The sequence below is a fragment of the Bombina bombina genome, chromosome 6 (genome assembly GCF_027579735.1).
Source record: "Bombina bombina isolate aBomBom1 chromosome 6, aBomBom1.pri, whole genome shotgun sequence".
In the NCBI taxonomy this organism is placed as follows: domain Eukaryota; kingdom Metazoa; phylum Chordata; class Amphibia; order Anura; family Bombinatoridae; genus Bombina; species Bombina bombina.
The window spans coordinates 920,667,180-920,739,268 of NC_069504.1; positions in this window are offsets into that span (position 1 = coordinate 920,667,180).

Here is a 72,089-nt window from a genome sequence, read left to right on the forward strand (position 1 = left end):
ACTCGTTGACTTTTCAACCCACTAATGTCGAGCAGTGTTTACCTCCAACATGTACCCTCACTACTCTCTAAGTCCAAAAACATGTCTACTGAATAAGAGTTTTTATTTTCAAGAGTAAAGACTGCTTGGCTGTACTAATCAAACATTAGATTACAGGCTGCATCCAAAAGTAGTATCCGTGTGTCTGCCAAATTCTAAATAGGTTTACAATAGATTTGTCTATAGATATAGGGATTCAGGGGTGTCCAAACTTTTTTGGAAGAGTGCCAGATTTCATGAAGTGAACATGTGCGAGGGCCAACCATTTTGCCTGACATTCTTTGAACCATTTTAAAATAAATGCAAATGAACTATTTTATGCAAACTGCATACTTTTACATTTTGTGACTTGGATGACAAATCTAAACAGGTGTTAAATCACTCTGCCTTTAATATAAAAAAAACAGGAAGCTGAAATATGTCAGGAACATTGTAAAGTACATTACACAAACTAATAAAGGTTGTCTGTCAACTTTTAAGTTCAGAAAATGTAAACAGGAACATAACACCAAGTATACATGTGTACATTGAATTCCTTATAAACAGCCATAGTCTCTTGGCATATCAGACAAACACAGTGATTCTGTATTTCAGTGAAAAAATATTCCATTTTCCACCTGTCCTGGAAGCGGCGTCCCTCACTGTCAACTTTTCTTTTCTTATTTATAGTTGCCATTATTAAAATGGGATACAGTCCAGTATTATATAACTATGTGTATGTAATTATAGATCTCTTATGTATGCAACCAAATATGCAACTGTGAATACTACTCTCCTCAGAGTCCCACTAATGCGGTTAAAGTACACAGGGTAGGTATGTGAATGTTCATAACGTTTCTCCCAAGAAAAAGCTGTGTATGCTGTGCCTTTTACGTTTTTACATTGGATGACATGTCATAAATTTAACTTTTTATACCTTGAAATATCTCCTTGCTTATTCCTGTGAGACTTTTTGGTGCTATTATGAAAATTGGCCAGATTCATATGCGTCCGAGATCTCGCGAGATTTGGGCTTTCCCCTTCTTCCTGTGCCGGCTGATGACGTCAAACGGGGACTCACTAAGCGGCGCTCTGGGACTTAACTGAGCGGCGGTCGGGGACTCACTGGGGGGCCGTATAATGTATATTTGTAAAATTATCTGTGGGGCCATATCAGTCCGGTACTCGTGCCGCAATTGGCCCGCGGGCCGGACTTTGGACATGCCTGGGATATAGAAATGCTCATGCAATACATAAAATAGCAATATTTTTTCTGTGAAATATATATACTGGTGAATATTCACAATTACATATATACAAACTGCAAAAAGTAACATTACTAAACTGAGCATTAAAGTATCCTAGCTACAAGCAGTTAAGCAAATGTTCTTATAGAATCTCATAACCAAAAAAGTGCATCAATTGATAGGCCAACTAACATTCCCAAGAAAATAAAGAGACATAAATGGACAAAAGAGTGATGCATTATTAATGCTCACTTCAAATTCCGTAATCAATTGTAGGACTGTCATGGGTTGAGAGCTTTGCCCCCAATGTCTCTCCAGTTGCTTCCATTTCAAGACAAAGGTCCTGGTTTCCAGAGCAAATCCAGATACTATCCCGGTTCCACCTGTGATCTGCCCCTTCTATGAAAAATCCACATCCCTGGCCCTAAAATGCTAAACAATACTCCCTGGCTTCCAGTCCTGGAAAGCCTCTGGGAAATGTTGGGAGGTATGTAATATGGAGTAAATTAAAATAACCATGTTTGTTCATGAATATTTTAAATAATTCCTCTTATTTCTGCAGCCTCCAGTAAGTCCCCACTAGTGAATAAGTTTACTTTCAGAGATATTAGCATTCAAGCATAAGCGCTAAATACCGCTCCACTTGTAATCTAGCCCTTAAAAGACCTCTAAAGAAAGTAGAATAGCATAATCAATAAATGCATAATGAAAAGACAATGCAAAAGCACTTTGTTGGAATTTCAAATGAGTAGTAGATTTATTTTCTGACAAATGTCAAAGTTAGTTACATTTTCCTTCCTAATGCATCATGTGACAGGCATCAGCCAATCCCAAAATGCATATACATATATCCTGTGAATCTGGCACTTGCTCAGTAGGAGCTGTTGCCTTAGAAATTGAGCACATAAAAAGACTGTGCACATTTATATAATGGAAAAGAATTGTAAAGTTGTTTAAAATTGTGTGTATCTGAATCATGAAATTTTAATTTTGACTTTAATGTCCCTTTAATATTTCTACTTGTAAAATTAAAGGAATATTAAATTTAAAATTCCATTCTCTGTAAAATGTTTAGTTATGCTTAATTTAACACAAAAAGAATTGCAATGTACTTTCAATTTTTTTTTTTTTTTACCTACTTTTCTTGTAATTTAATTCTGAAAATTGTTTCCACTCAGTGGAATGTTAAACCCTGTTACTACTACATACTCTACACACTACACAGTAATTGGCTGATATGAGCACATTGGAGATTTAAATTTGTCCCTAATAAGCCACAGTAAAGCAAGCAACATAAACAACACCCCAGAGGCTTTTCAAGGGGTGTGTCTCAGGTCTGGAAAACAAGGCATATTTTAATAACACAATGACAGTTTTAAATGTTTTAAAACCTGTATTTTGCATTCAAATGTTTTGTAATGCTGTGAATATTTTCTGATACATACATGAAAAATACCTTTAATATCCCTTTAAGCAAGAGTCTGGGGAAAATAGTTACTAGGAGTCACTGCCTCCATCAATACAGGCTAATGTATTGTGTCGACAAGTAATGTGTAGACAGGGAGACAAGGGTCTCCATATGTGGACATTCAAAAACAGGCTTCCTTGAACACTTTTCAAGAAATAACATTAAAGGTACAGTCTACTCCAGAATTGTTATTGTTTAAAAAGATAGATAATCCCTTCATTACTTATTCCTCAGTTTTGCATAACCAGCACAGTTATATTAATATACTTTTTACCTCTTTGATTACCTTGTATCTAACTATCTGCAGACTGCCCCCTTATTTCAGTTCTTTTGACAGACTTGCATTTAAGCCAAGCAGTGCTGACTCATACGTAACTCCACAGGCGTAAACACATGAACTAACACCCTTTATCTGTGAAAAACTGTCAAATGCATTTATATAAGAGGCGGCCTTCAAGGGCTTAGAAATTAGCATATGAGCCTACCTAGGTTTAGCTTTTAACTAAGAATAAATGTGAATTGGAAAGTTGTTTAAAATTGCATGCACTATCAGAACCATGAAAGTTTAATTTTGACTAGACTGTCCCTTTAATGTGATGTCTGTATTTCCTATCAGTCACATAATATGTAATAAGTAATAACACCCTGAGGTAATGCTTCTCTCTGTTTTTATTGACCAACTAATATTTGCATGTAGCCTCAGCATATACTGTAGCTATATTTACATGTTATATGACGGCAACATGCATCTTAACATTCATTTTTCTGTTCTTTTTTGCAGTTTTTATTTTATTCAGAAGTAATATATATTTTGACATTTATTAGGGTTCTACATATAATTACAAAACTGTCTAGAATGTTGTTTTTCTTCAAAATATGATGCATCTGTATCATTGAGGAGACCATCTGTTAGCATATGAGTAAAGTTAATAAATAATCAAAAATAGAAACTACACATTTTTAATATCACTAATTTCCTACAAGAGAAGACATAATAAAAGTTTTGCATTGCTGACCCTGGATAACAATGTGTTTAACCCACACAAATTAGTTTACAACATAAGTAATGTTCTGTCCAGGAGCTACAAGCCTTACAGCATCTAAACATTACACAGCTGGTGATTAACTCGGTCAAACAACTACCTCTTCTGCTGGCTAACAAACTAAGGGCTCGTTTCCATTGAGCCGTAATTCGGTTTGTGTGTGCTCGCAAACCGATAAATATGCTGTCGGAAGCAATTTCGTTTATCGACTGTTTCAAATGGTGCGTTATATATCTCAATATCGGCAGCCAGATATTTGCGTCCCATAGAAAGTAATAGAAGCCGTTAATCGATAAATTATACCAGGTTTCCAATGAAAGCGCAAACAGTTAATACACTGTAGGAGGCTGATGATACATTGAGAAATATTACACCCAGCTCATCTAGGTGTAAAAGAGGAAAATTGTGCTTTTTGAGACCTATTTTCTATTGAAATTATAAAACTTGCAAGTTGCAAATAATGCAAGTGTTTTAATGTAGAAATAAATTGTTCTAAGTAATATTTATTGTTGGCTCATGTATAGGAATAGTTAACGTTTTATTCTAATAGAAATATCAGTATATATTTAAATATAATAATATATGCAAGAACATATCTACAGAATTCAAACTAGACCTATGCCTTGGGCAGCAATACATATTACTTATATTTATGAAGTGGTAAATATAATTATATTAAAAAATAGTATTTGATTATTAAAAATATGGATAAGAGTATCTTTATTTTTCTTGAGAGGTGATCACAGGTAAGGAGCATGGACGTTAAACATAAATTTTATAACGCAAGGTCGGGTTACCTTAGCAACTAATTGATTTTCAAGAAATCCGACGTCAGATGGAAGCGTTAACACAACGTTAACTTACAGCTACATGAAAAGAGTGACTGCACGTAATGCGCAAAATATTTCAATGGAAACCTGGTACTAAAATGTAGCCGTAAATTACTTTTAGCTGTCGGCCACTTGGGTAGCTTACGGCTCCATTTTTAATGACTCAATGGAAGCAAGCCCTAAGTCTTGTTTGGAAACTGCAATGCTTACAGCTCCCCATTGGCACTTCACCCATGATTTTAACACAATGCATTTATTTTGTTCAAAATGCAATATTTAACAAATGTTTAGAAATTTGTTGCAAATCATTTGTTGAAAATTAATAACAAACTCCCTCCTACATCAATTAAAAAAATAACTAATGGATTAACCAACACAATTTGCTAATGCCTTTGGCTATTCTTATTTGCTTAAAACAATGCCAAAACACTCCCAGACTTAACCCCTAATGGATGAACCTCTGCTGCACTAAACCCTGATCCTTGATGCCTACCAACCCATAACCCACTGACTGTAATCCCACCTAAGCGCCAGACCACCAATGCAATGAAACCTTATAACAGCGACCTGCACATTAACCTTCTAGACCCCCACTAGACCAAATTCCCCTATAAAAGAAATAATGAGCAGTGGCATTAACAAGAAGTATTTATCAGCCAACGAGCACTAGTAGACAATGCCTATCAGCCAATATGGATTAATAGGAAGTACACAAGTGAATTAGTTTTAATGTACAATTAAAAAGCTTTCACTTCACATTTGTTTCATCATATGAATGACTGACTTTTTTAATATATGATCCATTTAAAGAGACATTAAACACTTTGGGATTGTACTATAAAATGTCTATATGTTTACATATGTGTAGTTACATTAATTTCCCTGTAATTGTCAGCTTTAGAATTTCCACAATAATTAGAAGTATAGACTTTGCAATGAAGATAAAATAAGGGATACCAATTTTTCAAAATGGTATGTCTGAGTGTTTGTTATTCTCAAGCTAATCTTTGCTTTGCATACAATATAGCATTTATTAACTGTTTAATGCACCTTTAAAAGTACTCAAAAGTCAATATTAAACTTTCATTGTTCCAGGCCTGATGATTTAAAGCTCTCCTCTCAGATGAGATTTTCTAGAAGGATCATCCAGCACTGCGAGAACCCTGATAAGGTTTTAGACAGGCAAATTTTGATATACTTCACAAAGTTGTATTCATTTCATTTTCTGCATTTCTAAAGTTCATAAAGTGGAGCCCAGGCCCCCCCCCCCCCGGCCCCCAGTCTATGTTTGCTGTATTGCTGCTGTAAAGTAACACCCTAATGAAAAATGCACATATCAAGGATCTTATAACAGAACATTTTGAAACTCACAGATTGTTTTCAAACAATTTCTTTAAAAAGCCACTGACATATTCATTTTTTATAACGTCCTCTTTTAAAGTGCCAATATGGCAACCCTACTTCTGTAGGAACAACAATACTGATTGAAGGGTAAGAAGGACCTCCTAGAGTTGTAGGCCCGGTCTTAATTGAGACCTCTGAGACCTTTGTAGAGAGCTTTAGAGTATCGGCCCTTGATGTGTTAAGTGAACTCCCAGTAGTGCATTGTTGTTCTAGACTTGACTTTAATTAATGGGTTAAATGCAAAGTTATATGCAAGTGATAGTGCTATAATAAATTATTTTTGTACTTTTATATCCCTTTAAGTACTGTTGAAAAAGTCAAGCTGATTAAAAAGTGATAACTTTATAACTCTTATTATTTTCACAAAAGAATAATTCTAACAATAAGTTTGCAGTAATATATTTCTAAAAAATTACAGTAAAAAAAAACTACAGGTATCAGCAACTATTTATGGGTGCAGACTGCAGTATTTTTTCCCCTGTAGAAACCATGGTGACAGTTTCTTTTTGATGGTGTCAGAGTTGGTGATTATTATAATTATTATCAAAAGGGTCAGTTTTATCTAGTGTGTCTTAGAAGTTTCATGCTGTGCCTGTAGAAAAACATCATTTTACAGCGCATCTTCACAGAACGTTTAATGATTTATAGCTTCTAAGATTTTCCTATGCTTGTGAACGAGGTCATTAATATCCTGTGATCATGCATTGATTTCATAGACAATGATAAATCTGACAGTGTCTTAGGACTTGCAGCTGATATGGTTGTACAATCAGTCTAGTAGAACAGCAGCCTCTGAGGGTGTGTGGTACCTATTTGCCAACAATGTTATTATAATTAATGAGTTTAGGCTACAATTACATGTGTTCTCATTTATGAGTGATTAATACAACTGAAACATGAAAGTATTTCATACCCTATGTATTAATCAGCCTTTAGTTTGGCAGAGATATGAAAATTAAAAAAGGTAGTTAAACATGTGAGTCTGTCTTCATAAATAATGTTAGTGATAAACTAATTAGCACAACATAAAAGTATTTCTAATTTAATTAAATACTATGGGGTAGATTTATCAATGTGCGGGCAGAAATGATCCACTGTAGCAGATCAAGTCCGCCCTGCATCAGAGGTAGATTACAGCAAAAGCAAGCAAAATAAAAAATAACACATATTGGGAAGTTCAAAACACAAAAGAAAGGCAGCCCGGAGCGAAGTCCTAGAAGGGTTGGGCTTTTGACCCCATGATGCTTCTAGCAAGTGGATGGGGTTTGATGTGGAGACGTGGGGGTATACGTAGGGGGTGGGGGACAGGAGGTAGGCCTCTTTGATAGAACTGAGGTTTCAAGCTGTTCCCTCCCTCCCTATACACAAGGCTTAGTCGCAGCAGTTTGGCGGGGGTGCTTGCTGGGGAGAATTAATTAGGAAAAGTGGAGTGTACCTGGATGTCAAGAGGAGGTAAAAGTTTTGTGAGGACGTGGTGGACTAACTTTGAGGAAGTGGACTCATTAGGACTAAGTTAGGCAAGCACCTCCTGGGGAGTTTGTGGGGACATTCTGTATACAGTTGTTTTTATATTTAAGGTTCAATGTTTATAAATGTTTATAATAAATGTGGAGCTGCGGCCTTTACAACCCAATTTTGGTGTCTATGTCTTTTTCTTGCTGGGTAATGCATTTAAGGGGTCAAGACACTCAAATCACAAGTGTTTTAAAAAGAAAGGGAACTCAGCTCTCTTTAAATACATAAGTAAAAAAGTTTTTTAGAAAAATATTATATCCGGCAATAAATTGATGAGCAGTTACATGGAGTAAATGCAAGTCAAATAGTAAACATAGAAATACAGTAAAAACAATCAAAGCCGCGTGGCACTAAAATGGAATAGAACATAACAGCAAATAAATAACCACTTAGACCTCATGGATATCCTATAAAGAGAGAGCTGAGATGGTGCAATACATAACTAGCATGTGTGGACACCAGTCTTTGAATGTTTTATTGAAACTACAACACCCTGGACACTAGCTACATAGTGGAACTGCATAGATCCCCATGTGATACCTGTACTGGTGTATCCCTTATAACTTTCTTCGGCGCCAGCAGCAGCCAGGGTGTTGCCGTTTCAGTGAAACATCCAGAGATTGATCAAAGACTCACCTGATAAGGAAGAAGATATTAGTAAACACCTCAATTAAGAATTATTCCATTTATAAAAGTTTTAAGGAAGAAGTTATTGGGCCTGATCAATATAATCCACTTTTATTGTTGTGCCTTTTAATGTGGTTTATTTTTTAATAAAATAGTTAAGAATTTATGCATTGAATGGGCATTAAAGTGTTTTTTTTTTTTTTTTTATGGATAGTATATAAACCTCCACTGCACTGGAAAAAAATCTACAGACAAAAGAAATATAAGATGTAATATTATCAGCAAAATTAAGCTTTGTTTAACTGTCACCGAACAGACAAGGAACATAACCCTTGAAATGCATATTGGGTATGCTTATCTCATGTCATTTGTATGACCAATTAAAGTTTGATATACAAAGAGTTCCTGCACTACTAAGCAATGTCTGTAGCATGTTGCCAGATCATTTTATGGATTTTAAAAGATGATCTACAGCCTCTCTGGTAGGGATGGGCGAATGTCTCGCAACATTCGAAAAATGAAACAAATTTTAACACATTTGTTTGTTCGAATCTAATTTCGAATGTTTACATTGCATTCTAATGTTCGGTTTTGAATTTTACAATTACATTCGAAAATATTAATTTAGAAAAATTCTAATTTATATATTTGTAATAGTATTTCTATAATGCTTTCTTTAAATGTAATATTCGAATTATGCAATATTCGAATTAAAAAAAATTAAATTTATATGTTTGTAATATTATTTCTATAATGCTTTATTTAAATGTAATATTTGAATTATGCAATATTCAATCAAAATAGAAACATTCAAATTGATATATTTGTATCTATTATGTATCAATTTACTAGATTCCCTACCACATGAACTATTGAACTTCTGACTAGTATTTGTTAAATAGAATGTTAAATTAGAAATTTTGAATGTGGACATTCAATCTAATTATAAACATTCAAATTCGAAAGTGACATTCAAAAACTGTAAATAGCATTCGATTATAGAATTTTTAAGAATATTCGTTCGTATCAACATTCGGATTTGTAATTCGAATTTCGGTAATATCATTCGTTCTAACATTCGAATTCGGAAATTTACACATTCGCCCATCCCTACTCTCTGGGTGCAGCAGAAAAAACCACACAATTTTCAAGGGTAAATATTCATACAAGGGAAATAATCACAGCTCACCGGATAATTTTTACACCATGCACTATTAAACATGTAATGAGCGTTTTAAATTGGAAATAGCATTCCTTTAATTAATTATTAGTATAATTACTATTATTGGTATCATTTTCAATTTGATTATTTTATTCAGCAAATTGCTTCCACTGAGAATTTAAATACAACATACAAAATGCTACTGGCCAAATAAAGAAAATATAGTGTATTTTTTTTTCATGCTGACAGCATTTTATGATTTAAACCTTTAAGAAATAAATTTGACATTTTATACAGGTTGCAAGGGCCAGCCCAAGTCTTTTTTCACTCACTGGGAAATTTCTTGATTTGTATTCACAGCAAAGGTTATAGCTAAAGGAACAGCTCTGCTGAATATATACCAGTATGTGTAGTATTGCCATTTATTACAACTGAGAAATCTCTTTTTGCTGCTAGGACCAGATTTTTTTTTTTTTATATAACAATAATAATAATAATAATTAAAGCTCTTGCACACTTTACTTACTTACTGACAGTAAGAATATTGCACGCAATTTAGATAAGGTTCACAAGATATTTAAAAAGCTGCAGAATGATTACCATATTTTACTGTTAAAAAATGTGTTTCATGCTAAATTATAAAAAAGAGGACAATATATATATACAGTATATATATATATATATATATATATATATATATATATATATATATATATATATATATATATATATATATATACAGTACATATACACATACTCACACACACAAATTATAAATTAGATGTAGTTAAAATTAAATAAAATATAGGTTTGGAAAATACAGTACCCTTTAAAGTGCACACAAGCTGTCCATGCAAATTAAGTTACCCAAGATGCATCTATATGCATGTACAATTATAACAGTTCCTCAGGCAACAAGAAGGAGAAGTACTCATTTTAATGTCTGTCTGAAATGCAATAATGAAAAAAATCTTTCCCTGTGAGACAGGAATAGTGTATGCTGTCAGTTCTGAAACCTCTTCTTTTTATTTCTGGGAATTTACTGTAACTAGCTGGTACTTCCATATAATTACATTTTGAATTAGTGCACCCATAGCAAAGCTATCTTACAATTTCCCTGCAAAAAAGTTCTGAAGAGTTATAAACAAGTATGTACTGTTAGGGGTTGTCAGGTGTCTGGTATTTAATTGGACAGCTGAGTATTTTGGACATTGATGGCCATATTATGAGAGACGTGTTAACAGTTACATTGCTGTTTACGCATCAGATGTAGTGCTTGTATTACAAGTTTAAAATAAACGTGATCGCTTGACTGCATTTGAATTTAATGCGAGTTGGGATAGCGGAACCTCAGAGTTCTGGTTAACTGTTTTACAAAACAACAAAGTGTTATATACATAAAAAGTGTTACAAAAAGTACATTTAAAAGCACAGTTACACTCATAATGACAATATCTACAAAAATTATTAAAAAAGAAATTGCACAAAAAAGTTATAAGGGCTCAAAGATATGAAGTCTCAGGTGCTATAAAAAAAGGCAGGCAAATGGCTTTAACATAGAGATACATACATATACACTCACCAGCCACTTTATTAAGTACACCTTGCTAGTACCGGGTTGGACCCCCTTTTGCCTTCAGAACTGCCTTAATTCTTTGTGGGATAGATTCAACAAGGTGTTGGAATCATTTCATAGACATTTTGGTCCATATTGACATGACAGCATCATGCAGATTTGTCGGCTGCACATCTCCTGTTCCACCACATCCTGAAGGTGCTCTATTGGATTGAGATCTGGTGACTGTGAAGGCCATTGAGTACAGTGAATTCATTGTCATGTTCAAGAAACCAGTTTGAGATGATTTGTGACATGGTGCATTATCCTGCTAGAAGTAACCATCAGAAGATGGGTACACTGTAGTCATAAATGGATGGACATGGTCAGCAACAATACTCAGGTAGACCATGGCATTTAAACGATGCTCAATTGGTACTAAAGGGCCCAAAGTATGCCAAGAAAATATCTTTCACACCATTACACCACCAACACCAGCCTGAACTTTTGATACAAGGCAGGATGGATCCATGTTTTGATGCTGAAATTGAGACTCATCAGACTAGGCAGCGTTTTTACAATCTTCTATTGTCCAATTTTGGTGAGCTTGTGCAAATTGTAGCCTCAGTTTCCTGTTCTTAGCTGACAGGAGTGGCACGCGGCGTGGTCTTCTTCTGCTGTAGCCCATCTGCTTCAAGGTTCGACGTGCTGTGCTTTCAGAGATGGTATTCTGCATACTCTCGGCTAGATTACGAGTTTTGCGTTATGAGGGGTGAGGTACTAACTTGCACTTTATTCTCACCGCTCACTTAACTACAGCGCTGGTATTACAGGTTTTTCTAAACCCAGTGTTAAAAGACAAGAAGTGAGCATAGAGCAAAATTGTGCTCCATACTGCACTCCAATACCAGCGCTGCTTAAGTCAGCTGTGATCTGGTTGTATGTGCTCTTGCACGATTTCCCCATAGACATCAATTGGGAGAGCCGACTGAGAAAAAGCCTAACACATGCAAAAAAGCAGCATTTAGCTCCTATGGGGGAAACAAAATTTATGTTTACACCTAACACCCTAACATGAACCCAGAGTCTAAACACCCCTAATCTTACACTAATTAACCACTAATCTGCCGCACCCAACATCGGCAACACCAACATTATACTTATTAACCCCTAATCTGCCGCTCTGGACATCGCCACCACCTACATTATACTTATGAACCCCTAATCTGCTGCCCCCAATCAGCGAATAGAATGCGAGCTAAATCCTATTGGCTGATTGCATCAGCCAATAGGATTTTTTCAACCTTAATTTCGATTGCCTGATAGAATTCTGTCAGCCAATAAGAATCTAAGGGATGCCATCTTGGATGATGTCACTTAAAGGTACCTTCATTCATCGGGTAGTCATCGTTGGAAGAGGATGCTCCGTGCCGGATGTCTTGAAGATGGACCTGCTCTGCGCTGGATGGATGAAGATAGAAGATGCCGTCTTCATTGAGGATGGATGCCGGATCTTCAAAACTGTAAATGGATCTTTAGGGGGTTAGTGTTAGGTTTTTTAAGGGTTTATTGGGTGGGTTTTATTTTTAGGTTAGGGCTTTCGGCAGCAATAGAGCTAAATGCCCTTTTAAGGCCAATGCCCATCCAAATGCCCTTTTCAGGGCAATGGGGAGCTTAGGTTTTTTTAGTTAGGGTTTTATTTGGGGGTTTGGTTGTGTGGGTGGTGGGTTTTACTGTTGGGGGGTTGTTTGTAGTTTTTTTCAGGTAAAAGAGCTGATTTCTTTGGGGCAATGCCCGCAAAAGGCCCTTTTAAGGGCTATTGGTAGTTTAGTTTAGGCTAGGGTTTTTTAATTTTGGGGGGGGGGCTTTTTTATTTTGATAGGGCTATTAGATTAGGGGTAATTAGTTTAAAGATCTTGTAATTTGTTTTTTATTTTCTGTAATTTAGTGTTTGTTTGTTTTTTAATTTAGCTAATTTTATTGAATTTAGTTAATTGTATTTAATTTAGGGAATTTATTAATTGTAGTGTAGTGTTAGGTGTTAGTGTAACTTAGGTTAGGTTTTATTTTACAGGTCAATTTGTATTTATTTTAGCTAGGTAGTTATGAAATAGTTAATAACTATTTAGTAACTATTCTACCTAGTTAAAATAAATACAAACATGCCTGTAAATTAAAAATAAACCCTAAGATAGATACAATGTAACTATTAGTTATATTGTAGTTAGCTTAGGATTTATTTTACAGGTAAGTATTTAGTTTTAAATAGGAATTATTTCGTTATTTATATTAGGTTTTATTTAGATTTATTTTAATTATATTTAAGTTAGGGGGTGTTAGGGTTAGACTTAGATTTAGGGGTTAATAAATTTAATATACTGGCGGCGACGTTGAGGGCGGCAGATTAGGGGTTAATAAATGTAGGTAGGTGGCGGCGATGTTAGGGACAGCAGATTAGGGGTTAATAATATTTAACTAATGTTTGCGAGGCAGAAGTGCGGCGGTTTAGGGGTTAATATGTTTATTCTAGTGGCGGCGATCTCGGGAGCGGCAGATTAGGGGTTAATAATTTTATTTTAGTGTTTGCGTTGCGGGAGGGCCTTGGTTTAGGGGTTAATAGGTAGTTTATGGGTGTTAGTGTACTTTTTAGCACTTTATTTATGAGTTTTATGCTACAGCTTTGTAGTGTAAAACTCATAACTACTGACTTTAAAATGCGTTACCAATCTTGACGGGATAGGGTGTACCGCTCACTTTTTGGCTTCCCAGGACAAGCTCGTAATACCGGCGCTATGGAAGTCCCATTGAATATAGACTATATGCAAATTGCGTAAGTTGATTTGCGGTAAGGTCAAAAAAGTGTGCGGTGTCCCTAAACCTGCAAGACTCGTAATACCAGCGGTAGTAAAAAAGCAGCGTTATAAGGCTTAATGCTGCTTTTTTACTCATAATGCAAGACTCGTAATCTAGCCGATTGTTTGTAACAAGTGGTTATTTGAGTTACTGTTGCCTTTCTATCATCTTGAACCAGTCTGCCCATTCTGCTCTTACCTCTGACATCAACAAGGCATTTTTATTCACACAACTGCCGCTCACGGGGAATTTTCTCTTTTTTGGACCATTCTCTATAAACCCTAGAGAAGGTTGTGCATGAAACTCCCAGAAGAACAGCAGTTTTTTATATACTTAGACCAGCCCCTCTGGCACCAACAACCATGCCACGTTCAAATTCACTTAAAGGGACAGTCTACCATAGAATTGTTATTGTTTTAAAAGATAGATAATCCCTTTATTACCCATTCCCCAGTTTTGCATAACCAACACAGTTATATTAATATACGTTTTACCTCTGTGATTACCTTGTATCTAGGAACCTTCTTCCAGCCCCTGATCACATGACTGTGACTGTTTATTATCTATTGTCTTAAATTTAGCATTGTTTTGTGCTAAATCTTAAATAACCCCCTGCGCCTGAACACAGTGTTATCTATATAGCCCACGTGTACTTTCTGTCTCTTTGTGTTGAAAAGAGATTTTAAAAGCATGTAATAAGAGGCAGCCCTCAAAGACTTAGAAATTAGCATATGAGCCTACCTATGTTTAGTTTAAACTAAGAATACCGAGAGAAAAAAGCAAATTTGATGATAAAAGTAAATTGGAAAGTTGATTAAAATTAAAAGTCCTATCTGAATAATGAAAGTTTAATTTATACTAGACTGTCCCTTTAAATCTCCTTTTTTCCCCATTCTGATGCTCAGTTTGAACTTTAGCAAGTCGTCTTCAGCAAGTCATCTTCACCACGTCTAAATGCCTAAAAGCATTGAGTTGCTGCCATGTGATCGACTGATTAGCAATTTGTGTTTCCAAGCAATTGAACAGGTATACTTAATAAAGTGGCCAGTGAGTGTACATGTGTATATATATATATATATATATATATATATATATATATATATATATAAATAAACAGCAGGCAGGCCGGCACTCAATAATTGTTATTTTGTATTGTCTGACGAAGGGGGTAACACCCCGAAACGTTACATTAAATGGTAACTTTGAAAATCCTGGCGAGTGCATCCCTTTTCTTCACTACTATATATATATATATATATATATATATATATATATATATATATATATATATATATATATATATATGTGTGTGTGTGTGTGTGTGTACTTTATTTATTTTTATGTGTATATATGTATTTACAGATATGTATGATGTATATGCACATAAAAACACATGAATACATTTGTACACACATATAGCCATATATATATATATATATATATATATATATATATATATATATATATATATATACGTGCATTGGAGCCCTTTGCAGGTCAAGTAGATGAAAACATGTTCAATCATATGTATGCAATATTCATATTTAATAACGTGTTTAACTGTGCTTGTACTATATACATACATATACATAGATATAGTTTTATATTGTATCAAAATATCATCAGATATATAGAAATATGTATTTGTGAATAAATAGAACGTATTTTGCTATGTGAAGAACATTGGAATGTGATTGGGTTTGCGTGGGAATAACTTCAAATATCATCATTCAAATATTAATTCTCATAGGCATTAATGTATGTCTATGGGAATTAATATTCAAATTTCATATTTGAATGTCAGCACTCAATAGGATTGCTACATTTAATAATCTAGCGTTTACTTTATTCTATTTAAACATTTGAATGGCACAATAAATGTAAAGGGAAACAATGAGTGATTCAGTTTTGTTTCTGACAATTCTGACACAATTTAAAAAAAAAAAAAAACCTTGTGCTTGAAGCAGTAGCACTAGTTACTTTATATATGTTTAAATTGATGTCCAGCTTGACCTCTGCTGCCTTGAAGACGTTCCATATAGAAAATAGCAAATGCCTTTTTCATTAAGAAATTCCAGAAGACCTAATTTACAAATATCAGACAAAACTATTAAAAACTGAATAATCCATAGCAGTCTGTAAGTAAATTTCGTTTTGTGTTCATAATGATGTTACACAAATAGTTACCCCTTCCTGTTGAGGCACATTGAGGATGCCAAAGAGAATTTATTGTACCAGAAATTTGGAATTAATTCTTCACTGAGCTATTCCCTAGATGGTTCAGCGTAACCATTACAAGTTTTCTAAAGATTTTCTTTTTGGTCTCTGCATAGGTCTACTATCAATGTATGTTGCTTTTATATTGCTCTCAGACATATGCAATGTGCAACACCCTCCTACTTTTTTTCCAATTCTATACTATATAGTATTTCTTTTTCTTAGCTTGATTATAGCTTATGAATTCGCACACACACATTGGGTTCCATTTAAGACCACTGCTTCTAAACCTTTACACAAACTCTTAACCCCCCAAGCTTGTCTGACCAGTTTGATTGATAGCCTCATGCAAGCAGGGGGCAGCATTCCACAAGAAGCAGTTTGTACAATAATAAATGCGGGCAATGTATTACTGCCTGCTAACTGTAACACCTGGTGGACAGGTTCAGAGATGGGCATTCATGTCCACCTGGTTTTTGATAAATTGACCCCCTTATGTGTTAAGTACCAAATGGGGAGATCCAGGCAAAGTGATGTAACAATTTCATGATGATTATCTGCTGTTTCCACAAATGTGTTGCATTATAACCAATATTTTAAAATTATAACACAAGACTAGATAACTATTGGAAGGAGTCTAGATATCTGGATACAGAGTCAAACAACGATGTGCAGTTCAGAACTAGTGGTTTGGGATGGAACCTGGGTAGTATTAGGAGGAAAAAGAGAGTATAAAAAACATAATTTATGTAAGAACTTACCCTGATAAATTCATTTCTTTTATATTGGCAAGAGTCCATGAGCTAATGACGTATGGGATATACAATCCTACCAGGAGGGGCAAAGTTTCCCAAACCTCAAAATGCCTATAAATACACCCCTCACCACACCCACAATTCAGTTTCACAAATAGCCAAGTAGTGGGGTGATAAAGAAAGGAGTAAAAAGCATCAACAAAGGAATTTGGGAATAATTGTGCTTTATACAAAAAAACAAAAAAATTATAACCACCATAAAAAAGGGGTGGGCTTCATGGACTCTTGCCAATTTAAAAGAAATGAATTTATCAGGTAAGTTTCTACATAAATTATGTTTTCTTTCATGTAATAGGCAAGAGTCCATGAGCTAGTGACATATGGGATAGCAATACCCAAGATGTGGAACTCAACGCAAGAGTCACTAGAGAGGGAGGGATAAAACAAAAACAGCCATCTTTCGTTGAAAAAAATTAATCTACAACCCAAAATAGAAGTTTATTCTCATAAATGAAAAGAAAAACTTAAAACATAAGCAGAAGAATCAAACTGAAACAGCTGCCTGAAGAACTTTTCTACCAAAAACTGCTTCCGAAGAAGCAAATACATCAAACCAGTAGAATTTAGTAAATGTATGCAAAGAAGACCAAGTTGCTGCTTTGCAAATCTGATCAACTCAAGCTTCATTATTAAAAGCCCACAAAGTGGAGACTGATCTAGTAGAATGAGCTGTAATTCTCTGAGGCGGGGCTTGACCCGACTCCAAATAAGCTTGATGAATCAAAAGCTTTAACCACAAAGCCAAAGAAACAGCAGAAGCCTTCTGACCTTTCCTAGAACCAGAAAATATAACAAATAGACTAGAAGTCTTTCTTCATAATATTTTAAAGCTCTTACCACATCCAAAGAATGTAAGGATCTCTCCAAAGAATTCTTAGGATTAGGACACAAGGAAGGGACAACAATTTCTCTATTAATGTTGTTAGAATTCACAACCTTAGGTAAGAATTTAAATGAAGTATGCAAAACCACCTTATCCTGAAAAATCAGAAAAGGAGATTCACAAGAGAGAGTGGATAATTCAGAAACTCTTCTAGCAGAAGAGATGGCCAAAAGAAACAACACTTTGTTACAGGCTCAAACGGAGGAGCCTGTAAAGCCTTCAAAACTAAATTAAGACTCCAAGGAGGAGAGATTGACTTAATGACAGGCTTGATATGAACCAAAGCCTGCACAAAACAATGAATATCAGGAAGTTTAGCAATCTTTCTGTGAAATAAAACAACAAGAGCAGAGATGTGTTCTTTCAAGGAACTTGCAGACAAACCTTTATCCAAACCATCCTGAAGAAACTGTAAAATTCTAGGAATTCTAAAAAAATCCCAGGAGAATTTATGAGAAGAACACCATGAAATGTAAGTCTTCCAAACTCGATAATAAATCTTTCTAGAAACAGATTTACGAGCCTGCAACATAGTATTAATCACTGAGTCAGGGAAACCTCTATGACTAAGCACTAAGCGTTCAATTTCCATACCTTCAAATTTAATGATTTGAGATCCTAATGGAAAAACGGACCTTGAGATAAAAGGTCTGGCCTTAATGGAAGTGGCCAAGGTTGGCAACTGGAATTCCGAACAAGATCCACATAGCAAAACCTGTGAGGCCATGCTGGAGTCACCAGCAGCACAAACGATTGCTCCATGATGATTTTGGAGATCACTCTTGGAAGAAGAACTAGAGGCGGGAAAATATAAGCAGGTTGATAACACCAAGGAAGTGTCAATGCATCCACTGCTTCCACCTGAGGATCCATGGACCTGGACAGGTACCTGGGAAGTTTTTTGTTTAGTTGAGATGCCATCAGATCTATTTCTGAAAGTCCCCACATCTGAACAATTTGAAAAAACACATCTGGGTGGAGAGACCATTCTCCCGGATGTAAAGTCTGATGACTGAGGTAATCAGCTTCCCAACTGTCTATACCTGGGATATGATCCACAGAAATTAGACAGGAGCTGGATTACGCCCAAACAAGTATCCAAGATACTTCTTTCATAGCTTGAGGACTGTGAGTCCCACCCTGATGACATATGCCACAGTTGTGATATTGTCTGTCTGAAAACAAATGAACGGTTCTCTCTTCAACAGAGGCCAGAACTGAAGAACCCTGAGAATTGCACGGAGTTCCAAAATATTGATTGGTAATCTCGCCTCTTGAGATTTCCAAACCCCTTGTGCTGTCAGAGATCCCCAAACAGCTCCCCAGCTTGGCCAAACGAAAGAGGCCCCTAAAATTATATGATGGTGATCTAACCCCCAAGTCAGAGAAAGTCGGACATTGGGATATAAGGATATTAATTGTGATATCCTTGTATAATCCCTGCACCATTGGTTCAGCATACAAAGCTGGAGAGGTCTCATATGAAAACGAGCAAAGGAGATCGCGTCCGATGCTGCAGTCATAAGACCTAAAATTTCCATGCACATAGCTACTGAAGGGAATGACTGAGACTGAAGGTTCCGACAGGCTGCAACCAATTTCAAATGTCTCTTGTCTGTTAGAGACAAAGTCATGGACACTGAATCTATCTGGAAACCGAAAAAGGTTACCTTTGTCTGAGGAATCAAAAAACTTTTTGGTAAATTGATCCTCCAACCATGTCTTTGAAGAAACAACACTAGTTGATTCATATGAGATTCTGCAGGACATAAAGACTGAGCGAGTACCAAGATATCGTCCAAATAAGGAAATACTGCAATACCCTGCTCTCTGATTATAGAGAGTAGGGCCCCTAGAACCTTTGAAAAGATTCTTGGAGCTGTCACTAGGGAAAAAGGAAGAGCAACAAATTGGTAATGCTTGTCTAGAAAAGAGAATCTCAGGAACTGATAGTGATCTGGATGAATCAGAATATGAAGATATGCATCCTGTAAGTCTATTGTGGACATATAATGACCTTGCTGAACAAAAGGCAGAATAGTCCTTATAGTTACCATTTTAAAAGTTGGTACTCTTACATATCGATTCAAAATCTTTAGATCCAAAACTGGTCTGAATGAATGTTCTTTCTTTGGGACAATGAATAGATTTGAAGAAAACCCCAGACCCTGTTCCTGAAAGGGAACTGGAATGATTACCCCTGATAACTCCAGGTCTGAAACACACTTCAGCCTTTACTGGGTTTGCTGGAATGCGTGAGAGAAAAAAATGTTCCCAGGTCTTATTCTGAATACTATTCTGTACCCCTGAGAGACAATACTCTGAATCCAATGATTTTGGACCGAATTGATCCAAACATCTTTGAAAAATTTTAATCTGCCCCATACCAGCTTAGCACCTTCATGCGGATTTGGGGGATGGTTTTGATCTCTTAAATGGCTTGGATTTATTCCAATTTGAAGAAGGCTTCCAATTGGAAGCAGATTCCTTGGGGGAAGGATTAGGTTTCTGTTCCTTATTTTGTCGAAAGGAACGAAAATGGTTAGAAGCTTTAGATTTATCCTTAGGTCTTTTATCCTGAGGCAAAAATGCTGAGAAGTGCATATCAACGTAGAAATCTTAGCACAAACTTACTTCACCACCTCCATAGGAGGCAAAGTTTGTAAAACTGAATTATGGGTGTGGTGAGGGGTGTATTTATAGGCATTTTGAGGTTTGGGAAACTTTTCCCCTCCTGGTAGGATTGTATATCCCATACGTCACTAGCTCATGGACTCTTGCCAATTACATGAAAGAAAAAGGGGAAAAGAGGGAGGTTTTGGGCACAGCGCACATTCAAATGGTATGCTAAAACGTAACTTTTCATTAATATTTGAAATAAAAAAGTGAAAAAATGAAAAGCTATTTTATGAAAATTTTAAGACACACAGGCTTGGATTTATTCCAATTTGAAGAAGGCTTCCAATTGGAAGCAGATTCCTTGGGGGAAGGATTAGGTTTCTGTTCCTTATTTTGTCGAAAGGAACGAAAATGGTTAGAAGCTTTAGATTTATCCTTAGGTCTTTTATCCTGAGGCAAAAAAAACTCCCTTCCCCCAGTGACAGTTGAAATTATTGAATCCAACTGAGAACCAAATAATTTATTACCTTGGAAAGAAAGAGATAGCAATCTGGACTTAAAAGTCATATCAGCATTCCAAGATTTCAGCCACAAAGCTCTACTAGCTAAAATAGCTAAAGACAGATTTAACAACAATTTTGAAAATATCAAAAATGGCATCACAAATGAAATTATTAGCATGTTGAATCAACTTAACAATGCTAGACAAATCATGATCCGATACTTGTAGCGCTAAAGTTTCCAACCAGAAAGTTGAAGCAGCTGCAACATCAGCCAAAGAAAGATGACCTGAATAAAAATAAGCTTTCCTTAGATAAGATTCAAGTTTCCTATCTAAAGGATCTTTAAAAGAATACTATCCAACGTAGGAATAGTAGTACGTTTAGCAAGAGTAGAGATAGCCCCATCAACTTTGGGGATCTTTTCCCAAAACTCCAATCTAACTGCTGGCAAAGGATACAATTTTTTAAACCTTAAAGAAGGAATAAAAGAAGTACCAGGCCTATTCCATTCCTTAGAAATCATATCAGAAATAGCATCAGGAACTGGAAAAACCTCTGGAACAACCACAGGAGGTTTATAAACAGAATTTAAATGTTTACTAGTTTTAATATCAAGAGGACTAGTTTCCTCCATATCTAATGTGATCAACACTTCTTTTAACAAAGAAAGAATATACTCCATTTTAAATAAATAAGAGGATTTGTCATTGTCAATATCTGAGGCAGGATCTTCTGAATCAGATAGATCCTCATTAGAGAAGGATAATTCAGTATGTTGCTGGTCATTTGAAATTTCATCAACCGCATGAGAAGTTTTAAAAGACCTTTTACGTTTATTAGAAGGCAGACAAAGCCTTCTGAATAGAATCAGAAATAAATTATTTTAAATTTACAGGTATATCTTGTGCATTAGATGTTGAGGGAACAGCAACAGGTAATGAACTACTACTTATGTATGCATTCTCTGCATATAAAAGTTTATCATGACAATTACTGCAAACCACAGCTGGAGGTATAACCTCCACAAGTTTACAACAAATGCACTTAGCTTTGGTAGAACTGTTATGAGCCCGCAGGGTTCCAACAGTGATTTCTGAGACATGATCAGATTGAGAGATCTTGCAAATGTGAGAGAAAAAAGCAACATATAAAGCAAAATTATCAATTTCCTTATATGGCAGTTTCAGGAATGGGAAAAACAAACAGCATAGCCCTCTGACATAGAAAAAAGGCAGGAGGCAAAAAAGAATGGTGTCTTAAATAATGAAAATATTTGGTGCCAAGTATGACACACAACAAACAGAAAAACAACACACTAGCGTCATAGATGACGCAACATTGTGAAAGGACCCAGTGTCAACTAAGACGCCGGAAATGACGAAATTGTGTCAACGAACGTAACTTTGCGCCAAAAAAATTCGCGTCAACAATGACGCAATAAACTTTAGCATTTTGCGCCATTGCGAGCCTAATTCTGCCCGCAAATTTGAAAATGACAGTCAATGGAAAAAAGACTATACCCCAGGTAAGAAATACATTTTCCTAAAAAAAGCATTTCCCAGATATAAAACTGTCTGCAAAAGGAAATATACTGAAACCTGAATCATGGCTAATATAAGTACAATACATATATTTAGAACTTTATATAAATACATAAAGTGCCAAACCATAGCTGAGAGTGTCTTAAGTAATGAAAACATACTTACCAGAAGACACCCATCCACATATAGCAGATAGCCAAACCAGTACTGAAACAGTTATCAGTAGAGGTAATGGAATATGAGAGTATATATCGTTGATCTTAAAAGGGAGGTAGGAGATGAATCCCTACGACCGATAACAGAGAACCTATGAAATAGATCCCTGTGAGGAAAACCATTGCATTCAATAGGTGATGCTCCCTTCACATCCCTCTGACATTCATTGTACTCTGAGAGAAAACAGGCTTCAAAATGCTGAGAAGTGCATATCAACGTAGAAATCTTAGCACAAACTTACTTCACCACCTCCATAGGAGGCAAAGTTTGTAAAACTGAATTATGGGTGTGGTGAGGGGTGTATTTATAGGCATTTTGAGGTTTGGGAAACTTTTCCCCTCCTGGTAGGATTGTATATCCCATACGTCACTAGCTCATGGACTCTTGCCAATTACATGAAAGAAAAAGGGGAAAAGAGGGAGGTTTTGGGCACAGCGCACATTCAAATGGTATGCTAAAACGTAACTTTTCATTAATATTTGAAATAAAAAAGTGAAAAAATGAAAAGCTATTTTATGAAAATTTTAAGACACACAGGCTTGGATTTATTCCAATTTGAAGAAGGCTTCCAATTGGAAGCAGATTCCTTGGGGGAAGGATTAGGTTTCTGTTCCTTATTTTGTCGAAAGGAACGAAAATGGTTAGAAGCTTTAGATTTATCCTTAGGTCTTTTATCCTGAGGCAAAAAAAACTCCCTTCCCCCAGTGACAGTTGAAATTATTGAATCCAACTGAGAACCAAATAATTTATTACCTTGGAAAGAAAGAGATAGCAATCTGGACTTAGAAGTCATATCAGCATTCCAAGATTTCAGCCACAAAGCTCTTCTAGCTAAAATAGCTAAAGACATAGATTTAACATCAATTTTGAAAATATCAAAAATGGCATTACAAATGAAATTATTAGCATGTTGAATCAACTTAACAATGCTAGACAAATCATGATCCGATACTTGTAGCGCTAAAGTTTCCAACCAGAAAGTTGAAGCAGCTGCAACATCAGCCAAAGAAAGATGACCTGAATAAAAATAAGCTTTCCTTAGATAAGATTCAAGTTTCCTATCTAAAGGATCTTTAAAAGAATACTATCCTCCGTAGGAATAGTAGTACGTTTAGCAAGAGTAGAGATAGCCCCATCAACTTTGGGGATCTTTTCCCAAAACTCCAATCTAACTGCTGGCAAAGGATACAATTTTTTAAACCTTAAAGAAGGAATAAAAGAAGTACCAGGCCTATTCCATTCCTTAGAAATCATATCAGAAATAGCATCAGGAACTGGAAAAACCTCTGGAACAACCACAGGAGGTTTATAAACAGAATTTAAATGTTTACTAGTTTTAATATCAAGAGGACTAGTTTCCTCCATATCTAATGTGATCAACACTTCTTTTAACAAAGAAAGAATATACTCCATTTTAAATAAATAAGAGGATTTGTCAGTGTCAATATCTGAGGCAGGATCTTCTGAATCAGATAGATCCTCATTAGAGAAGGATAATTCAGTATGTTGCTGGTCATTTGAAATTTCATCAACCTTATGAGAAGTTTTAAAAGACCTTTTACGTTTATTAGAAGGCAGACAAAGCCTTCTGAATAGAATCAGAAATAAATTATTTTAAATTTACAGGTATATCTTGTGCATTAGATGTTGAGGGAACAGCAACAGGTAATGAACTACTACTTATGTATGCATTCTCTGCATATAAAAGTTTATCATGACAATTACTGCAAACCACAGCTGGAGGTATAACCTCCACAAGACATATCAACGTAGAAATCTTAGCTCAAACTTACTTCACCACCTCCATAGGAGGCAAAGTTTGTAAAACTGAATTGTGGGTGTGGTGAGGGGTGTATTTATAGGCATTTTGAGGTTTGGGAAACTTTTCCCCTCCTGGTAGGATTGTATATCCCATACGTCACTAGCTCATGGACTCTTGCCAATTACATGAAAGAAAAAGGGGAAAAGAGGGAGGTTTTGGGCACAGCGCACATTCAAATGATATGCTAAAACGTAACTTTTCATTAATATTTGAAATAAAAAAGTGAAAAAATGAAAAGCTATTTTATGAAAATTTTAAGACACACAGGCTGCCCCAAAAAAACTCCTTATAATGCCTCAAAAAAGAACTATAACCACTAGTAAAAGGAAAATATGTGTGAACCTGCCCCACAAGGGCTCCATAGCAGCTTATACTGATTTGTACATGGAGCCGGGATCCTCTGTGTTAAAAAAGTGGCAAAAAAATAAAAGGAAAAAGTATAAAACAATGAAATCAGAAGATAACGCATTTCAGCCCATATACAGGCCTTATCAAATCTTCCCCTATTGTTCCAAATACTGTTTGGGGGAGAGTGCATCAGGAAAAAGTCTGGTACAATGTCATAGTAGCAGTATTTTGTTTACAAACTGCACACATAGATAAATAGTGCCAGCTTCACACTTCTAAAGAAATCTTAGAATTAGGAGGAACGTTGGATATCTCTATGCAAAGTTTGGTCATTTTGGGACAAATTAAAGTAAGTAGGGACTTCAAGACAAAGCCCCATAGCTGAAATGATCTCACAAATCGTGGGGCAAATGCAATCACTGGTTTAGACTTAGGAACCGATGATGTAAAGTTCTCCATTATGGATACATTATCTAAGTCTCGTCATTACAGTGAGGTACCTCAAAGAATTGTAGAAAGATACATTTTAGTTTGAGAGCTGACTATCTAGCTATGCAGGGTTCTGGTGTGGAGACACACACATTGCGATGCTCAAAAAAAGCCACTAAAGGTTTTGTGTGATTTCTCTCCATGCTGATGAGTTTGTGATCATCAAGCCCCCTAGGCTTGAGCTTAGTTGGACTATGTATAATACTCACCTGAGCATCATGTTCTAAGATAGTCACATACTGTATATATGGGATTTTAATTGGTTTTAGCATTGCACTTTGTATGTACACACAAATACGATTAAAGTATAGCAAAATTAATTTATTAAAATATTTTTATGTACTTGTATTGTACAAACATGAGAAAAGCATTTATTTCAGCATCTTAATGCATACTCTACATAATAATGGTTAAAGTTCTGCTGCTAATGATCATACTTTGATGAAAACATCAACATAAAATGTATATTGGTTCAATTATGGATAAACTACTATTTAGTGTTTTTTTAACTATTATAAACCAAATTTTCATCTCTGGTCTCCTAGGTACAGTTGTAGCTTCCCTTTTTTTCTGCTCACAGAAATATGTTCTTATGGAAAAGTTTGCACCCCATATGCATAATTAAGCCATTTCCACATGCATAAGTCTAAAAAGAAACTATAAATACACAGGTGCAACAGTAAGCTATTTTTAGTGAACATCCATTTTTGCGGAAAATCATATTTTAAACAGGATGGTTAAATGAACAGATGTGTCATGTTTCCAACTGCACAGGACCCCACAAGATTAGAAATCCCTAGGTAGTTGCTACATTTTCCAAATGTTTAATCTTACTCTGAATACACTATACACATGAATTTTCTTTTTACAGTAAAGTATTTAATATAGAGTAACAACTATAAACGTCCATGTTTATTAACAAAATTACGCACAGCATGAAATCCAGTAAATTGTTTCTAGTGTTTAGGTGTTTTATGGAAATTAAGTATGCATTGTCCATAAGAGTACTTGTAAATAAAATGTTATTTTTTATGGATTTACTTGAGCTATATTTTGAAAGGTTTGTAATATTATGTTTTTCATTTAATTTTGTTTAGATATGGCATTTAATTAACCCACTGTTATCTCATATGTTTATGTACAATATTATACATTGTCATCTGCTGTAAAAGTAATCATATGCTTAGAAGAATGTGTCAAAATTATTTCATTTAATTATACTAAACAAATATGTTTTAATTGTTGATATGCTCATATTTTTACAAAAACTCAATAGCTCAAAACATTTTTTATAAGGAAAATCTTCTTACATTTTAAAGGTAGCTAGTTCAATTAAAACTGTATGACATTTTTGTATATTATTCTTACTAATACTTTCTGTCAAATTAAAAACCAAAATAAAAAAATAATCATTTTAATTTACCATTAGTGATTTTCATGGAATATGTAGTTTAATATTTGTCACTAGTGTCTGATTAAAAAGTACATATTTTCTCTAGATAGGAAATATGTTTAAGTGGACTATAATAATTCGAATAAATAATTATTCATTCTTAAAAACGTATTAAAGTTACTTAAGTATGGAAATCTAAAGAATTTTATTATTCTCAGTAAGACTGAAAAAATTGTGCATTATAGGTATCAAGAATACTAATATTATTTCATTATGTTCATATTTATAAATCCATCTAAAACTAATTGCTATGTAATTGTATTGATTATTAATATGACATTTATTAATGTACTCTCTATCTACTATTGAAGGGAAAATGAATAATATTTTTATATTTAAGTATTCTACACCTATGATGTATAAAAGAAAATGTCAATGTTGTTCATTTTTCATATTGTACATACATTTACTATTGTACTAATAATTACTTTCTGATTTATTATATGAGAAGTGGTCAATGAGAACGTGGCTTCGATTTATCAAAGGTCTTGCAGACCTGATCCGCCAGTGCGGATCAGGTCCGTAAGACCTCGCTAAATGCGGAGAGCAATATGCTCTCCCCATTTAACATTGCACAAGCAGCTCACAAGAGCTGCTGGTGCAACGCCGCCCCCTGCTGCCAATCGACCATCAGCAGGGAGCTGTCAATCAACCCGATCGTACTCGATCGAGTTGATTTCCGGTGATTCCTGTCCGCCAGCTCAGAGCAGGCGGACAGGGTTATGGAGCAGCGGTCTTTAGACCGCTGCATCATAACTTGTGTTTCTGGCGAGTCTGAAGACTCGCCAGAAACACGGCCCTTTAAGCTCCGTATGGAGCTTGATAAATATGGGCCCATGTGCGATTTTAGCAGCTATTAAATAAAATGTTCAACGTAATTCAAGAAGGAGGTATAACGTGCTACAGGGACAGTAAAATGCACATGGAAAGGCTGTATTTATATTTTATTTATTTATTTGCCTGAAAAATGTAAGTAAACTATATTTATTTTTACAAAATACATGTTTCTGTATAACTGGTTAAAAAAAATTAAGAAAAAAAATACTTTTGTGTCTCTTTAAGATTCATTATTTTGTAAGTCTCAATGGAAACTCTAGAACAAGTTTATAAAAGAAAGTGGACCAGATTGCAAGGGTCATGATATTTGTTTCGCTCTTGTGCTAACTGCACTCAAAGTAAAAATGATCATGGCCGCTTTAGCCCACCTATTATAAGTTGAAAGTAAAAAGTTAGCACACAAGCAAAAGACTTAACTTCAGGGGGCCCATTTATCAAAGGGCTTGCGGACCTGATCCGACACTGTGGATCAGGTCCGCAAGACCTCGCTAAATGTGGAGAGCAATACGCTCTCCGCATTTAACATTGCACCAGCAGCTCACAAGAGCTGCTGGTGCAACGCCGCCCCCTGCTGACTCGCGGCCAATCGGCCGCCAGCAGGGAGCTGTCAATCAACCCGATCGTATTCGATCGGGTTGATTTCCGGCGATTCCTGTCCGCCTGCTCAGAGCAGGCGGACAGGGTTATGAAGCAGCGGTCTTTAGACCGCTGCTTCATAAGTTGTGTTTCTGGCGAGTCTGAAGACTCGCCAGAACACGGCCCTTCAAGCTCCGTACGGAGCTTGATAAATGGGCCTGCAGGACTTAGGATACCACGACCACACTAACTTCTTTTCCCCCTAGACTACTATGGAGTGTATTAAAAAAAACAAAAAACAGTTATCACTTGCTCACTAACTTCACACGGCACTAGACCCCCTGCACTAAAGCCAAGGGTGCATTTATTTAAAAACGTGAAGTATTTATATTCAAAACACATTAAAACACATAAAAAATAAATAGCAATTATATTGAATGCTTAAAGGTATTTGACAGGGAAGGGCTCATAAGTATGTATATACATATATGTGTATTTATGTGTTTATAAGTTTATATATGTATGAATGTGTGCACATCCATATTTACACAAATAAACACATGTATACACACATATATATATATATATATATATATATATATATATATATATATATACATACAAACAGTTGTAATCAACATTATTCAACCCCCATTGCAAATCAGGTTTATTGTGAAAATGTACAGACTTTCAGCTGTTTGCAATGAACAACCCAAACAAAAGCAATTGAAATAGCTCAACACAAAAAATGCTGCAAGTGGTTTCCCCAAATTTAACTGAAAATTCAACTTGTAATGAATTCTGCAGTCTCAAAATGATTCAACCCCTTCATGGCAAGCATCTTTTCTAATAAGTAGAGCACCCTTTTTCTGTTATAACCTGCTGCAAATGAGATGCATAGCCAGACACTATCTTCTGGCAGCGTTCCTGAGGAATCTTAGCCCATTCTGCATGAGCTATGGCCTCCAATTCAGTCATTTTCTTGGGTTTGTGTGCTGCAACCACCTTCTTCAAATTCCACCAGAGTCTTTCTATGGAGTTTAAGTGAGGTGACTGTGATGACCTCTGTAGAATCTTCAAGGGCTTCTTCTTAGACCAAGCCTTGGTGTAATTTGAGGTATGCTTGGGATCATTGTCCTGTTGGAAGGTCCAATGACACTCAAGCTTCCTCTTCCTCACAGATACCTTAAATTTTTCTCCTAGGATTTCATGATACTTTAATTAATCTATCTTGCCTTCCACATGCTGCAGGTTTCCAGTGCCAGAGGATGCAAAGCAGCCCCAGAGCATCATTGAGCCACAACCATGCTTAACTGTAGGCAGAGCGTTCTTTTTAGAGTATGCTTCATTCTACTTCCTCCAGACATACATCCATCGGTCCAAAAAGTTCCAGTTTTGTTTCATCGCTCCACAGAACAGAATCTCAAAACTTCTGTGGCTTATTTATATGATTTTGAGCATATTGGAGCCAACTTTTCTTGTGCCATTTGGGTTAGCAGTGGTGTACGTCTTGGAGTTTTGGCATGGAAACCTTCTCCATCTGGTACGCACCTTACTGTGCAAATTGAAACTTCAGTGCCTGTTGCTACCATGTCTTGCTGGAGATCTTTTGCAGTACCTTGAGGGTTTTTCTCCACCTGCCTTTTGAGAAATCTAGTTGCAGCCGTTGATAGCTTCCTTGTTCTGCCCTGTCCAGGTAGTGTAACCATTATCCCTTTAACTTTGAACTTGCGAACTATGCTTCCAACTGTGTCTCTAGGAACATTCAATACCTTTGCTATCTTTTTGTATCCTGTTCCTTGTTGTGAAGGGTGATGATCTCTTCTCTTATCTTTTTTGGGCCATTCTTTTGACTAAGCCATATTTCTAACATGCAGTTAAACATGTCACTCAACAAACCTTTAGCCAGTTCAGGTATTTCATATGTTCTAGCTCAAGCAACACCTGTTTTGCATATTTGTGCTGTTGTGAGGGATTCTATTGAGGGGGTTGAATAATTTTGAGACTGCAGAATTCATAAAAATCTGCATTTTCAGTTGAATTTGGGGAAATCAGTTGAAGCATTCATTATTTTGGACAAACAGTTGAAAGTCTTTAGATTTTACACAATAAACCCGATTTGCAATGGGGGTTGAATAATTTTGGTTACAACTGTAAATATATATATATATATATATATATATATATATATATATATATATATATATATATATATATAGTTGGCTGTTCTTAACCTTTGGGGGTAAATGCGTTTTAACCAATGACTTGTAATGCCAAGTTGCGAGCAAATGTTAGCACGGTCCAGTGATATCGCGTATTGCATCCAATGCTATTGTTAGGGCGTCACTTGTAATCTGGCCCATAAATGGTAAAAAATATTTAACTTCTCAAGCAGAACACATTTTAAAATAATGTTTTGTAACCATTAAAGGTTGGACAAAACAAATTAGCACAGCTTCAAGCTGTTCTCAAATCTATATAAAAACATATTTTGCATTTATTTTTGCATGGTTTTTCCAGTTTTCAATATCAGCTTTGACCACTTTCACCCCATTCTAATTCTAACTAGTCACCTAAATATCTTCAGTACCAAAATTCTGTCCAAGCGATTCAGTTATATTGTCTCTACAAATGAAAAGTCTTTCTTAAACCATGAATAAGCAAAGAAAAAATACTTTACACTATTGTAGTGCAATTACTTTAAATTCGTAAAATTATCAAATTTTTTAGAGAATATAATTTTAGCACTCCCAACTCTGCAAATCTGTGTTTAACCCCAACAAATAGCTAAAACACATAATTAAAGTACCACCTTGGTGCCTTAGAGAACTAATGGTCTCCAGCATGACTGGCAATGTCATGCAACTGCCACTAATGATTGTCTTACCAGCCAAATCTGCTCAGGACAAACGTTCTGTGCTGTACCCAAGAGGTAGTTCAACTACGTGTTTAATCCTTTTGTGGGGTTAAACACAGAGACTTGTATGGTCAGTGTTTTTTTAAATACTTGCTTATATATATAATTTCAACCAAGCATTATTAATACAATCCAAAGTTTCAAAATATGAAAAATACAATTTAAATTAAGTCTGTTTATAAACTGTTCTGTTTTATAACTTTTTGAAGTGTTTGTTTGACTTATTTTCCCCTTTTTTTACCCCCCACCTTTTGAAATAGATAAACAAAAGAGTCAGTATAGAGAACACGAGATACAACATTTCAAGTGCAAAATTAACTGATAAAAAGTGACAACTAATTGTGCTTTTCTAGTCTTATCAATAAAATGACTTTCAAATACATTTTTCAATTCTTTATTTTTAACATTTATCAGCTTTTGTATTATTATTTTTTTTGTTAATCACACACGGCTAGATTTAGAGTTCTGCGGCCAAAGGGGTGCGTTAGCTACGCGTGCTTTTTTTCTCCCGCACCTTTTAAATACCGCTGGTATTTAGAGTTCACAGAAGGGCTGCGTTAGGCTCCAAAAAGGGAGCGTATAGCATATTTACCGCCACTGCAACTCTAAATTCCAGCGGTGCTTACGGACGCGGCCAGCTTCAAAAACGTGCTCGTGCACGATTCCCCCATAGGAAACAGTGGGGCTGTTTGAGCTGAAAAAAACAAAAAAGCAGCGTTCAGCTCCTAACGCAGCTACATTGTTTCCTATGGGGAACACTTCCTATGTCTGCACCTAACACCCTAACATGAACCCCGAGTCTAAACACCCCTAACCTTACACTTATTAACCCCTAATCTGCTGCCCCCGCTATCGCTGACCCCTGCATATTATTATTAACCCCTAATCTGCCGCTCCGTACACCGCCGCAACCTATATTACATTATCCCTATGTACCCCTAATCTGCTGCCCCTAACACCGCCGACCCCTATATTATATTTATTAACCCCTAATCTGCCGCCCCCAATGTCGCCTCCACCTACCTACACTTATTAACCCCTAATCTGCCGACCGGATCTCACCGCTACTATAATAAATGTATTAACCCCTAATCCGCCTCACTCCCGCCTCAATAACCCTATAATAAATAGTATTAACCCCTAATCTGCCCTCCCTAACATCGCCGACACCTAACTTCAAGTATTAACCCCTAATCTGCCAACCGAAGCTCACCGCTACTCTAATAAATTGTTTAACCCCTAAAGCTAATTCTAACCCTAACCCTAACACCCCCCTAAGTTAAATATAATTTTATTCTAACAAAATAAATTAACTCTTATTAAATAAATTATTACTATTTAAATCTAAATACTTACCTGTAAAATAAACCCTAATATAGCTACAATATAAATTATAATTATATTGTAGCTATTTTAGGATTAATATTTATTTTACAGGCAACTTTGTATTTATTTTAACCAGGTACAATAGCTATTAAATAGTTAATAACTATTTAATAGCTACCTAGTTAAAATAATTACAAATTACCTGTAAAATAAATCCTAACCTAAGTTACAATTAAACCTAACACTACACTATCAATAAATTAATTAAATAAAATGCCTACAATTATCTACAATTAAACCTAACACTACACTATCAATAAATAAATTAAATACAATACCTACAAATAAATACATTTAAATAAACTAACTAAAGTACAAAAAATAAAAAAGAACTAAGTTACAAAAAATAAAAAAAATATTTACAAACATTAGAAAAATATTACAACAATTTTAAACTAATTACACCTACTCTAAGCCCCCTAATAAAATAACAAAGCCCTCCAAAATAAAAAAATGCCCTACCCTATTCTAAATTAAAAAAGTTCAAAGCTCTTTTACCTTACCAGCCCTGAAAAGGGCCATTTGCGGGGCATGCCCCAAATAATTCAGCTCTTTTGCCTGTAAAAAAAAACATACAATACCCCCCCCAACATTACAACCCACCACCCACATACCCCTAATCTAACCCAAACCCCCCTTAAATAAACCTAACACTAAGCCCCTGAAGATCTTCCTACCTTATCTTCACCATGCCAGGTTCACCGATCCGTCCACCGAAGTCTTGATCCAAGCCTCCGAAATCTTGATCCAAGCCCAAGCGGGGGCTGAAGAGTGACGTCCATCCTCCGGCTGAAGTCTTGATCCAAGCGGGCAGAAGAGGACATCCGGACCGGCAAATATCTTCATCCAAGCCGCATCTTCTATGTTCTTCAATCAATGACGACCGGCTGATCTTCAAGACCTCCAGCGCGGATCCATCCATCTTCACCAACGACTTCCCGATGAATGACGGTTCCTTTAAGGGACGTCATCCAAGATGGCGTCCCTCGAATTTCCGATTGGCTGATAGGATTATATCAGCCAATCGGAATTAAGGTAGGAAAATTCTTATTGGCTGATGGAATCAGCCAATCAGATTCAAGTTCAATCTGATTGGCTGATCCGATCAGCCAATCAGATAGAGCTCGCATTCTATTGGCTGTTCGACGGACGCCATCTTGGATGACATCATTTAAAGGAACCGTCATTCGGCGAGTAGGCGTAGGTAGAAGAGGATGGATCCGCGTTGGCTGGAAGATGATGGCTCCGGAAGAAAGAAGATTGAAGATGCCGCTTCATAGAAGACGTTATCCCGATGATGGACTTCTTCAACGCCCGCTTGGATCAAGACTTCAGCCCGATGATGGATTTCTTCAGCCGCCGCTTGGATCCAGACTTCAGGCGGAGGATGGACGTCACTCTTCAGCCCCCCCTTGCGCTTGGATGAAGATTTCGGAGGGTCTTCTGGACAGATCGGGACCCGGTGTGGTGAAGACAAGGTAGGGAGATCTTCAGGGGCTTAGTGTTAGGTTTATTTAAGGGGGGTTTGGGTTAGATTAGGGGTATGTGGGTGGTGGGTTGTAATGTTGGGGGGGTATTGTATTTTTTTTTTTTACAGGCAAAAGAGCTGAATTCTTTGGGGCATGCCCCGCAAAGGGCCCTTTTCAGGGCTGGTAAGGTAAAAGAGCTTTTCTATTTTAATTTTAGAATAGGGTAGGGCATTTTTTTTATTTTGGGGGTCTTTGTTATTTTATTAGGGGGCTTAGAGTAGGTGTAATTAGTTTAAAATTGTTGTAATATTTTTCTAATGTTTGTAAATATTTTTTTATTTTTTTTAACTTAGTTCTTTTTTATTTTTTGTACTTTAGTTTATTTAAATGTATTTATTTGTAGGTATTGTATTTAATTAATTTATTGATAGTGTAGTGTTAGGTTTAATTGTAGATAATTGTAGGTAGTTTATTTAATTTATTTATTGATAGTGTAGTGTTAGGTTTAATTGTAACTTAGGTTAGGATTTATTTTACAGGTAATTTGTAATTATTTTAACTAGGTAACTATTAAATAGTTATTAACTATTTAATAGCTATTGTACCTGGTTAAAATAAATACAAAGTTGCCTGTAAAATAAATATTAATCCTAAAATAGCTACAATATAATTATTATTTATATTGTAGCTATATTAGGGTTTATTTTACAGGTAAGTATTTAGCTTTAAATAGGAATAATTTATTTAATAAGAGTTAATTTATTTTGTTAGAATAAAATTATATTTAACTTAGAGGGGTGTTAGGGTTAGGGTTAGAATTAGCTTTAGGGGTTAAAAAATGTATTATAGTAGCGGTGAGCTCCGGTCGGCAGATTAGGGGTTAATACTTGAAGTTAGGTGTCAGCGATGTTAGGATCTGCGGTATGGAAAAGTCGCGGCTGCAAAGTGAGCGTTAGACCCTTTCCTGACTGACTTCAAATACCAGCGGGCGGTAAAAACCAGCGTTAGGAGTCTCTAACGCTGGTTTTGACGGCTACCGCCCAACTCTAAATCTAGCCGACTATAGGTTTCTGACATTTTCTCTTTAGGATAATATGGTTTTGTCATTTTCCGATTGATTTTTTAATCTTTTTTGGAACTCAGCAAAAAGAACAGCATGGTTTAACCATCTAACAAAGCTTTAGAACCTACATTAATATTATGTTCCTCAAAGACATCTAAGAAAAAATCTATATTTTGCTGATGTTGGATAATATAACATAGAGGATCGTTGTATTTTAAATCCCAATAGGAGAACTGTTAACACTGTGTGCAAGGGAAATGTAAGGATAATTTAAAACTTCAAGTTACATTGAAAAGACTATTTATTGTTACTAGTGAACTAAATATGTCTGCAATTGTATCTGATGTTTTATAGATAGATAGATAGATAGATAGATAGATAGATAGATAGATAGATAGATAGATAGATGATAGATAGATAGAAGATAGATAGGTGGACTGTAGAAATTGGCTTGAGATGTTAAAATATTAAAATATGAATGCAACTCACATTACATTATCCTAAATAGAATTATAGAATTCATATCACAACATGAATGGATTGTGTTAGAAGAAAAGTTATTAATAAACATGTCATCTTAGTGAATATATATATATATATATATATATATATATATATATATATATATATATATATATATATATATATATATATATATTAATAACTGAGTCTTTGAAGAAATATGATATAAGTGTGGTTTACATTATTTTTAGCTTTACATAGGATATATGTGGATCGGTCTTTGTGTCCAGTGGAGTCCAATGGAGTCATCAGACTACAGATTTTACTTGCTGGAAGGTGGGCATCAATTTTAACATACCTTTTATCAATGAACTTGGTCATCCTAAGACTTGTTTATTAAGATCTCTAAAAACTCTTACTGCTACACGATAGATTACTTTAGAAACAATGACTATATTGCCTGCAGTTTGTCTCCATGATTTAAATTGTTGGAGTAGATTCTTGAAAGCTTACCAGCTTGGAGTGAAATCATTTTACAGACTTCAGGCAAGATATCTGTATTTTCTGTAAGAAAATAGTTGGCCCTGAGAAGTCACTGCAAAGTATGTCTGTATTTTCCAATAAAGCCCTGTGAAAAAGCAGCACCGTGTAAAGTTGAATGGGAGTACCCATTCAATTATTTAAATAACACATACAATTGAAATTGCAATGTTTTAATAGAAATTCAAATTGCATTTGCTTCTTTTTTTCATTTGCAGCTTAAAAACAGAACGAAAAACTGTAATTTATAATAGATAAAGAAAATGATACAAAGTGTGTATAAATTTATTTTATACAAATTAAAATCATGTACAAGTTAAAAAAAAACATAGTCTGAGTTTCAGTTGGTAGTGTTCATCTTCTCTGACTGGCCAATAGCTGTTAAAATGGCTGCCAAAAAAGGTATTATCTTGTGGCTCTTCACAAAGATGTCCAATTTTCATTTTGTTCTCTTTCTATAGATTTCAATTAGTCATCAAACGTTAATTATTGAAGCTACTAACAGTTTTTACCTAAGCGAATTCTGATTTAAGTTTTCAAAAATGTATGTCTACCTCTAATAGGTGTAAAGGGAAAACAATCTTAAACACTTTTAAAACATGTAAAACACATATAAATTAAAAATATATGAATATATAAGAATGATGTTGACCCTAATACTTTATATACAAAAGGTACTTACAAAAATGTATCTAAAATATAAATAACTTCTATATATAACATGATATATATATATATATAGAATCCAAACAGAATGCACTCCTGAAGTACCAGTGTTAATGCCCTGTGTGCTGCTCATACATTCATATATCGCCAAACAGAAAAGCACTCCAAGGGACTTGTAAAGACAGTCACTTTTTAATATGAACATTTTCGGATCGATGCGATCTGTCCTCAAACATACAAAGAACCATTCTTTGTATGTTTGGGGACGGATCGCATCGATCCGAAAACATGGAGCAGGTGAAGTATAACTTTTTACACAGAACTTACTCTGCTAAGCTGAGGAGATTGTGAGGTAAAATATCTTCCTTTTTTACATAGAGATGCTCAGGTGATATTTTCCTGTCAGCTTTTTACAGTTATACTGCATTAGTTTCAAGTGTTTTAGCATATGAGTATTATGTCCCTTTAAATATTTTTACATGGTTAGTGCACCTGAGATGATCAAATATGAAGGTAACAGACGCTAACCAAGTGATTTATTTCTTTGGGTTAGAGTTGCTAAGCATGCTCTGGGACTACTTTTCTTATAAAAACAACCAAATTGTAAACTATGAAATGAAAATATGGCTAGGGTTATGTGCTTGTTAAAAAGAATGCGGAAGTAACCCTATAAGGAAAATAAAGCAGTACGTGCTTTACACTAGCTGCATTTAATTATACTTTTTGGGTTTTATTTTAATATTTGCAATGTAAGCTCAACCAAAGTCTACAAAGTCTAAATGGATTAAAATATAAAGAATAAAGTCTAAACATAATACAACTCATAAAAGTAAATCTGATTAAAATTAAAAGAAATACAAAATACTATATTGTCATTGTAATGCCATTTGTGTTTGAGTCCAAACAAATTAAACATCCTAAATATTCATAGGCTGTGATCCATCAGTACTAGCATCAGTTAGGACAATGTGTATCTTTAAATAGTTATTGACAAATAGCTGCTGGAGATTAAGGTAATGCAAAAAAAGCCCTAGTTATGTGGCACATTCAGACACGCTGGGTTGTACTAGAATTTAGACCAGAAAACAGAAAGGTCAAACAGTCCAAGGTCATCCATAAAAATACTAAACCAGCAAACAAAAGGATAGTGGATTAATGCAGGTAATGGTCAGATTGCAAGGAGGTCAAGCAGAAGAACAAAATCAGCAGACAAAGTTCAAGTTTCCAGGCTTTCAGGCAAAGTAGCAAATTAGCAGGCAAAGGGATTGCCAGAGTTCAGGCTAAGGTCAGGTTTTCAGGCTTTCAGTTATAATACCAAATTAACAGACAAGAAGGGAAATCTATATTCAGAAAAAATGTCAGGTCACCAAGTTATTATTCCCGACAGCTACATCCTCAAAGAATACTCTAATAAATTAACATTATCATTAGCTAGATGATAACACTGAGAGGGACAGACACAGGAAAAACTCCTCTGAATTTGAAATTTGGAAGGAGTACAGTAGGAGTACAGTAGGTTTAGTAATAATAAAAAAAAAACACTAGAAGTTAAACAGTAATGCATTGTGCCTCTTTTACATCCAGAAGTATATGTTAAGCCCCTCATTGAGACAAAGTAACATGCCAATTTCTAGATTTCTGTAATGGACCTGAATAGTACTGAAAGCTATTAATAGACAATGAAACCTGTGTCAGGACATTTTGAGAATCTATTCCATTATCTTATTCATGTACAAGGCCGGATTGGCCTACCAGGGTACCAGGAAATTTCCTAGTGGGCTGCAGCAGCTGGGGCTGAAAGTTACAATTTAAAGGGATGATTAATGGATGCAATTGGGTTGTAGGGATTCTATATAACTACAATCTGGTACTTTATTTTAAATATAAAATAATATAATATAATTCTGAAAAAAAATATTGGGGGAAGGAGAATCCCAGTAATTCCTTTTGATAAAAATGAGGTGTGGCATTCTACTGACTCAAATAAAAATAGGGCTGGTCTCCAAAGTTTACAGGGCTGCTTTTTATTCCCAGTCCTCCCCTGTTAATGTATAGCTCCTTTAAGAATGTCATCTAAAGCACTGGCAGTTATAATAAGGTTTTGGAAGGTCACTATACACCGCAATTAATTAACATTGCAACACTCAAACTAAATCAAGTGTAAGTTTATAATACAATCCCTTGTTTACATGTCTTTATCCAGGAAAAGAAGAATGACAGATGGAGAAGGAGATTTAAAGGAGGAAATCAGGAATATGTTGTAGACCATTACCAGCGCTTATGACTTACAACCTTTGTTAGAACCCCAAATTCCAAGATCAAGAACCACCCCAGGTTTTAAATTCTCCAAACATTTTTATATATGTACTTTTCAATAGAAACAGTGGGCAACCTTACCTGAGCTAATTTGAATCTAGGCCTACAATTCTGAAAAAAACAACAACACTATACTTACTTAAAGGGACACTCAAGTCAAAATTAAACTTTCATGATTCAGTTAGAGCAGCAATTTTAAACAACTTTCCAATTTACTTCCATTAACAAAATGTGCACAGTCTTTTTATATTTACACTTTTTGAGTCACCAACTCCTACTGAGCATGTGCAAGAATTCACAGCATATACGTATATGCATTTGTGATTGGCTGATCGCTGTCACATGATACAGGGGGAGTGGAAATAGACATAACTTTGCAATGTATTTAACAAAAATCTACTTCTCATGTGAAGTTCAGACTAAGGGCACCATGTACTAAGAGGCGGGCGGACAGCTTCTTAACTCGCGAAGCTGTCCGCCCGCCTCCGCAACACATGGGCAGTGGATCTATTGATCCGCTTGCCCGTATGTATCATTACACACTCATCGGAGTGTGTAATGCCCGCCCCTTCAATCGCACAACCAATCACGCGTCTGAAGGGGCTGTCAATCACCGAGTGCGAGCATGCTCTCAGTGATTTTGTTTCGCCACCTAAGAGGTGGCGTAGGGTGTAGGAAGCAGCGGTCTAATGACTGCTGCTTCTTACATTGCGGGAAGCAGGCTCGCATATGCGAACCTGCCCCGCAAAGGCTCCGGAGCAGCTTTCGCTGCTTCGTACATGGAGCCCTAAGTGCTATTGCATTGTCTACTTATCATGCATTTGTTGATTATACAAATCTACTGTATTGACTGGTCCTTTAAGTTGTTAAGTTTATTCCAGATACATGTCAATAAAATAGCAGTGTAACTGAATCTAATGCTTACATGGACACTGTACTCAAATATGTTTTGTCACTCATTAAAAATACTAAGTGAAAGCTTTTTAAATTTTCAAGTAATACAATAGTACTTTCCCCTAATCGGCATTGGTTGATAGTTACTATCTACTAATGCTTATGGACAGATAGATACTCCCTATTAATAATAATTGGTTGAAAGGTACTTTCTGCTAATGTATGTTCAGCATCAATTGGAAGTACATATAAGCCAGTGAGCAGTAGAATAAAGGAAGTCTACAACTGATACTGGTATATTGGTTTAAATTTAAAATGTTTTGTTTTTTTATGAGTGAATAACAGAACATTTTTGAGTACAGTATCCTTTAACTCTTTTACAATTTTCCAACTCAAGCTACTCTATCAGAGCTTAGTAAATTTAAAGGGCCATAGTACACTAGATTTTTCTGTGCATAAATGTTTTGTAGATAATCCATTTATATAGGCCATCTGGGAGTGTTTTTGTAAGAATATATAGTTTTGCTTATTTTTTTAACCCCTTAATGACCACAGCACTTTTCCATTTTCTGACCGTTTGGGACCAAGGCTATTTTTACATTTCTGCAGTGTTTGTGTTTAGCTGTAATTTTACTCTTACTCATTTACTGTACCCACACATATTATATACCGTTTTTCTCGCCATTAAATGGACTTTCTAAAGATACCATTATTTTCATCATATCTTATAATTTACTATAAAAAAAATATAAAATATGAGGAAAAAATGGAAAAAAACACACTTTTTCTAACTTTGACCCCAAAATCTGTTACACATCTGCAACCACCAAAAAACACTCATGCTAAATAGTTTCCAAATTTTGTCCTGAGTTTAGAAATACCCAATGTTTACATGTTCTAGCGCTAGTTACATTGGAACACTGATATCTTCCAGGAATCCCTGAATATCCATTGACATGTATATATTTTTTTTTAGAAGACATCCCAAAGTATTGATCTAGGCCCATTTTGGTATATTTCATGCCACCATTTCACCGCCAAATGCGATCAAATAAAAAAAATTGTTCACTTTTTCACACATTTTGTTACAAACTTTAGGTTTCTCACTGAATTTATTTACAAACAGCTCGTGCAATTATGGCACAAATGGTTGTAAATGCTTCTTTGGAATCCCCTTTTTTCATAAATAGCAGACATATATGGATTTGGTGTTGCTTTTTGGTAATTAGAAGGCCGCTAAATGCCACTGCGCACCACACATGTATTATGCCCAGCAATGAAGGGGTTAATTAAGGAGCATGTAGGGAGCTTGTAGGGTTAATTTTAGCTTTATTGTAGTGTAGTAGACAACCCTAAGTATTGATCTAGGCCCATTTTGGTATATTTCATGCCACCATTTCAACGCCAAATGCGATTAAATTAAAAAAAAAGTAAAATTTTTCACAATTTTAGGTTTCTCACTGAAATCATTTACAAACAGCTTGTGCAATTATGGCACAAATGGTTGTAAATGCTTCTCTGGGATCCCCTTTGTTGAGAAATAGCAGACATACATGGCTTTGGCATTGCTTTTTGGTAATTTGAAGGCCGCTAAATGCCGCTGCGCATCACACGTGTATTATGGCTAGCAGTGAAGGGGTTAATTAGGTAGCATGTAGGGAGCTTGCAGGGTTAATTTTAGCTTTAGTGTAGAGATCAGCCTCCCACCTGACACATTACACCCCCTGATCCCTCCCAAACAGCTCTCTTCCCTCCCCCACCCCACAATTGTCCCCGCCATGTTAAGTACTGGCAGAAAGTCTGCCAGTACTAAAAAAAAAAGCTATCCTTGATAAAAAATAAATAAAAAAAAGGCATATTTACATATGCTGCTCTGGAGGATCCCCCCTTAGCCCCCAACCTCCCTGATACCCCCCAAACAGCTCTTTACCCATCCCCCTCTAACTTATTAGTATCCATCTTTGGTACTGGCAGCTGTCTGCCAGTACCCAGTTTATAGTAAAACATGTTTTATTATTTTTTTTTTTAATAATTTTCTGTAGTGTAGCTTGGCCCCCCCCCAAAAGACCAACCCACCACCCCTCCCAGATCTCTCAGATCTACATATATTTAAATATATTTGGCAATCACTGCCACTTTTCTCCCATCATTTTTCTGTAGTGTAGCAGTTCCCACCTGCTTCCTACCCCCGCGCGCTCACCCTCGTGCGCACCCGGCGTTCCCGCCCACGATCCCGCCCCCCTCCACATCATACGGCCCATCGATGGCTGCCCACCCGCCTCCCAGACTGGCTCCCACCCACCAACGAAACCAGCCATCGATGTCCGGTACAGAGAGGGCCACAGAGTGGCTCTCTCTGCATCGGATGGCCAAGGGGGGTTATTGCAGGATGCCTCGATGTTGAGGCATCACTGTAATAACCGGAAAGCAGCTGGAAGCGAGCAGGATCACTTCCAGCTGCTTTCCAGACCAAGGACGTACGTCACACGTCCTCGGTCATTAACTGTATTTTTTTTGAGGACGTGTGGCGTACGTCCTTGGTCGTTAAGGGGTTAATAACATTGTGCTTATTTTCAGACTTCTAATCAAGCCCCAAAGTTTTAGATGTATACCAAATCCTGTGTGTATAATCTGTCTTTTCATATGCAGGGAAGGGGAGCGAGTCTGCTGTTCCAGTTTTCCCAGTCCCTTTCATTGGGCATCATAGCCTTATCTCATCAACAGTGCTAAACTGGGAGCTTCTAAGTAGTTTTTAAAAAGTTTGATACTGGATTTTTGGATCAGTATCTGCGCATATTATTATTTATAGTATTGTATATTACATGCAGTTATATGAATATACTGTCCCTGTAAGGTACTGAGTGATTGTCAGCCAAGCTTTACAAACAAGAGGGTCATTCTGTTATAAACAGTAGAATAGTTGCATTTTGTGTAATAAATTGAGACCCTTCACGGTGAGGGAAGAGGTTAACCACAAACTAATAAAGCATCAGCGCCACATTGAAACTAACGTGCTTCAGCTGTCAGATTTCATTTAACTCAATTAAATATTTATACAGTGCAATATTGAGGCTAAGGAAAAAACCAGTTGATAACATCTAAAAAAGTAGAACAGCAATGCTTGAATCTACATTAGGCATTCTGCCACTTACCAACATGAAAAGTGACTTAACAGGTATTTGTTCACGGAAATGGGTAAAAAATAAAAACGCATCAGAATTTAATGGGTATTAAAAGCCACTTATAAAATCATAGAACAATTTTCTATTTCTGTAGATATTTTATAAGTATTAGATACATAAATATTACATGTATTTTAAAGTTGTTTTCTAAATTGCATTATGCATCTGTAAAATGGAAAGTCAATTCTTAATTAATTTGTTAAATATAACGTTAACCAATTCATGCTGAAGTTCTAGCATTAAAAGTGTATTTCCAGTAGAGATGTGCATTTGTTTAATTACAAATGCACATTCGTAACCAAAAACGGATTTTCATTTTGTTTTGACAAAACAAAAATCAGAATGAATGTTTCAATAAAAAAATATGTATTAATTTGTTTCCTTTATTTTTTTTTTTTTTTTGGGGGGGGTTATACTTAGCTTTTGTGTACTGGAGAGCCACACTAATCTGATCCTCTACTTGCCAGAACCATGGCCGCACTAAGCCTCCTGTTAGTGCAGCGTTAATTAAGGTCCTGGGAGCCAAGCACATTTAAGCGTGGCCGTGGCTCTTACAAGAAGAGGATCAGGTTAGCACGCTTACCAAAGCGCAAAAGGTAAGTATAAAGCTACAAGTGATTTTTTTCACCTGTATCTTTAAACATTTCCATTTAAACAAATGTAAATGTTTAACTAAAATTCAGTATTTCTTTTGTTTTAAACTGAACGAATTCTGAATAGTGCAGTCAACGAATATTTGTGCAAATTAATTTCCTTGAATTTCTTTGCTGTACATGTCTAATTTCCTGCACATTTATAACATATACTGGAAAGCTTATCTAATAGATTCCTTTAGGGGAGGAATTGAGAGACAGTTGTCTTAGTGTTAGTATGTAAAATATAGCTGCATCATTTTTATATGTTACTAGATATCCTTGCATCTAATAAAATTATTGTTTGTTTTATAGAGCAAAATGTTATTATTTATACGTGGGTATGTTAAGAAAGAAATGCATAATTGACAAGTAATTTGTTTTTAAACAGTATACATACAGTATATCATAATAATTATAATATTGTAGAGTCATGTCATATTCTAAATCATGTGGACTATATAATGGACCTTAAATGCTTTTTATCTAATCTCCCACAGCCTAGAATTATGTATGTGTGCCTAAGCCATAGATGTATTGTGCAGCAGTTTACTAGGCTGCACACAATGTACACTGCTTATGGGCATTGTGTGGTTGTAATATGATTGCGTGAAGAATTTGAACATAAATTCACATTACTATTTTGTCTCTTCCCATTGCACAGAACACTTGACGTATCCATGCAATTGAATGCTGTAATTAGAGTAGAAAATATTACTCTGCATAGGTGTATCATTATACTCCTTTCTGGAAAGATTAGCATGTGCATTACAAGTTTAAACATGCTACAAAAAATATATTTACAGATACTGTATATATATATATATATATATATATATATATATATGTGTGTGTTTAAAAAAATTCTAAGTGAAGAACATAGGAATTAAGTGGAGAACATAGGAATGCAAAGTATTTCTTTTAAAAAAAAACACATTTAACATATTACAAATTATTAAAAATGATAGTGTATATATATATATATATATATATATATATATATATATATATATATATGGTAGATATTCGGTTTGTAGGTGCATGCACTCTCACCATCACTCTTCAGCTGCCAGGGTGCTATAAAAATATCAATAGATCCAATCATAAATTATCACTCGCTGGACTTTGGCCAACTGTGTGAAAAAATATATTTATTGTGACGTTTCGGGACAACAAACAGTCAGAGGAAGGGACTGTTTGTTGTCCGGAAATGTCACAATAAATATATTTTTTCACACAGTTGGCCAAAGTCCAGCGAGTGCTTATTTATGATTGATTGGATATATATATATACATATATATATATATATATATATATATATATATATATATATATATATATATAAGGAAAAACAACAGGCTTCCATGCTCTGGACTTTGAAAGGTGCCTTTATAGTGATGTGATGTTTCAGGGATACAGCTCCCCTTTCTCAGCTGTATCCCTGAAACATCACATCACAATAAAGACACCTTTAAAAGTCTAGAGAGTGCAAGCCTGTTTTTGTTCTTTGGATTACATATTTGCTAGCAGCCTGGTAGTTGATGGTTTGCTCGTGAGAGTGTGCTCCATTTGTATATATATATATATATATATATATATATATATACATATATAGATCCAAGAGAAGGTAAAATATAGAGGCGCTTAGTGTACCTTTTACCTTCTCTTGGATCTATATTTTTTTGGGCTCTATTAGTTTTGTGGGGTTTGGGGATCCCACTTTTCTAATAAGTAATTTTGGGGCTGCATAGTGAGCTAACTACACTTTATTTATAATTATAATTATAATATTCCTACTTAATATTTACCTTCAGATAATACATTAGCACTACCTATACTTGCGCCGGTGTCACAATCTTTCTCTTTGTCCACATATATATATATGTGTGTGTGTGTGTATATATATATATATATGTGTGTGTGTGTGTGTGTTTATATGTGTACAAATGTATGTGTGCACATACATATTTGCACATATAAACACACACCTGTAAATACACATGCATCCACATATATAGAAGAATAGGAAGTTTGTGGCAGTGACCGAGGATCACAAAGAAAAAAGTGTCTATAAGTGGATGATAAGTGGTGACGGGGAATACAGAGGTTATCGTCCAAGGAGACAGAGGAGATTCAGGCAATATACCAGAAGAAATCTCCAGACTGGATACTAGCTCTGGAACAGATTCGGATACCCCACAGCCCCCACAGGGACATATACCACCATACAGAGGGAGTACAAGGCCGTTTAGAGGCAACCGACAACAACAGCCTTTTTTAGGGGTGACCACTTGATCAGCCATCAGGGGAAGAGGAGGCCACATCCAAGAAGAGGAGGTCAGAGGCAGACCACCATTACACTACCAACATCAACCGAGACACTAACCAATAATAACAACTTAATTATCAATATTAGTGATCGGGTCCTGACGGAACCAGAAATTCAATTATTGAATAAAGGACTTAACTTTGTACCCACTAAAACTAGTGACCCGTTTGATTTGTGGATAGACCAGCAAAAATTCCAGCGATCACTAAGACTCAAAGAACACTTCAACAATAGCTTAAATCCAGAAATGGGTATTCCCTTTCGTAAAGCCAGCAAGTTTGATCCGACTAGCTATAATCCCAGCATAAAGATATACTCCCGGCTGGTTAACACTGATATTGCCGAGATACCAAAAACAAGATTTCGGAACAACTTGACTAAAGAGGAATTTGATTCAATTAAAACACTGTCCACAGATCCTAAAATTATCATCTGCCCTGCGGACAAAGGAGGTGCGACAGTGATTATGAACTACGCGTACTATCAATCAGAGATTAAGGGACAACTGAGTGACACCATGACATACAGACGATTACAAAGGAACCTGACCAAGGAATTCCAGAAAGAAATTGAGACCTTGGTGAAAGAAGGAGTCATGCAAGGGTACATTGATAAGAAAATTGGAGGATTCTTGATCACTGAGTTTCCAATTTGCCCCATACTGTATACCTTACCAAAGGTGCATAAAAACCTATCACATCCACCAGGGAGGCCAATTGTCTCAGCCCGTGGCTCTATCACATCACCATTATCCCAACTGGTTGATTTCTTTTTACAACCAATGGTAAAAAATATGAGATCGTATGTCAGGGACTCCATGGATCTGATTGGCAAACTTAAAGGCTTTAGGATGGAAGAGGAGTGGATCCTGGTAACAGCAGATGTTAACAGCCTCTACACGGTTATACCTCAACAAGAAGGTATCAGAATGGTAGCAAAAACCTTGAGTAGATATCCGTATGTGGGACCACCAGCACATTTCCTATTACAGATCCTGGAGCTAAGCTTAAGGCTGAATTATTTCAGATTTGAAAACTCGTATTATTGCCAAATAAAGGGAACCGCCATGGGTTCGAATGTTGCCCCTTCATTTGCGAATCTATATATGGCAAATTACGAGGAAGAGATTATGAAGGTGTTCCAGAAAAAAGAAGTCATCGTGTACCAGCGCTATATAGATGACTTGTTCATTGTGTGGGGGGGCACAAAAGAATCCCTACAAGAGTGGTTTGACCACTTAAACGGGCTAAACCACCCAATTCAGTTCAAAATGAGCTGTAGTGAAGAGAGGGTTGAGTTCCTAGATTTATGTATCTTTAGAGATGGCATGTCGGTAGGAATAACATTATATCAGAAGCCTACAGATAGGAATTCAGTATTACACGCACACAGTTGCCATCCTACTTCACTATTAAAGGCTATACCACAGGGCCAGATGACAAGAGTAAACAGAAACAACAGTAACTCTGAGGCCATGAAAATACAGTTACAAGAAATGGCAAATACATTTTTGGCTAGGGGCTACAAATGGGACTATCTCTTGGAATGCATGAAGGAACAAGAAGATCCCAAGGAGGGACATACAAGAGAGGATACTCGAAGGATGACATTTGTCACCAGATACTGCCCAGATGTAAAGAACATTGGACAGTGTCTTAGGACCCACTGGCATATCATCAAGAATGACACAGGTCTCCCATTTAGCGAATGGGACAGTCCAAGAGTAGGATTCAAGAGAAACCGCAATTTGAGAGACCAACTGGTGATAACGGATCCCAAACATTGCTATGACAGAAAAACCTGGTTATCCTCAAGCAAGAAGGGATGCTATCGGTGCAGTGGCTGCACTACCTGTCATGCGATGATTCCGGGGGCAACCTTCCATCATCCCTACACAAATGTAACTTTTAAGATACAGCATTACTTGACTTGCACCACGACATATGTGGTCTATTTAATTAATTGCCCATGTGGCCTTTTCTATGTAGGGAAAACAGTGGATGACATCCGTACACGCATGGCAAATCATCGGTCGGCCATTAGAACAGCCATCAAAAACCATGGAAGTGAACAACCGGTGGCACACCACTTTGCAATTAGTGGGCACAACGTACAGGATCTAAGATTTAAGCTCATAGACCATGTCCCCATTCTCTCCAGGGGTGGGGACCGGGACAATAAACTATTGCAAGTAGAATCCAAGTGGATCTTTCGTCTTAACACCCTACGCCCGAAGGGACTGAATGTGAACTTAGACTGGCATTGTTTCCTATGAGCAAGTGTGGAATTCCATGGAATTCAAGTGGATGTATTTGAAAAAAAGACAGATCACAAGACATATTGTAGGACTTCATCGCTTTGAGCTCCACCCATGAGAGTTGATGATCCATTCATGTCTACACCTTACCTCCTCTTTTCTGCTATCTTGTTTTTCTTCCTCTTATTTATCCCTCTTTTTCCGCATTTTGTCCAATTTTATTTCCAATTTTATTTTCATTTCTCTATTGTGTTTTCTTCCTCTCTTGTTCTCTTAGCTTTTTGTCTGCTGTACTGTTTTTCTTTTCTTTTTTCTTTCTCTTTTCTTTCTTGTTTCTTTTGTCGTTATCACATGGGGGGATCTTGGCTCTTTTTGTTCTTTTTGTTCTTTTTGTTCTCTTTGTTCTTTTTGGGCTTTTCTGCCTTAGATTTTATTATTTGAGCACAAATATCATTCCCCTTTAATTTACTTTTTCTCTTAGTTTCCTTTTTCTGCACTATATTGTATTTCACCGCCTTTATTTTATATATTTTATTTTATTTTATAATATTTTCATGTTTATTGCTATGCTTATTCTGATTTTTACTTTACAGGTAATGTGTAGGTGATCTAGTTCAGTGCATTTGGTACACAATTTTTATTTTACGTGTATTGTTCACAATTTTGGCCCAGTCTACTTTATTTGCAATGCAGACACGTATGGGTCCATAGGGACTAGAGTTAGGGACTTACCCACATAGTTGGCAAACAATTGCATTATAATTATAGGCTGCTCGGAGTCATTCTGACTCAGCATAGAATTTAATTACATTTGGTAGCGCTGGGTCATGTCAGTAAGGGCATTTCTAGTTGCCGAAATCTGTCTAATAGCGTGTAGCGTTACTATGACAACTGGGTATTTAGCTTACACGCAGCCCAATGATGTCATCACACTGAGCCTGCAGCTTGCGTCTCAGATACACATGGGGCGGCCACGCTGTTTCTCTGATATGCTGTGTTTGTGCTACGGCTTTACAAACAATTTTTCTATCAGGTGGGTCCTGCATTAGTTGTTAGTAATGTGTTATTGTGTACCCTCAAGCATTGTTTTGAGATACTAGCCTCAGATTGCATGTATAATCGTTTTATCTCTGCCATATAAGGGTATTTGATCAATCTTTATGTTACGCCAGGTCTTGAAGTAATAACATGCCAGAATCTGGTACATCTACCAATAATGACACTCTCCGATTAGATTGCTGCACTAGTTGATGTATTTAGATTCTCCAGGGGGCTGGCAATACACACATTTTTCAGAGATTTTGATATTAACACCATTACACTTTTTCAAAGATACAATGTATGTGCTAGGGGACACACAAATATTTATGTATGCACTTCACTTACCTTGTAAGCAGGAGGATACACATGTTATTTTAACCTGTTTATATGATATGGTTTCACTATACTTGTCTGTCCCATTCACTATATATGACTATATGTATAGATTGTTTTATAATAGAAGTTTGTTCACATGTGTTTGGATATAATGCCTAGTATGACGTTTAGTATGTCTTTCAATATGTCTCTTATATTTATGAGTGTGGAGATTACATAGGCTGACTTATTAACAATGATTAACACTCATCACATGATTAGAAAGTTATTGAGGATCACTATGGTAACAGTTTTGGCGCAATTTTCACTGGGAGGGGTTTGTTTGGCTTTATATGTCTAGTCACTTGCAGTTTGTTTGATGTCTGAGGAAGGGGAGTGTGTCCCCGAAACGTCACGCTTATTAAAAGTTTTCTTTTGAATTAAAGACCAGTGAGTGCCTTCCTTCACCGTGTATATTTAACTGCTGGCACCCTGGCATCAAGATTTGTAAGTGAGAGTGCTCTCTATCTACCTATATATATATATATATATATATATATATATATATATATATATATATATATATATATATATATATATATATATATATATATATATATATATATGGAAATCAAACGATAACTGCATTCAAAAAGTTAAAATGTTCCTTTATTCAAAATAGGTTAAAATCCACGGCAACATGATAATATCATAAAATTCAGTAGGAAATCCGTCAGTCTATATATATAACTGTACAAGTGCAGGAGGGCACTCACAGGACTTCTAAAGCAAATCATATAACTTGATTTCCAAATGTGTTATAACATTAATTTGAATGTCGACGTTTCGACTCCATCATGGGCCTTCTTCAAGACAAATTACGATTAGAGTAGAGCAGCATGCATCCACTCACAACGGCATCTGAGCCGAACTCCCAATAGAACAGAGAAAAATGTGAGTTATATGATTTGCTTTAGAAGTCCTGTGAGTGCCCTCCTGCACTTGTACAGTTTTATTTAATCCCCATGAGGATTGCACCCAGGCGTGGATAACACCAAAGTGGAAGGAGTGCTGGGCCACCAGCTAAATATATTATATATAAATATATATATATATATATATATATATATATATCATGGGAGCTCTTTCCAGTCAAACACCTTGCCATATACCATATCCCTTTTAACTTTTAAAACCTTTTCACCAATTTAAACATTATATGTTTTATAAAGTGTAAATATAAGTGTAACACTATATTTTAATATGTTTTTTAATGTGTTTTGTGTAAAAAATGTTTTAACCCTTACATGTTACTTCAGGTCTCAAATCGCGCTAAATATTCTAGCTCAGTTTTGGCTTTCGCTTGAGTGCAATTTATTACTTTCTTCTTAGTACCAGCACTATTTAGCATGGTCCAAATATCAATTAAAAGTATAGGATTATGCTAAAGCGATGTTGGCATTGCTAACCATTCTCTGACAAATAGTATTTCCCATGGTTTTGTAATATCAAGTTGTGCGCTTATCTCAACCCGTGCTATCAGTAGTGCTCCACTTGTAATCTGGCCTATAATAAACCCTAGTTTCTCAACCTGTGGTATGTGCACTGCTGTGGGTACTTGGGAGATTGGCAAGGGGTACTCCAGGGATTGGTCCTATTTCTCCTGATGTAGCTATTGTAAACATGACGTCAAATAAAGTGTGAGTATTTCCCTGCCTAGGTTGGACCACTGCTCAAAATCTGATTAAACTCAAATTGGTAAAACCTTAGATTCTGGCTTGTTAGTGACATATGAGGGCTGGAGTGGACATTCACTGATATGAACAGAAAAAGTCTATTACTGTGACCAAGAATCACAGAGACAAGTGCCACTGTGAAATAGGTAAAGTGCATCATACTGAAGTGTGCCACAGTAAAAAAAGACAGATAAGTGTGTATGAATTGCTTATTAAAAATAGAAATGTGGTACCATACTGTATATACTACTTTCCTCATCATTAAGGTAAATAGTTTATTTTCCTCTTTTTTTAATGAAAGAAGCACATTAATTGGATAAAATCATTGATATCAATGGACCATATATGTGTGTTTTATGTGTTTATTATTCTCTGTTGTGATATTGCCAAATATATTACATTCCGGAACACATAAAACAAATATCTGATTCCTATATATTAACTTCATTAATATACTGTATGTGATACAAGCTTGTGAAATCAAGTGATACATATGATTTTCATCTTTGCTCAAGCAAAATATTATATTAATAATATTTGTGCTACAGATGGGGTACATAGGAACAACTGTATGATTCCATGGGTTCTTGCTACAAAAAGGTTGAGAAACACTGTAATAAACCATATATATAGATAAACTGTTTTGCAATTGGTACATAAAATATCAGACATTTTGAATTATAGAACCTCACCACCATATTTTGTATCTACTCCCTTGCAAACCTTTTTCTTCCACTAAAGTCTTATTTATTCCTTGCTGCTCTCTCAGTTTGACTTATACAACTATTAGTTGCATCTATCCATTTTATTCTTAATTAAGTAATAAGTTAGAAATGTGAGTTTATATAATAAATAAATGGTTGACATATGCACGATAAGTGGATGATACAGTGAGAGCAAGTGGCAGGGAGGACAAGATAATCTAAGATGATCAGAGGTAAAGATCAGGAAACAAGACAAAAACCCCATACCAACTTGGATAAATGTTATTGTTCTGTATTGTGTAAAAACTAGTATCTCCATCTAGAAGACCAAATTACTATTTTCAGATCTTGGCTCTTGGAATGGATACACAGCATTTGGTTCTTGTTATTTAAAACTTCACATTTATTGGCAAAAGGAAAAAGCTTTGATGAATTCCAGATAAGTACAATCATCCAAAGTATTTTCCATGCTGCTTGCAGACTTATACTGAGACCTGATGTTTTATATACCATTTGCCATTATTGTATTTACCCTCTCTTATTATTCAGAATTACGGTATTTGCTGCGAACACATTATCAATCCCACATGTGTCTATTGCATAAAACTATTGTGTAGCATGTAATACATACCATGGCCCATATTTATCAAGCTCCGTACGGAGCTTGAAGGGCCGTGATGGGGTCACAAAGACCGCTGCTCCAGTTATTGACTGGATTCCGCCAAACAAATATCCTAACAGGCTACTGACACTAAGACGCAGAGAATCCTTTTGGATATACCAACTGGATGCTATGCACCCTGCTGGTTTAAATTTAGAACTAGATTTACAGGCATTTATGTAATTGTTTTAGTAACTACCCCTCCTAATAAGTGACCCCATCAGTTGATAATAATAACAACACTCTATCCATTGAAGATTTAATAAATATTCATTATTTATTTTTTTATCAATTTTTAACTACACTTTCCTACACAGACTAGATTCTGTATTTGACAACTTTATAAAATTAAATTTGGCTGCACAATGCTGACACCTTTTTTAGCTTTTTAGTGAAGTATTACTGTTTTAAATCATATAGTTCCCTGAGTTAATCAATTCAGAAACATTATTATATTATGTTTATTTTCAGGTTTTAATCCACATAAGATTGTACATTTTTAAATTGTTTCAATGGCTGTTTTTATTAATGTATATTTTTTTTACTAATGTATTTATTTATTTGCAACAAATTTGATCTCAGCACATAGCTATGTTATCTTGTCAGGCATTTGAACACAGGTTGTAACACAGGTGGCACATGATAGGCTGACCTGGACTGTACTGTGAAGTCAGGATCAGACTGATATGCTACAGGAAAGTTCTTTTCTGTGAAAGGCACACATTGAGCAAAAAGAGGCTGCTTCTAGGGTGGTAACTAGCCATAGAACAAGCTATTATGCTATTGTTCGTTCCCAGGTTGAGCGCTTCTCTCTTTTAATGTATGCAAATTATGACACTTAGGGAAGTCTCCCTAAGTGTGATGCGGGAATCCAGACGTGGACCCGTTGCTCAGTGTGCCTAGAGGGATATGGCTGCACCTCACTGACGAGGCCCACAATAGGCCGAAACGTACGTCTGGGGTTTTGCTGTTTCTCTTGTTCAGAAAGGGATTGCCTGGTATTTCGGGGCTGGACTGTACTGTGAAGTCAGGATCAGACTGATATGCTACAGGAAAGTTCTTTTCTGTGAAAGGCACACATTGAGCAAAAAGAGGCTGCTTCTAGGGTGGTAACTAGCCATAGAACAAGCTATTATGCTATTGTTCGTTCCCAGGTTGAGCGCTTCTCTCTTTTAATGTATGCAAATTATGACACTTAGGGAAGTCTCCCTAAGTGTGATGCGGGAATCCAGACGTGGACCCGTTGCTCAGTGTGCCTAGAGGGATATGGCTGCACCTCACTGACGAGGCCCACAATAGGCCGAAACGTACGTCTGGGGTTTTGCTGTTTCTCTTGTTCAGAAAGGGATTGCCTGGTATTTCGGGGCTGGACTGTACTGTGAAGTCAGGATCAGACTGATATGCTACAGGAAAGTTCTTTTCTGTGAAAGGCACACATTGAGCAAAAAGAGGCTGCTTCTAGGGTGGTAACTAGCCATAGAACAAGCTATTATGCTATTGTTCGTTCCCAGGTTGAGCGCTTCTCTCTTTTAATGTATGCAAATTATGACACTTAGGGAAGTCTCCCTAAGTGTGATGCGGGAATCCAGACGTGGACCCGTTGCTCAGTGTGCCTAGAGGGATATGGCTGCACCTCACTGACGAGGCCCACAATAGGCCGAAACGTACGTCTGGGGTTTTGCTGTTTCTCTTGTTCAGAAAGGGATTGCCTGGTATTTCGGGGCTGGACTGTACTGTGAAGTCAGGATCAGACTGATATGCTACAGGAAAGTTCTTTTCTGTGAAAGGCACACATTGAGCAAAAAGAGGCTGCTTCTAGGGTGGTAACTAGCCATAGAACAAGCTATTATGCTATTGTTCGTTCCCAGGTTGAGCGCTTATCTCTTTTAATGTATGCAAATTATGACACTTAGGGAAGTCTCCCTAAGTGTGATGCGGGAATCCAGACGTGGACCCGTTGCTCAGTGTGCCTAGAGGGATATGGCTGCACCTCACTGACGAGGCCCACAAGAGGCCGAAACGTACGTCTGGGGTTTTGCTGTTTCTCTTGTTCAGAAAGGGATTGCCTGGTATTTCGGGGCTGGACTGTACTGTGAAGTCAGGATCAGACTGATATGCTACAGGAAAGTTCTTTTCTGTGAAAGGCACACATTGAGCAAAAAGAGGCTGCTTCTAGGGTGGTAACTAGCCATAGAACAAGCTATTATGCTATTGTTCGTTCCCAGGTTGAGCGCTTCTCTCTTTTAATGTATGCAAATTATGACACTTAGGGAAGTCTCCCTAAGTGTGATGCGGGAATCCAGACGTGGACCCGTTGCTCAGTGTGCCTAGAGGGATATGGCTGCACCTCACTGACGAGGCCCACAATAGGCCGAAACGTACGTCTGGGGTTTTGCTGTTTCTCTTGTTCAGAAAGGGATTGCCTGGTATTTCGGGGCTGGACTGTACTGTGAAGTCAGGATCAGACTGATATGCTACAGGAAAGTTCTTTTCTGTGAAAGGCACACATTGAGCAAAAAGAGGCTGCTTCTAGGGTGGTAACTAGCCATAGAACAAGCTATTATGCTATTGTTCGTTCCCAGGTTGAGCGCTTCTCTCTTTTAATGTATGACCTATGAACCTCACCTGCATCAGCTCCTTTATAAGCCGGTTGGAGCACAGAACAGAATCACTCTTGACAAAGTCTGGGCGAACCCAGACGAAACGCGTAGAGACTTTTTTATCCCATTTTATGACTTTCTGCATTAACACTGCATTCACTGACACCATTTGGAAGGTGTTTTCAACAAGTACAGTGTGGATTTTTGCAGTAATCTTCACCTTGGAATTTGCTCACATATATGCCTTGAATGTTTTTATGTTTGTAAGTAGCCACTTGTCTTGTGCACTTACTGTTCAAATAAATTGTATTTCACTTGAGTCAGGCTGCGCCTGTCCTATTCTTTCTACTTTCCATAACCTGTAGCAGGCGGACACACATCGCCAGAAATCAACCCGATCGAGTACGATCGGGTTGATTGACACCCCCCTGCTGGCTGGATTGGCCGCGAGTCTGCAGGAGGCGGCTTTGCACCAGCAGCTGGTGCAATGCTGAATACGGCGAGCGTATTGCTCGCTGTATTCAGCGAGGTCTGGCGGACCTGATCCGCAGTGTCGGATCAGGTCTGCCAGACCTTGATAAATAGAGCCCTATATATGTAGATCATAAAAAAATAAAGGGGACAGTCTACACCAGAATTTTTATTGTTTAAAAAGTTAGATGATGCCTTTATTACCCAGTTTTGCATAACCAACACAGTTATATTAAAGGGACATAATACTCATATGATAAATCACTTGAAACTGATGCAGTATAACTGTAAAAAGCTGACAGGAAAATATCACCTGAGCATCTCTATGTAAAAAAGAAGATATTTTACCTCACAATTTCCTCATCTCACCAGAGTAAGTTCTGTGTAAAAAAATATACTTCAGCTGTAGCTCAGCTCCAGGTAAAAAAATAAATAAATTTAGAAATGAACAGCAGCCAAACAGCATCAGCAGTGCTGAGGTCATGAACTCTTTTACTGTGATGTCATGTGATTTCACTTTACTCTCATGAGATTTCATAGTCAACTTCCTTAAACTGAATAGGGAAATAAGGTGAGTGTGCACGTAAGCTCTGATTTGCTGCTTAGAAGTCCTTTACAATGGGATGTGGCTACTGAGGAATTTTTGAGGTAAAATATCTTTTTTTTTTACATAGAGATGTTCAGGTGATATTTTCGAGTCAGCTTTTTGCAGCTATGCTGCATCACTTTCAAGTGTTTCAACATTTGGGTATCATGGCCCTTTAATACACTTTTTACCTCTGTGATTAGCTTGTATCTAAGCCTCTGCAGACTGCCCTCTTATTTCAGTTCTTTTGACAGACTTGCATTTTAGCCAATCAGTGCTGACTCCTAGGTAACTCCATGTGTGTGAGCACAATGTTATCTATGTAGCACATGTGAACAAATGCTCTCTAGTTGTGAAAAAAATAAAAAATGCATTGAGACAGTAGGCGGCCTTCAAGAGCTAAGAAATTAACATATGAGCATACTTAAGTTTAGCTTTCAGGTAAGAATACCAAGAGAAAAATTGATGATAAAAGTAAATTGAAAAGTTGTTTAAAATTACATGCTTTATCATGAAAGTTTTTTTTTTACTTGACTGTCTCTTTAACATAATAAAAGCAACTAATAATTAAAATGTAGTAATTAGCAAGGTTCCACAATACAGTTACTTATACTGAGGCAGCCTAAAAGCAAATTGTATATGAAAATAAAAAGTATTAGTAGACGTGCATTTGTTTCATTTCGATTACAAATTTGTGGAAGAAACATTGATATTCATGTAATTTTAACAAAATGAATATCCAAAATGAAGCATGAAATTTAAAGAAGAAAAAGAAATACTGAAAAGATCATTAGTATTTATTTATTTCCTTTAAATTACCTTGGGTATTTAAAAAAAATACTTACCTATAGCACGCTGGAGAGGCACTCTAGCCCCAACCCTTCTTCACACAGCCCCTAACGCACTAATAGGAGGCATAGCATGAAGGATCCCAGGGCCTGCACTAAAGGTCCTTCAGTGCAGGCCCTGGGATCCGCCTTGCTAAGCTTCCTATTATCACCCAATGTGCTTCGAGCCAATGTAAATGAAGTGTTTGGTAATGATGTATCATATACAATTTTATTAGCTTTTAAAATCCACAAATTCTGGACTAAATATTTAACTAAAGGCAAATTTTTCAACACTCTTTCATCTCTACTAAGTTAGAGCATGAAGCTATGTCCTTCTGACCCAATATTTTAGATAAAATGCATTTGAATCTTGCGTCTTGATTTTCCAAAGTTTCTTCTTAATTTCATTCTCATTTTATGTTTATATTATTATATAATATATTATATTTATATTATTATATTGTACACATAATTTGCACATTCACAAAAAAGTACTCCGGATCATAAATTTGTTCTACAGCCTTTTATGTTTTAAGTCATGTGCAATCAGGTCAGGACATCGAGTCCGCAAAGTGTATAAACAGGGGTCACTACAGCGTAATACCAGAGACTAAGAGTGTAATACACAAATGCAATACCCAGAAGGATATGTAGCAGCAAACACAGTCCCCTAGCCTAGTGGCCAATCTTACCGGACTTCAGTTACCCTTCTCGGTGCACGGGTATGTATGTATACCACTCCAAGTGCTCCTCGGTCTTTACCGCCGTGGCTCGGCGTCCTCGTGGATCAGCTGCATACCTCTGATGTCAAAGTGTTATGCCCCTTTGCACATCATAGGATCAGTTCCTCCAATTCCTTCCTGATTGCGGCTCACACCTCCCCAAAGCCGATAGCTGCAGATTGGCTGGTAAGACACCAAATAACAAAACAAGGCATCCGCAGAATCTTCTTAAAATCCAACTTTATTATTCACAACTATAAAATGCAGGAGAATGGCAGCAACATGCGCACAAAAAAGTGGTGTGGCACTAATGGCTTACGCATTTCGACAGTGAGCCATAGTCATAGCCTGTAGTGCCTGGTGTCACACTGGTTTAAATGATTACACATGTTATCCCATTGGACAATTAAAACATAAAAGCAACACCCTCTAGATTTGGGAGGAGAAGACGGGGACAGAGTAACAGAAATAATAAAAATGTCACGTTTTCAGGTAGTGACACTGACTACAGCACTGATGAAAATCAAGTAGAGGGGGAAGTTTCTAATCCTAATATTATACATGGTATTTCGAAAAATAACACACAAGAATCTATCTTAAATGATAGTATAGCTCATACAAGTATCCCTACTACCAGTAACTCAGTTCATCCAGTGCCATACAGTAATTCACAACATCTAGTAGTCAGACCCAAGGACACTACTGTATATCAGGCTAATAGTGCACTCACACATAAGAATTATTCAGGTAACCAGGGCTTAATGGAACAGGTTTTTACCCATGAACAGGACAATCAGAAAGGGGGAGGTATACCTATAGCTCACATGAATTCCAACAAACCACAGGGCCAGGCCAGATATCAGCTGAGAACAGCAAAACCCATATCAAAATACAAATGAATAAAATATATGATAAGGTCATTAACCTTTCTTCAGTGTATCTCACTGAAGATCAGCTAAAAATCTTAAGCTTAGGACTCAATTTCTCTCCCTCGAACTAATTTGATATCTTTCAAACTCTATTAGTTTTAAATATGTTCGTGAGGAATGTAACATTAAAAAAAATATTTTGCTAACACTTCTGAGTCAGTGCGCCTCACCTCTACCCAGACTTTTTCTCAATCTGAATTAACTACTTTTACACATAATTGTAGTCTCTCTTAAAGAAACACACACGCCATATAAACAAAATTTGAGCTATAATGAGAGAAAAGCCATTAAAGAGCTCAAGGAGAATCAGTCCATTACCATACTTAAGGCAGATAAAGGAGGCATGACTGTAGTCATGGACCGTGACTGTTATGTTACTGAGGCCCTCAGACAATTAAGCAACAATAAAGAATACTCTATTTTGAAAGGAGATCCCACATCTATTTTTGCCACTGAACTTAGGGAGATACTGGACGAGGGTGTGGAACAGGGGTGTTTAGATGTAGCTACTTCCTCATATCTGCTACCGGATCATCCCAAAATACCCCTGTTCCACCACTTTCCAAAAGTACACAAGTCGCTTATCAACGTGAAAGGTCGCCCCATAGTGAGTGGGGTTGAATCACTACTCTGTAATCTCTCCGAATGGATTGACTGCATTCTGCAGCCACTTGTCATTTCATTGCCATCTTATCTACGTGATACTAAACATGTATTACAAATGACCAAAGAAGTCTGTTGGACAATGGAATCAAAGTGGTTAACTGTAGATAGAGTCTCTCAGTACTCTTGCATACCACATGACAAGGGTCTAGAAGCTGTTTGTTTTTTTCTTGAAAACTTTACAGAATACACTGAAGAGTTTAAAATATATGTTGTGAAGGTTGTTTTTCCACATTTTTGCAAGCATATAATGTGGTTGCTTATTCCAGTAAAAGTCTGGATTATTTTGGTATCTTGTCAAAATAATAATTTGACTACAATTTAATAAGTACCAAGAAATATGATACATTTAGATATTAAGGATCCTATATCGGATGTGATAGGAAACAATATATGAAAGGCATATTTATATTCTTTTATCTGTATCAAAGTGTATTTTATATAGCTTAACACATAGGGGCCTAGTTATCAAGCCGTCAACCTCAAATACGCTGGAATTCCGCAGCGTATTTGTGGCGAGGCTGATTCGCCTTAGTTATCAAAGGCTCGAGACCGGCAAAAGTAGAATTTTGTGACGTAAGCATCGATCCGCCGGACTCAGTCCGACACAGATCGATTCTTACGTCACTCCAGATGTTCCGCACACAAGTGCGGCACATTCTCACTACTTTTGCTAGCTATCAAAAAACTAGCAGGTACGTTCGGCACTTTTACGGCCCAGCGTACCTGGTTTTCAATCCGCCACCCCTGGAGGCGGCGGATCCCATAGGAATCAATGGGAGTCTGACCATAGCGAAAGTACAAGTTCGCTGCTGACAGACATCCCATTGATTTCTATGGGAGCTGTCTACACCTAACACCCTAACATGTACCCCGAGTCTAAACACCACTAATCTGACCCCCCCTACACCGCAGCAACTAAATAAAGTTATTACCCCCTAAACCGCCGCTCCCGGAGCCCACCGCAAGCTACTCTATACATATTAACCCCTAAACCTAAGTCTAACCCTAACCCTAACGCCCCCCTAACTTAAATATTAATTAAATTAATCTAAATAAATTAACTCTTATTAAGTAAATGAATCCTATTTAAAACTAAATACTTACCTTTAAAATAAACCCTAATATAGCTACAATATAAATAATAATTATATTCTAGCTATCTTAGGATTTATATTTATTTTACAGGTACCTTTCAATTTATTTTAACCATGTACAATAACTATTAAATAGTTATTAACTTTTTAATAGCTTACCTAGCTAAAATAAAGAGAAATGTACCTGTGAAATAAATCCTAACCTAAGTTACAATTACACCTAACACTACACTATACTTTAATAAATTATTCCTATTTAAAAATAAATACCTACCTGTAAAATAAACCCTAAGATAGCTACAATATAATTAATAATTATATTACAGCTATCTTAGGATTTATTTTTATTTTACAGGTAACTTTGTATTTATTTTAGCTAGTTAGAATAGTTATTAAATAGTTATTAACTATTTAATAACTACATAGCTAAAAGAAATACAAAATTACCTGTAAAATAAATCCTAACTTAAGTTACAATTAAACCTAATACTACACTATCATTAAATTAATTAAATAAACTACCTACAAATAACTACAATTAAATACAATTACATAAAGTAACTAAAGTACAAAAAATAAAAAAAGCTAAGTTACAAAAAATAAAAAAATAAGTTACAAACATGTTACAAATATTACAACAATTTTAAGCTACTTACACCTAATCTAAGCCCCCTAATAAAATAACAAACCCCCCCAAAATAAAAAAATGCCCTACCCTATTCTAAATTAAATAAATTTCAAAGCTCTTTTACCTTACCAGCCCTTAAAAGGGCCATTTGTGGGGGCATGCCCCAAAGAAAACAGCTCTTTTGCCTGTAAAAGAAAAATACAACCCCCCCCAACATTAAAACCCACCACCCACATACCCCTAATCTAACCCAAACCCCCCTTACAAAAACCTAACACTAATCCCCTGAAGATCATCCTACCTTGAGTCGTCTTCACTCAGCCGAGCCACCGATGGAACTGAAGAGGACATCCGGAGCGGAAGAAGTTAATCCTCCAAGCGGCGCTGAAGAAATCTTCCATCCGATGAAGTCATCTTCCAAGCCGGGTCTTGAATCTTCCTTCCGCCGACGCGGAACCACCTTCTTCACCGACGGACTACGACGAATGACGGCTCCTTTAAGGGACGTCATCCAAGATGGCGTCCCCTCAATTCCGATTGGCTGATAGGATTCTATCAGCCAATCGGAATTAAGGTAGGAAAAATCTGATTGGCTGATGGAATCAGCCAATCAGATTGAGCTCGCATTCTATTTGCTGTTCCGATCAGCCAATAGAATGCGAGCTCAATCTGATTGGCTGATTGGATCAGCCAATCGGATTGAACTTGAATCTGATTGGCTGATTCCATCAGCCAATCAGATTTTCCTACCTTAATTCCGATTGGCTGATAGAATCCTATCAGCCAATCGGAATTGAGGGGACGCCATCTTGGATGACGTCCCTTAAAGGAGCCGTCATTCGTCGTAGTCCGTCGGTGAAGAAGGTGGTTCCGCGTTGGCAGAAGGAAGATTCAAGACCCGGCTTGGAAGATGACTTCGCCCGGATAGAAGACCTCTTCAGCGCCTCTTTGAAGATGACATCGGACGGATCGAAGACTTTTCTTCAGCGCCGCCTGGATGATGACTTCATCGGATGGAAGATTTCTTCAGCGCCGCTTGGAGGATTAACTTCTTCCGCTCCGGATGTCCTCTTCAGTTCCATCGGTGGCTCGGCTGAGTGAAGACGACTCAAGGTAGGATGATCTTCAGGGGATTAGTGTTAGGTTTTTGTAAGGGGGGTTTGGGTTAGATTAGGGGTATGTGGGTGGTGGGTTTTAATGTTGGGGGGGTTGTATTTTTCTTTTACAGGCAAAAGAGCTGTTTTCTTTGGGGCATGCCCCCACAAATGGCCCTTTTAAGGGCTGGTAAGGTAAAAGAGCTTTGAAATTTATTTAATTTAGAATAGGGTAGGGCATTTTTTTATTTTGGGGGGGTTTGTTATTTTATTAGGGGGCTTAGATTAGGTGTAAGTAGCTTAAAATTGTTGTAATATTTGTAACAAATTTGTAACTTATTTTTTTATTTTTTGTAACTTAGCTTTTTTTATTTTTTGTACTTTAGTTAGTTTATGTAATTGTATTTAATTGTAGTTATTTGTAGTTAATTTATTTAATTAATTTAATGATAGTGTAGTATTAGGTTTAATTGTAACTTAAGTTAGGATTTATTTTACAGGTAATTTTGGATTTCTTTTAGCTATGTAGTTATTAAATGGTTAATAACTATTTAATAACTATTCTAACTAGCTAAAATAAATACAAAGTTACCTGTAAAATAAATATAAATCCTAAGATAGCCATAATATAATTATTAATTATATTGTAGCTATCTTAGGGTTTATTTTACAGGTAAGTATTTATTTTTAAATAGGAATAATTTATTAAAGTATAGTGTAGTGTTAGGTGTAATTGTAACTTAGGTTAGGATTTATTTCACAGGTACATTTCGCTTTATTTTAGCTAGGTAAGCTATTAAATAGTTAATAACTATTTAATAGTTATTGTACATGGTTAAAATAAATTGAAAGTTACCTGTAAAATAAAAATAAATCCTAAGATAGCTAGAATATAATTATTATTTATATTGTAGCTATATTAGGGTTTATTTTAAAGGTAAGTATTTAGTTTTAAATAGGATTCATTTACTTAATAAGATTTAATTTATTTAGATTTATTTAATTAATATTTAAGTTAGGGGGGCGTTAGGGTTAGGGTTAGACTTAGGTTTAGGGGTTAATAATTTTATGACAGTGGCGGCGGCGTAGTGGGGGGCAGGATAGGGGTTAATAAATTTATTATAGGTGGCGACGGTGTAGGGGGGCAGATTAGGGGTTAGTAAATTTATTATAGGTGGCGACGGTGTAGGGGGGGCAGGATAGGGGTTAATAGGTTTAATATAGGTTGCGGCGGGTTCATGGAGCGGCGGTTTAGGGGTTAAACTATTTATTTAGTTGCGGAGAGGTGCGGGATCAGCAGGATAGGGGTTAATAATTTTATTATAGAGGGCGACGGTATAGGGGGGGCAGGATAGGGGTTACTAGGTATACTGTAGGTGGTAGCGGTGTCCGGGAGCGGCGGTTTAGGGGTTAATACATTTATAAGAGTTGCGGCAGGGTCTAGGAGCGGCGGTTTAGGGGTTAGTAACTTTATTGAGTTGCGGGAGGCTCCGGGGGCGCCGGTATAGGGGGTAAAACAGTGTAGTTTAGTGTGAGTGCTTAGTGACAGGCTAGCAATAAAGCTGGGAAAAAGCCGAAGGGCAGCGAGATCGGATGAGTGATAACTGTCACAGTCCGCTGCTCATCGCTCCGCGACTTTTTGACAGCTTTATTTGATAACTTAGGCGTATTTTTTCAGGTCCGCGGCGGCGAAGGTAGGCGAGCTTAGGCGGGCGTATTGGGCCGGCGAAGCAAGAAAAGTAGACGGCTTGATAACTACCCCCCATAGAGATGAACAAAAGAAGCTTAAAGGAATTACCTGAAAAACGTGTTTACTGTTACCACTCTCTGATCTAATTTTTTACACTTGTGATATTCTACAGAGTCTCAGGTTTTTAAATGTCTTATTAAATTGTTGAGGTGTATATATATATTCTGTTGTACGCACATAGATTTGATGTACAAATCCAAAACAAATAAAAGTCTGGAAAATCTAGAAAAGCACAATATCATTTAATATAAAACGAACAAATAAATAAATAAAGTTGACGGTTTACATATTTGCATACTAAATAACATTACACAAGGCTGGTGCTAATTGCATCAGTTCTCTGCTGAGTCATAGCTAGAGCTTTAAAACTAATTTATTTCATACAGCACTGTCTCTGCAGGCAACACAGTAATATGTGCAAGACACTGAGTCCTTGAACTGAAAAGCTTAAACAAAATCTTTGATGTCTGAGGCACAGTAAATAGAATTCTCAAGGGGTGCAGACTTAATACTAGAGCTTCAATTGGCTATCCCCATTTTCAGAAAATATGCTTTCGTATTACAAGATCAGATCATCTGTTATTATTTTGTCAAAGTTACCGTGCAAGATTGTATCTCTTAAATGTGGCATAGTATCCAAAACAACTATTAAATATGCTTAACATATAATAGCAATTGCATGATAATATTTCCATTCAAATTAAGAGCGTTTATCCAAAGTTAATGTATATAATCAGCATCAATACTGTATATGGGGGCCGATTTATCAAGCCCCGTATGCATCTGTTTCCGTGCAAGCCTTCAGGCTCTCTGGAAACAGGAGTTAAGAAGCATCGGTCATAAGATACGATCGGGTTGATTGACACCCCCTGCTAGCAGCCGATTGGCTGCGAATGTGCAGGGGGCGGCATTGCACAAGCATTTCACTAGCATTTCACTTTCATAGCGTATGCTGTCAGCATTTATCGATGTGTGGCAGACATTGATAAATCTACTCTACAGAGGCAATGTCACCAGGTATATAAAAAATCTGCTCATACATGTATTAAACTAGATCCTAGATATTCAAGACTGACATTGATTACACAAAGCATTGCAGATAATATGCTTTAATGCTGTAACATCTGTAAATGTTGCATGGGATTCATCCCACTGTATTTTGCACTAGGGAACTCTTATTTATAAAACTGTAACACATTTAAAAATATAACAAATTAAAAATATTGCTTTTATGTACACAAGCTGTTGGCATTTATCAAAGTGCAGCAGACATGATTCGCTACAGTGGATCATGTCTGCCTGCACATTGATACATTTACTCTTGGTATCCATTGTAGGTTATTGGCACAGGGGTTAACTTTCTTTCTTTTCTTTTTTCTGCTGTATTTCCATGCTATTTACACCTTCTTATCAGAACTATCTTATACAAGAAAATGAAATGTTTTGGGAAGAATGAATTGTATTACTTACATCGGGGTGCAACAGACACAAATATTTTTTATAGCAATCTTTTTGAAGCTGGGAGATGTAGATCACTAACCCTGAGGTATTGCCAGAGCCTGATACCAGCCTTTATGAGCAATGAAACCTGGCATAGGTGACAGTGTGTGTCACAAAGGACAACTAACCTTGTAAAGAGCTATACTTTTATAAGTAAACAAAATTTAGAACAATAAAGAATGGAAAATACATGGTGTTTGATATCAAAATGTTCCCTATGGCCTAAAGACTTTACTGGACTACCCTGCAGGTAAATCAAGTGTGCCTGTGCAAAAGTTATGCTGATGGCACAAATTTAGGATTTTCTGTAATTTAAGATGAAGGGCCATACAGCTGGGGTGGATTATTTTACCCCTCTCTAAATCAGAGAGGCTGGCTTAGAAACCTGAACTGATTTTTCCATGTATATAGTGGAGAAAAGACACAAACGGCTAGATTACGAGTTTTGCGTTAGGCTTAAAAAGCAGCGTTGGCCGGTCCTAACCCTGCTTTTTAACACCCGCTGGTATTACGAGTCTTGCAGGTACAGGTGTACTGCTCACTTTTTTGGCCAGACTTGGAAATACCGCAAATCCACTTACGTAAATTGCGTATCCTATTTTTTCAATGGGACTTGCATAGCACCGGTATTACGAGTGTGACAAAAAGTGAGCGGTACACCCTCTCCTGTCAAGACTGGTACCGCATTTTAAAGTCAGTAGTTAAGAGTTTTATGGTACAACGCCGTAGCATAAAACTCTTAACTAAAGTGCTAAAAAGTACACTAACACCCATAAACTACCTATTAACCCCTAAACTGAGGCCCGCATCGCAAACACTAAAATTACATTTTTAACCCCTAATCTGCTGAACCAGACATCGCCGCCACTATAATAAATATATTAACCCCTAAACCGCCCCACTCCCGCCTCGCAAACATTAGTTAAGTATTATTAACCCCTAATCTGCCGTCTCTAACATCGCCGACACCTACCTACATTTATTAACTTGAACACAAGAGAGGAAAGAACCTCTCAAAAGACTGCACTTATAGCACTCTGAGCCTGGACTAAAAGTGGAGAAAATTGGGAAATTAAAATATAACTTTTATTCGGTATATTAAAATAAAGCACTCAATTAAAAACAACCAGAGAATGGGTGGCCTTTCCTAAATATTCAATAAGCCTTTGACGTGTCAAAAGTAAAAGGAAGGAAATTGTATAGGATGGTAACTAATTTGATGTTACCTTATAGAACAATATGTGCTGGGTAGGGAGGAATAGTATTGCAGTATCAGATACAATATATATAATGGTGATAAATTATGTTACTTTTTGGTGGGAGTCATCCTATATAGTGTTATGATACCCTTTGATGTAACACTTTTATGGGAGTAAAAACAAAACAGAGCAAGTTTGTTTGATGGTTTATTGAATTTTGAAAATTGTCCTCTGTTTTCTGTTAGAGATCTTAGTTACATTTTTTTGAATGTGTTTTGTTTGTGTTACTTTGTCACATTAATGATACTCAGAAATTATACAGGAAATGATATGAACAGTTCTATGATATCACTTTATTTCTGCATATAATAGCACATTCATATTAGTGCTTACTTTAGTCACTAAGTGATATGATTGTGGAACCTTGTATGCTATCACTTCTTAGTTTCTCCCTATATATGATGTCATATGATATCAAAATTTCCTAAGTATCTTGGTGGATACTATGTAGTATGGATTGCCACGTTCTGTGATTTAATATCACACTCTTATTAATGTTGGGTATCATTACCTGAATATCTAGTCACTTAGATACTGTGTTTAAATAAATGTTAAGTTATATGAATTGTAAAGCATGTCGTTAACATGTGTTCTTTGTGACCATAGTGTTATTGGTGGACATGAAATGTCCTTTATTGTAAACATGTGTCTTCACATTTAATTATGATGATATTTTGTAGCTCTTATATTTACTATGTATACCACTTTAAATATATTAACATAAGTAGATGAACTGATTCGTTCTAATATTATATTGGCTATGTATACCACTTTAAATATATTTGCATAAATAGATGAACTGAATCGTTCAAATCTAATGAGAATGCATTTATAAAATATTAAACTCACATACAAGGTGCAGCATGTGAATAGATAGATAACTCATATGCAAATTGATATGCTGGTTTGAACATGCCAATATACATGTATTAGTGCTGTGCAAACAGTCAGTTCAAATGACTGTTGCCGGAGTATATCCGGTCTAAATTTGTGGTTAGTAAAATATTTTTGCTTATTATAACAATTTGTTTAATCTTCATGTAATGTTCACAATTGTTATCTATTCTGTTTGTACTTAATAGTTATGGTCATAGATTCATTTGTAATGGCTACCAATAAGTTTACAACACGCTAGCATTTTCCCTGATAATGAGTATCTAATAGTCAACAGGACTAAGGCTCAGATATTCCCTCCTCAAGAGATTAGTAATAAATATACAGCTTTAGAATAGCTGATTTACAGCAGCATTAGTTGCTAAAGGTATGCAGCATTTAGTTTGTTGTAATATAGTGATAGCTAAGTAAATAGAAATGTAGATAACATTGTAAGATAATTTTAAAGTAATTGTTAATATCACTAAGGCTGTTTAAATTCTATAATATCCTATACCGGCTACCAATTCTGAGGTAAAGTTTAAAAATTCTATAGAGCTCCCCTAAGCTCTACAACCCCCTGACCGGTTTCGCCCGTATCAGGCTTTTATTAACCCCTAATCTGCCACCCCCAACGTCGCCGCCACTATACTAAAGTTATTAACCCCTAAATCTAAGTCTAACCCTAACCCTAACCCCCTAACTTAAATATAATTACAATAAATCAAAATAAAATTCCTATCATTAACTAAATAATTCATATTTAAAACTAAATACTTAGCTATAAAATAAACCCTAAGCTAGCTACAATATAACTAATAGTTACATTGTAGCTAGCTTAGGGTTTATTTTTATTTTACAGGCAAGTTTGTATTTATTTTAACTAGGTACAATAGTTATTAAATAGTTATTAACTATTTAATAACTACCTAGCTAAAATAAATACAAAAGTACCTGTAAAATAAAACCTAACCTAAGTTACAATTACACCTACACTATAATTAAATTAATTCCCTAAATTATATACAATTAAATACAATTAAATAAAATTAGCTAAATTACAAACAAAAAAAACACTAAATTACAGAAAATATTAAAAAAATTGCAATATTTTTAAACTAATTACACCTAATCTAATCCCACTAACAAAATAAAAAAGCCCCCCAAAATAAAAAAGCCCTACCCTACGCTAAATTACAAATAACCCTTAAAAGGGCCTTTTGTTGGGCATTGCCCCAAAGTAATCAGCTCTTTTACCTGTAAAAAAAAAAAAAAAAATCCCCCCCAACATTAAAACCCACCACCCACACAACCAACCCTACTCTATAACCTACCCAATACCCCCTTAAAAAAACCTAACACTAAACCCTTGAAGATCACCTTACCGGGAGAAGTCTTCATCCAACCGGGCTGAAGTCCTCATCGAAGCCGGGAGAAGTCTTCATCCAAGCCGGGCGAAGTGGTCCTCCAGACGGGCAGAAGTCTTCATCCAGATGGCATCTTCTATATTCATCCATCCGGCGCGGAGCGGGTCCATCTTCAATACATCCGACGCGGAGCATCCTCTTCAATCAACGGCTAACACAGAATGAAGGTACCTTTAAGTGACGTCATCCAAGATGGCGTCCCTTCAATTCCGATTGGCTGATAGAATTCTATCAGCCAATCAGAATTAAGGTAGAAAAAATCCTATTGGCTGATGCAATCAGCCAATAGGATTGAAGTTCAATCCTATTGGCTGATCCAATCAGCCAATAGGATTGAGCTCGCATTCTATTGTTAGGGGGATTAGATTAGGGAATTAATTTAATTATAGTGTAGTGTTAGGTGTAATTGTATTTATTTAAGATAGGTAGTTATTAAATAGTTAATAACTATTTAATAACTATTCTACCTAGTTAAAATAAATACAAACTTGCCTGTAAAATAAAAATAAACCCTAAGATAGATACAATGTAACTATTAGTTATATTGTAACTAGCTTAGGGTTTATTTTACAGGTAAGTATTTAGTTTTAAATAGGAATTATTTAGTTAATGATATGAATTTTATTTAGATTATTTTAAATTAAATTTAAGTTAGGGGGTGTTAGGGTTAGGGTTAGACTTAGGTTTAGGGGTTAATACATTTAATAATAATATATATAACTGTGTATTTACTGTAAATATTTCATATTAAAAATGTTTTGCACATAGCAAAATATGTTTTATGTACAGTATTTATAAATTGATATTCCTATATATATATCTGTGTATATCTATACCTATATATAATCATCTTTATATATATATATATATATATATATATATATATATATATATATATATATATATATATATATATATATATATATATATATATATATATATATATATATATATATATAGGTATAAAACATAATTTATGTAAGAACTTACCTGATAAATTCATTTCTTTCATATTAGCAAGAGTCCATGAGCTAGTGACATATGGGATATACATTCCTACCAGGAGGGGCAAAGTTTCCCAAACCTCAAAATGCCTATAAATACACCCCTCACCACACCCACAAATCAGTTTAACGAATAGCCAAGAAGTGGGGTGATAAGAAAAAAGTGCGAAAGCATAAAAAATAAGGAATTGGAATAATTGTGCTTTATACAAAAAAATCATAACCACCACAAAAAAAGGGTGGGCCTCATGGACTCTTGCTAATATGAAAGAAATGAATTTATCAGGTAAGTTCTTACATAAATTATGTTTTCTTTCATGTAATTAGCAAGAGTCCATGAGCTAGTGACGTATGGGATAATGACTACCCAAAATGTGGATCTTTCCACGCAAGAGTCACTAGAGAGGGAGGGATAAAATAAAGACAGCCAATTCCGCTGAAAAATAATCCACACCCAAAATAAAGATTAAATGAAAAAAACTGAAATTATAAGCAGAAGATTCAAACTGAAACAGCTGCCTGAAGTACTTTTCTACCAAAAACAGCTTCAGAAGAAGAAAACACATCAAAATGGTAGAATTTAGTAAAAGTATGCAAAGAAGACCAAGTTGCTGCTTTGCAAATCTGATCAACCGAAGCATCATTCCTAAATGCCCAGGAAGTAGAAACTGACCTAGTAGAATGAGCTGTAATCCTTTGAGGCGGAGTTTTACCCGACTCTACATAAGCATGATGAATTAAAGATTTCAACCAAGATGCCAAAGAAATGGCAGAGGCCTTCTGACCTTTCCTAGAACCAGAAAAGATATCAAATAGACTAGAAGTCTTTCGGAAATTCTTAGTAGCTTCAACATAATATTTAAAAGCTCTAACTACATCCAAAGAATGCAATGATCTCTCCTTAGAATTCTTAGGATTAGGACACAATGAAGGAACCACAATTTCTCTACTAATGTTGTTAGAATTCACAACCTTAGGTTAAAAGAAGTTCGCAACACCGCCTTATCCTGATGAAAAATCAGAAAAGGAGACTCACAAGAAAGAGCAGATAATTCAGAAACTCGTCTGGCAGAAGAGATGGCCAAAAGGAACAAAACTTTCCAAGAAAGTAATTTGATGTCCAATGAATGCATAGGTTCAAACGGAGGAGCTTGAAAAGCCCCCAGAACCAAATTCAAACTCCAAGGAGGAAAAATTGACTTAATGACAGGTTTAATACGAACCAAAGCTTGTACAAAACAATGAATATCAGGAAGATTAGCAATCTTTCTGTGAAAAAGAACAGAAAGAGCAGAGATTTGTCCTTTCAAGGAACTTGCAGACAAACCTTTATCCAAACCATCCTGAAGAAACTGTAAAATTCTCGGAATTCTAAAAGAATGCCAGGAAAACTGATGAGAAAGACACCAAGAAATATAAGTCTTCCTGACTCTATAATATATCTCCCTAGATACAGATTTACGAGCCTGTAACATAGTATTAATCACAGAGTCAGAGAAACCTCTTTGACTAAGAATCAGGCGTTCAATCTCCATACCTTTAAATTTAAGGATTTGAGATCCTGATGGAAAAAAGGACCTTGCGACAAAAGGTCTGGTCTTAATGGAAGAGTCCACGGTTGGCAAGAGGCCATCCGGACAAGATCCGCATACCAAAACCTGTGAGGCCATGCTGGAGCTACCAGCAGAACAAACGAGCATTCCTTCAGAATCTTGGAGATTACTCTTGGAAGAAGAACTAGAGGCGGAAAGATATAGGCAGGATGATACTTCCAAGGAAGTGACAATGCATCCACTGCTTCCGCTTGAGGATCCCTGGATCTGGACAGATACCTGGGAAGTTTCTTGTTTAGATGAGAGGCCATCAGATCTATTTCTGGAAGTCCCCACATTTGAACAATCTGAAGAAAAACCTCTGGGTGAAGAGACCATTCGCCCGGATGTAACGTCTGGCGGCTGAGATAATCCGCTTCCCAATTGTCTATACCTGGGATATGAACCGCAGAAACTAGACAGGAGCTGGATTCCGCCCATACCAGAATTCG